The sequence below is a fragment of the Durio zibethinus genome, chromosome 6 (assembly GCF_047325235.1).
Source record: "Durio zibethinus cultivar Kanyao isolate XHJ-2024 chromosome 6, ASM4732523v1, whole genome shotgun sequence".
In the NCBI taxonomy this organism is placed as follows: domain Eukaryota; kingdom Viridiplantae; phylum Streptophyta; class Magnoliopsida; order Malvales; family Malvaceae; genus Durio; species Durio zibethinus.
The window spans coordinates 29,030,638-29,100,012 of NC_143167.1; the positions used below are offsets into that span (position 1 = coordinate 29,030,638).

At 29.5% G+C, this 69,375-nt stretch overlaps 3 protein-coding genes and 1 long non-coding RNA gene across 5 annotated transcripts; 1 reads left to right on the forward strand and 3 right to left on the reverse strand.

Moving 5' to 3' along the window:
* Nucleotides 1-490: 490 nt before the first annotated feature.
* LOC111285739 (cytochrome P450 734A1-like) lies at nucleotides 491-4,028 on the reverse strand. The gene is made up of 5 exons (XM_022875327.2): nucleotides 3,606-4,028; nucleotides 2,267-2,490; nucleotides 1,933-2,177; nucleotides 1,412-1,781; nucleotides 491-1,090 (listed from the first exon to the last, which is right to left on the reverse strand). The coding sequence occupies exons 1-5, from the start codon at nucleotides 3,880-3,882 to the stop codon at nucleotides 641-643; spliced, it is 1,566 nt and encodes a 521-aa protein (XP_022731062.2). The 5' UTR covers nucleotides 3,883-4,028; the 3' UTR covers nucleotides 491-640.
* Nucleotides 4,029-20,366: 16,338 nt separating this feature from the next.
* LOC111285202 (uncharacterized) lies at nucleotides 20,367-22,567 on the reverse strand. 2 transcript variants are annotated; one of them, XR_016343008.1, is made up of 5 exons: nucleotides 22,266-22,463; nucleotides 22,081-22,150; nucleotides 21,746-21,863; nucleotides 20,954-21,330; nucleotides 20,367-20,723 (listed from the first exon to the last, which is right to left on the reverse strand). It is a non-coding gene; the product is annotated as an uncharacterized LOC111285202 (long non-coding RNA). The 2 variants fall into 2 exon arrangements; XR_016343007.1 differs by having other exon boundaries at nucleotides 21,746-22,150; nucleotides 22,266-22,567.
* Nucleotides 22,568-23,498: 931 nt separating this feature from the next.
* On the forward strand, nucleotides 23,499-27,278 carry LOC149518545 (uncharacterized). The gene is made up of 4 exons (XM_089762598.1): nucleotides 23,499-23,710; nucleotides 23,833-23,915; nucleotides 24,030-24,120; nucleotides 26,988-27,278. Exons 1-4 carry the CDS (start codon nucleotides 23,682-23,684, stop codon nucleotides 27,016-27,018), a joined length of 234 nt encoding a protein of 77 aa, XP_089618724.1. The 5' UTR covers nucleotides 23,499-23,681; the 3' UTR covers nucleotides 27,019-27,278.
* Nucleotides 27,279-28,749: 1,471 nt separating this feature from the next.
* Nucleotides 28,750-29,389, reverse strand: LOC111285007 (uncharacterized). The gene has a single exon (XM_022874214.2). The coding sequence runs from the start codon at nucleotides 29,311-29,313 to the stop codon at nucleotides 28,918-28,920; it is 396 nt and encodes a 131-aa protein (XP_022729949.2). The 5' UTR covers nucleotides 29,314-29,389; the 3' UTR covers nucleotides 28,750-28,917.
* Between the last annotated feature and the right edge of the window lie 39,986 nt (nucleotides 29,390-69,375).

Sequence of the window (69,375 nt, forward strand, 5' to 3'; positions counted from 1 at the left end):
AAATGGAATTTTGGTACTTTTGGAAAGTCGATTCATATCATATAAAAAAATTTTTTTTGTTAGTATGAGTCTTGAATTCTGTTCTTCCCAATGGCCGAAAAAGAAGGAAAAATATTTTAAGAAATGAAAGTGACATTTGGCTTGTCATGCATGCTGCAGCTGCTAATTCCATACACAACAACAATAGATTTTAATCACAACAATCAATTTCATGAATTGCATAATATTACAAAACTGTGTTGCAAATATACATTACATACATATTGTAGAGACAAAGGGATATGAAGAAACCTATCTACTCTGTTAGCCATTTGCCTAAATCCTGAAGAAACTGAAGCAGAGCTTCCAAAGCCAAAGGGCAAAAAACACTTTTTTGGTGAGAAAAAACTACGACCATGGGATTTTGGGGGAGGGGGGGTCAGTTCTAGCAAAAACCGAAGGCAATTGGCAAGATATGTAGAGACGACAACTTTTTCTTTCTTCTTCTTTTCCTTGCAAAATATCTCTAATTTTCAACGATCTCATGCTTTAAAGGCAACAATAGAGATGGGTATTTTTGGGGTCACTCGACTTACTAGCATTCGCGCAGGCACACACAAGAGATAGGTACTTATACGATATGGGATCAAATCAAAACCCTTCATCTCCGAGGAACAGTGGATTCAGACAGAGGTTGAAAGATGATTGGTGCTCCATATTGTGGATAAAGTAGCATCAGAACCGTCGGTGCATGTTGATAAGTTGGGGCCAACCTAAAGGAGAAGCGTTGAAGTATGATAGAAAGGGCTAACTTTGCTTGCAAAATGGCTAGGTTTTGCCCAATGCAAGTACGGACGCCAAGGCCAAATGGGATAAACCCAACAGGATGTTTCGCTGCACGTGCAACGCCCTCGGAGAACCGAGCCGGGTTGAACTCATTAGCATCGCTGCCCCATATGGCTTGATCGTGATGAACGGCCAAGATTGGTATCAAAAGCTCGGTCCCACGAGGGATCATGTAACCCCCTAGCTCTGCATCAGCTTTGGCCCGTCTAATTGTGGCTATTGTTGGTGGGTACAATCTCAGGGATTCATTTAAAACCATAGTCAGCTGCACACCAGAACATTGGAACCAAAATCAGAAATGTTTTCTCAATGTGGACTAATATACCCATTGTGAAATGATACGATTTAGACCATTTCCCAAGTTAAATAGGGAGAAGAAAATAACAAAACTGCCATTAGCAGGTTTTTTTTTTCCCATTAAAAAAAAAAAACAAAAAGGATTTTTTTTTTTTTTTGGTAAGAAACGATTGGACAGAGGACAAGAGTTTTATAGTTATCTGAGGAAAACAACAGGAGCTAAGAGACAAGACATGATTTTTGTCTTTAATTCAGAGGGAAGATGGGGGGTGGGGGGTTTGGCTTTTACCGTCTTAAGCTTTACAACATCATCTTTGGTGGGTATGTCACGTGATCCACACACCCTTAGCACCTCCTCACGTGCTTGCACCTGCCACTGTGGGTGCATTGCTAGAAGAACAGTCGTCCATGTCAGCAAATTGGATGTGGTCTGTTTGCCCGCAAAGAAAAAGCTCTTGCACTCTTCAATTATGTCATGGACAGTGATATTTGGACTTGAATTGGAGGCTTGCATCATTAATCCTAGCAACTCCTTCGGTCCATTCTCTTGCATTATGTTCCCCGAATTCTTTTTCCGGCGTTCTATTAGCTTCATCAACGACTTCTTAATCTCCCTGTCCAATTTCCAACAACTTATATTCCTCTTTGTCGGAAAAAATCTGAAATTAAAATACACCAAACACGATTAATCCCTTTTTGAAGAGTAGCACTGCGCGTGATAAGGATCCAAAACCTTTGATATGTGAAAAAAAAAAAAAAAGGACAAAGATGATGATTTACGTGATTTTAATTTATGGAAATTAAAATTACCTATAGCCAGGGATGAAAACTTTTTGAAATGCCTCGGCGGCAAGCACCATTTGTTGGGCTTGTAGACGAAAAATGGCCTTTCCATCTTCATAGCTGCTGCCGAAGGCGGTACGCGTAATGACATCTTCGGTGAGGGTCTGAAACCACTCGCTAACTTCAATTTCAATCTCACCGGAGCTGGTTGACATTGCTGACCATTTGTCTATCATATCAGTTACTCTTTGTGCCACCACTGGCACTAGCAACTACAATAAAAAAAAAATTGAATAATATTCACGGGGTTTTCTTTTAATTAAAAATTATGGAGAAAATAATTAATGTATTAAATGCTTACTTTGAGATTCTCCATATGGAAAGTGGGGGTTATGATTTTTCTATGATGAGCCCATTTTTTACCTTTGAGACTAAGCAGGCCATCACCTTCAAGCTGTTTAATAAGAGGGTGGGCTTCATTCTTTTCATAGAATTCACACTTGGAAGTGAAGATTTCCTTAATGAGATCAGGGTCAGAGACTGTGAGGCGAACCGTAGGACCAAACCAAACAAGAAATGTTGCACCTGGTTTAAGGAAAAACAAATTAAGATGATAATCAAATTAAACAAATAAAGTTATAAATGAAGAAAGCAGAACGAAATTCATGAAGAAACAAAAGCAAAAAGGAAAAAAAAAAAAAAGAAAGAGAAGGTTTTTACACCAAGGAGGGAGTGGCAGGGAACCTCAAGTAGTAAGTATCAAGTTTGCAAAAGAGGAAAATGAGCAGGAAAGAAATGACAACCATTAATTCAAAGGAAAGCATGGATAGTGTAGGACCCTACAAAGAGAAAGAGAGAAGAGAGAAGAAGAAAGCCAAAAGAAAGTGGGAAGAAGACAACTCAAAACTGTGGTACTAGCAAACATATACAACTTCATTATCAGAATTCAAGCTCCTATCAAACAAAAGGAAGATGACATACAAGAAAACAGAAAAAGGAAAGCAAATGATAACGCCACTACCAAAGAAGTGCAAAAACACAGCAGTTCTTTTTTTTACCATGGGGAATGGCAAATTTTCATTAGTGGTAATAGTAGTATTTTGAAAGGATGGAAATATGGGGGCAATATTACAAAAATATAAACATAGAGAGAAAAAATGTAATTATGAAAATCAAGGGTTTTATTTTATTCATTTTTTCTTAATATCCGTAAGGAGAAGGGTGCAAGAAAAGAAGGAAAAAGAAATAGAGAAAGAAAGAGAAGAAAACAGAAGTGAAACCGTCCAAAATTTCTGAACTTCAACATCAAGCATCCAAGCTCAGAAAAAGCTGTAAAGTTTAAAAAGAAGTACCCAAACTCAAAAAAAAAAACAAGCCTTTTGAAAGACACAAAATTTGAAGGATCGACCATAAACCAAGATAAAGGCCGAAGCATCACAAAAAGAAGCTCAATCCCGTTTACTTTAATAATGATGATCGAAAAACAAAAAACAACTCTCTGCTTTGCTTTAACAAAGGACTCAAGAAACCACATTAACACACTTAGACTCACACACCCCCACCTTGAAAATTATTAATGGTTCCCCAAAAGAAAAGAGGGTCTAAAATCAAACCCCTTGTGTAAATGTGACTCTGGGGAGAAGAAGAAATGAAAGAAGGAGAAGAATAATGAAGAATATGTATATATGAAGCAATAGTACCATAGATTTTCTTCCAATGATGGTAGAAAGAGAGAACTCTGGGGAGAATATTGTGAGAGAAAGGCATAGGCTGAGAAGAAGCCTTTAACATCATGCCCACAAGCTCCTTTACATTTCCAATGAAGAAATGGTAAGGAGGTCCCCTGATTCCTTGCCTTGAGAAATGGTCTTCAATCTTCCTAGGTCTCCACCAAAGCAACACTACCACTTTTAACACCAAAACTGATACCATGAATGATATGACAACCAGCTTCAACCACCGGAATACCTCCTCCATATTCCCTGAACAAGAAAGAAACAAAGAAGAAAAAAGAAAGAGAAGTAGCTTTGGCTTTGGCTTCTCTCTTTGCGCAAAGTTTTCCTCCTTAATGTGGAGCAGCCTTTTTGTTTTTGTTTCTTATCTTCTTTAGCTTATGTTGGTTTACTTGCTACCCTTTCTTGCCCTTTATTACTTCTATGAAAAAAGAGAGAGAAAAAAATTTTAAAAACAAAAGAAAGAGAGCGAGGGAGTGATTAAGCAAGCCAGGGCCAATGGCGTAGGGGCCGCCATTGGAATTCTAAGGGTCAACGTGAGGAGTTTGTTTAATTCTATAATATAAAATCAAAACTTATGAGACAATATTATCCTTGGCTTTTGCATTTTTTTTTTTTCATTTTTGTATCATTTTATTCTTTTGTGGGGGGCTCATTGGTCCATCTCTCAATAAATAGAATAGAATTTTTTTAACTTATTACAAGAAAAAATAACCCAAAAAATTAATACTATTTGATGTAAAATTTAGTTAATAACAAAAATAGTAGAATTTTTTTTGGAATAATAAGGCATATGGACATGGGAGTACATTCTTTTATAAGAATGTCCCCTTATTATTAATTACTACTAATACAATGAAAGCATTAAAATTGAGAAACACACCTAACCAAATTTTCAATTAAAAGGTGCTGGTCCCTATGGTTAATTTCATAGTCATTTTCCAAAGAAATCCTACAAAGACCATGTTAAATTTAAAATGAAATGATTTTTAATTGATTTTTAATTTATCACTAGCTCTTAGCTAGCTTGTTGCATTTTCTAATATTAAGGCATGATTGAAGGGAAACAAAGATGAAGTACACCAGTATTACATGTGTCTATTATATGTATTTACATGTGTATATATAAATGTGTGTTTATATGTGCGAATAGGTAGGATCTTCTAGATAACTGTGGAATTTAAAACATGAATGTTTTCTTTTTGGTGGTCAATTGTTAATGTAGAGTTTTCAATTTTGCTAACTTATTTACAATGGGAATGTCTCCAAATCCCTTGAATGACTATAATTCAAGTCTTTAATTTTTCATAACCTTCAAATTCATTGACATATCTAGTTGGGATTAATTGTTTATTTCCATTCAATTTTCTAAGTTATTTATATCATGATGAACCAAATATTGTTTCAAATTACAACAAATAGATGAAAAAAGTAGATATCTCATTCCCAAGATGGAGGAGTTTTTTAGCTTGAGGTTTTTCTCTTGGATTTATATATGGCCTTTTATCCTCCAAATCCTTAATTAAAATTTTTTGTTAAATAAAACGTGCACCACATCATGCTTGAATTTGAGCTAATTGTGCTAAATTAACTTTTAGTTGTAGTGATTATATTCAATTCTAGACAATCTTAATTTAAAAAAAAAAAAAAAACTAAAGCTATTTTTAAATCAATTTTTCATTTTTTATGGTAAAAGAATCCATTTTTGTTATAATAACTATTTTATCACTTCCTAGTTAAAATCATTTTTTTAAGAGTAATTACCTAAGGTTAGCCAACATTCTTTTTTCCTTTTTTTGACCAAATAGTTTTTTTCTTTTACATTTCAATTCTCAACAAACCCAAAAAGTCATAGAATTTTGAAAATTTGATATGTTATACATAACTTAAAGATATCGTAAAATCATGTTCCATCTTTTTTATTTTATACATATGTTGTCCAAGTTTAAGATAATTAATAGTCAGAAAGTCAAAATGGATCTACCTATATAAGACTTACAGTTCTTCCAGTGTTTTCTGATGAAATTTTCTTTTCTTTTTTTAAATTTTCTAATTTTTTTTAGAAAGATTAAGAAAGGTTTCGTCAATTAGGAAACAATAAAAGCATAAAAAAACAAAGCCGATATGGATATAGTAAAATATAAAGCAAATGCCCCAAGTCCCCAACAACAACAGCTAATATACAAAATTGGCCCTCCTTTATTTATTTTATTTGTTTATTTGTTTATATAAAAGCTTGCATCAATTTATTATTTGATTTTGGAAAAAGGAAATCAAAATAAATTGATATGCACGCATAAGGAATGCGTAGAATTGAAACAAAAATGTGCTGTATGTTGTTGATGTTTGAAAAGTAAACAGTCTTTAATTTCATTTTATGAAATATATAATTAAAGAAATAGAGTGAATACAAAATCATTTGTTTGAAGACGCCATAGCCCATATGCCAAAGTTTTCCGATGTAAAACTCAGACCAAGTCAAAATTCTGCATTCAAAAAAGCTTTTAAGACGGTTTCTTTTAATTTCTTTTTTCTTTTTTTTTCTTTTAATAATAAGGTAAATAATTTAAGAATTTTATTATATAACGAGTTATTTAATTAAGTTTTTGTTAATATTAAGAAAATGGGAGGTTTACTTTCATCCTTAATGGTAATATAAAGTCTAATTAGCACACCTTCATCTTTATAAAGTCCTTTTGTTGGATGAACAAAAAGGTATTACAAGAATGGGGTTTCTGAGTATATGAGGATTTAAAATTGTTTAAGAAGAAGAAATTTTTTAATCTTTTGAATCAGAACATATTAATTATTTTTACTCATATCTTTCTATAATAGAATAAAGCCCATCATTTCCTATATTTCAAGAGATTGGAATTGGTTTCAAACTTTGACTATTGATTCACAATGTAAGAGTTTTTTTTTTATGAAATTACAAATACAAGAGAAGTTATAATTATAATCAAATATTACGTCCATATATAATATTTGTGAGTTATTGTTTTTAATTGAAAATTTTCAACATAATAATACATTTTAAAATTGTACAATATTTCATATGATTTACATTTTTGTTACAATAACTCACAAGCACCCTTGATAAAGTTTCATTTTCTTCTTTGTTTGATAAAAAAAATCATATTTTAAACCCAAACATTTCTTCCTCATTTTCTCCATAGATTTTTAAAAGATTAAATTTTCATAAGTTCGCTAAATTTGACATACATAAACCTATTTAAACCGATCCAAAGAGAGGATATACCGGATAAAACTAAAAAATCTCTTCTTTCTAAATAAGAAAAAAAAAGGGGGAATCTTTAACTTAAATATTAATTTTTACAGTAACACTTAGGCCAAGATTTGTTTGTTAAAGAAAAAAAAAAAAAGGGTGTGACCTATGGTTAATTTGTCTATGAGGGGAAGAGTGACGGGGTTTCTCACTTTCAATCTTTCATCGCCTTTTGCTCTCATAAAAAATAAGCTCAAACACCTCTCAAATACCTCACGGGGTTGTAGATTTTAAATTTAACTCTTTATTGTTATTTTATATTTCTGTTATTCTGAAAGGTGCATCTTATCCATTAAACAGCACAATTCTAAAAAGAATATCAACATATACTTTGAATAATTCCAAAAAAAATATAAAACTATTCGTGCATCACGTGAAGCAGAAGCTAGTGACTATAAACACAAGACTTCGCTTATCCAAAATAAAATTAAAAAAAAAAAAGCCTATACATATGAGAGTAGTTCATAACGTACAAGCAAGACACAAAGTATTAAAGCATCACATGTAGTTGAAGCCAAAAAAAGAACTTCAACTTCTGTTTGATTTTTGATACTTATCGGCCTTTGTCATGATGATGGGTTTTGAAAGATTGAAAGTCATAACAAAGATGTAAGTGAGAAAAGGATTGGGGAGTTAGATTGTAGAAAAAAGGAGGAACAGAAATACAGGCATGAAACAAGCCATTAAAAAGAGGGTGCAAGTGTATAAGTACACCTACATTCCTGTCTCTCAATGGCAAAGTTCCAATATTTCTGCGTGGTCTGTTGGGAAATTGTCTTGCCTTCTTACTGTTTGTTATTTGTTATTGGTTGTTTATTTGTCAATCGTTGCGACAAGGACTCCAAGCTGTGTTGGTGGAATTTAAAGAAAAAATTTAGGGTTAGATCAGCCCCCACTTGTTCATTGTGGACTATTAACATAGGGAGGAGTTCATTTCACTTGTAATTCTTTTTATTATAATTTTATATTTATTCAATCACAATAAAAAATCATATTAAGGTCTACCACTTATAAATGTGGGTTTCATATAAAATTTTGATGGACCATATATAATTTTAAATTATGATTAATTAATTGTAATACAATGATTATAAGTGATATATTTTCTATGCAGATAATTAGAAAAAAATTATATATATATGAGTAAAAGATAAAAACATTGAACATATGATTACATAATTAACATTTTTTCTTTTTGATAAATCTCTTTTTTTTTACTTAATTTAAACATAAATTCTAAGTCTTGAGTATTAGTATTAGTTCTAATTTAGGGTGTTTATTTTGGTTTTTGATATTTGAAATTGTAATGGAATTGAACAGTATTCATTAAAATTAGAAGTTGAACATTTTATCAAGAGATCACACTATTATTGACATTAAAATATCTTTTTACAAAAATAAAAACTTTATGAGTAAAAAATTTATATGTATATGTGTTTGTGTCCCACTACATATAATCCAATTTTACAAGAAATTTTAGTATTTCTAATGTGTTATTCCTCTTGAGTTTGAATCTTGAAGGCTTTTAGAGATCTAGAGCTCCCTTGGAGAAAAAAAATTTAATATGCAAGATTCAATTAAGAGCCAAGGATGAAAGAATTTAAGTACTAAAAAACTTTAAAAGAATACCTGAAGGAAGATCCGAATCTTTGATAAATCACTTGATTCTACAACTTGATCAAAGGCATAAAGATATTAAAAGATTATAACTTTATCGCCTATTGGCCGGTTGGCACAATTCAAGTTAGAATTCAAGTGCAAGTTTGCCAAGGAAATATTAAGGCAATAAGAATTCAAAAGGAAACTTGTTGCCGATTATATGTTTACTCCATACGGAAGTTTAAATAGGTATTGTCATCAAGTCAAAATAAATTTTAAGACCTACATGCAAAATCATGTGTGAATAAGTTTTGAAGGGTCATTTGTAGAAGGAAAAAAATTTTATTCAATTATGAAAGGTCACGTGTAGTGAAATTTCTTTTAATATGTTAATTGAAGAATTTTTAAGTGACAAATAATTTGATATTAATGACATCATTTAAGTCAATCATATAATTAATTAATTTATAATTAATTTTGTCACTTAACAATTGAAGTTAAAATATACTTGGCTCGACTAATTAAAATTAAAAAATTCATAATGTGGCCAATCAAAATTCATGTATAAGTCATCCACTTTATCTCTTAATTAAATTAAAATAATTTAGAGATATAACTAAATTTTGACCAATCAAATTTTAAAGATTTATGGGTCATCCAATTAATTTTTACCAATAATTCATCGGCTTTTATCTCTAACTAAATTAAAATTATTTAGAGATTAAGGTTTTTTTAGAACTCTAATTCACCTAGCAGACAGGCATTATAAATAATCTATTCTTTCACGTCATTTGACACACTTCACAATTTCGAAGACAAAAAAAATTGCTCTTCAAAGTATCAAGAACCAAGCTTAACTTGAAGAATTGAAGATGTTTGAATCAAGTTCCAAAAGTTTTTGAAAAACTCTAAGAACAAATATTTTGGTTCAAGAATTTTTCATGAAGAAAAGAGTCAAAGGATTTTTTATTTTGAAAATTTTCAGAGATTGCGATTTCCACATAAATAAAAGTTTCAATTTTTTTTCAATATGTTTTTTATTGAAAATTTGTATGTACAATGTGACATATCAAAATAAGTGACTTTGATTTGAATCTAAGTAAAATAATTAAAATATCTAAATGAATAATATAGCCAACGCTATTGATAACCATATATAAAAGTTTTGTATGCAAAAGGGAAGGATAACAGAATACAGGGAAGGGAGTGAGAACAAATCCTAGTTCCCAAAAAGATTGAATTTTAGGAGAGTAAAGAAAAAGAGAGAAAGATGGAAGAGTGAGGAGGAATGGAAGGAGGCACAAAGGGGGTTGTTTTTTTGGAATGTTACTCTTAAATTGGTGCACATGGGAACAAGACTGTCTATTGTAGGGTTTCTCCCTGTGCTTGAGGTGGGGAAATATGGTTAAGTTGACCCAACATTGGGGTACCCACTCAAATGCTCCTCCCCTAATCCTGTCCTAATACACCCAAGACATGTTGGGGCCATGTGCCCCTTCATGGGGTCCCTACAAAATTAAAAACATAACTCATCTGTTACCCTGTTAAAAGGTTTTCCTTTTTCTGTGACAAACCGTGTCTTGACTTGAAAATACAAAGAAACAAAAAGTTAAGAGGTTTAATTTCATGTTTAGATTAGACAAACTAACCTTTCAAACCCTTTTTCTTTTTCTTTTTTTTTTCTCTTTTTTTTTTTTTAAACAGCTTGACCAAATGAGTTTGCATAGATTTGGCTACATATAGTGGATGTTATGTAGCAATATGTATTAAAACCGAATTATAATGTTTTATTTTCTTTAGAAACAGTGGCGGGATTTTTGCCTTTCTGGTAAAGACATCCTTTTGTCCAAAGTGCAAAGATGTTTCTGATAGGGCTGTAATGAAGTTGAAAATTCAAGTGAGAATGTCATATCATGAAAATGAAATATTCAGTGCACTTAGAATAGAAGATAGCGAAATTTCCTATCTCAATTTGCATAATTGCATCATTGAATTTTTTTGTGGTTAGCTGAAAGTTATGTGATCTGTTTGAATCATCCAATGATTTAAAATTTCTTCCATTAACCATTTTATTAGAACCTAAACAACTGGTTGGTTCAAAAAAAAAAAAAACCTGAACAACTCATTTGTCTGATTCTCTCTCTCTCCTTTTTTTTTTTTTTTTTTTTATAAGCAAAAGGAAACTCACTTACATAAACGCTCACTTATACCTAGCTAAGTGAGATTCATTAATTATAAAGTTGAGTTTATGTAATTTTTTTTTTCTTACAAAAAAAAAAAAAGGCTCTAGAAGAAAATAAGAAAAAATTTTATAAGTATTGAAAAACAAACTCGAATTTTATGAAAATTTCATTTAGGCTAATTCACATGTTCAAGTTTACGTAATTTTAAATGTATATGACATTAATTGATTTATATCCATGTAATGCAAAGAGAAGAATTCAACAATCAATAATTGCTCCATAAATAAACAAAAATCACAATTTAACTAGAAGAGGAATAATTTTCTTTCCTAAATGAACAGCAGTACTATTTTTCTTTTTTTTTTTTTAAATTCAAAAACGGGCTTATATATAAATCAAATTTGCTGCTATTTACTGCTTGTTCCATTGATTATTTAGAGTGTTAATGAGGTTTCATTTATGTGGTTGGAAGAAGAAAACCAAAATATATAATTTTTAAATTCGAGTCATAATTAGATGAGATGAAACTGATTCATATGATAGATTAGAAGAAAACCCCCCCAAAAAAATATTAATTTTTTAATTTCTGCATATCAAAGACAAGAGGACTTAAAGTTGCTGGAATATGCAATCACTAACAAGTCTCTGGAGTTTTCGAAAATGACCAATATGATTCCCAAAAAAAAAAAAAAAAAGGCCTGCAGATGATATGGTACTTTTGCTTGTAATTTTCACTATTTTTTTTAGGCCTTGTCTTTCTTACTTCCTTTTTTTTTTTCCTTTAATTTTTGCCACTTTTAAAGATTTGAATGATGCAAAATAAAGCTGCCAATTTGTAGCATTTCTGAAGTAAACCAAAATTGATATTGCTTACTTATATAAATTGTCAGTTCTTGAAATACGCATCTATCACTAGAGATTTTTTTTTTTTTTTTTTTTTACTTTGGAAGAATTTCAAATTACTTGTGTAATTTAGACAATGTTCGAAAAATTTTGATAATTTGGGGAGATAACTTTTTACATCCAATTGTCAACAATTTTAAGATCTGTGGATGGAATACTAAATTTTTAATTTTAATAAACAAGTGTTTTTTCTTTGTCAAAAAAAAAAAATTTTGCTGCATCCAACCCTAAACTAGTTGACCAAAATCACCAAGAAATTTATCTATCTTCAAATTTTTTACTAAGAACATTTTTAATTATTGTTTTATAAATATATGTCCCAAAGTGAACCAAATTAAATAGGATTTTTTTTTTCTTTATCGCTATCATAAATCTTGAATTTGAATCCCTCTCCCAAAATTTAGTAACTTAACAAAAAGGAAAAGCTCTCTTTTATTATATTAAGGAAAAAGCAAATATCTTTTCCATAGAGTTAATATGTTAATTAGTAGTAGCATTTAACTGTCTCCCAAAGGTTGGAAAAACATTTGTGCCATTGCCAACTGCCACGATTAGTTACTAATAAAAAATTGAAAGGAAAATTGTTGTGGACAGTACATCAAATTGATTTAAAATTTAATTAAAAAATCACAATAAATCAAACCCTGGGACTGATATAGTTATGAAAATCATGTACTGACATGAAGTTTGGAATGATTAGACAAAGTTTGTGGAAGCAAATAATTGAAGGTCAATCATAATTTTGGACTCATATGCCAAGAAAATAATTGACAATAATTGGAGTAGATTGATCATAACTTTGTTTTTCCTCATCTTTGAGAGCAATTTTTTTTTTTTTAATGGATGGATGACTAATATACAGGTGGTGAAGTCAAGAGGGAAAGAAGGGATATACACATGTTATTTGCTAGCAAATCCCTCTCCAACCACCATATCAAATCTTCTCATATCATTAACCCCTAATCCCTAAATTCATCCCCACAATCAAAAAAGAAAGTGCTTTTTACATATAGTCATTTTGGATTATGGCCACATGTAATTCCATTTTAAGGCATAATGTGTGAAAATGGGGAGGAGATAAAAAGAAAAAGAAAAAGAAAAATATATAATCCTTTGGCCTTATTTCATAATAATGAAAGCATTGAAGAATCCACAGCCACTCAATGGCAAATCCAATTTGAAAGAGAAATTGGGTCTTAAGTATTTCATTAATATTTCTTTTATTAAGGTTTGAAGAATGGGCACTAACAAGCAACAAAATCAAGAAATCATCTGTGGACTATGGCAAAATTTGCATGCGGATGCGCATGCTATAGCCAAAAATAAAAAATAAAAAGAAGTTTCAACTCTGTGAAGGATCTTAGGTTAAGGATTAGATGATCTTAGCTTTATTTTTAATTTAACTTTAAATCTTTTATCCTATTATTTACCTCTTGAAAAAGTTATTATATGCATAAACTTTTTTGAACCCATATTTAAAAGATAATCAACGATCTTAACTTTATTCTAATTGACCTACAAAAATCAATCTTTCATTATGAGTTGAAAAGAGGCAAACCATCAAATCACGAATTACTATCAACAAAGATTGGCCAATTCTTTAAAATGATATCTTCTCAATTGGGGAAATTGGGGAAATTTGTTTTCACACCAAAGTTGGCTAAACAAATTCATATGCTACGCTCAAAAAAAAGTTTCCCGTCAATACATCTTTTATTTTCTTTATTTATTTTTATTTTGTTTTAGTTGCAAAGAATATTCAAAGTGGTATTACCCAGTTTTCATAAGAGGATTATTTTCAATATTTTACCAATTTAATTAAATAAGAAGCGAAGCTAATCTTCTCAAATTAGGTATGTGAGAGCAAGAACTTTTTTTTTTCTGGAGATAGGAATTTTAGATTTTTACCCTTTCAATGAGGGGTAACCTTGGAAGCTACAGTGTCATATTCATAAAATATTTAAAAAATTAATTAAAAAAATGAGAATATAACCATCTTTTAAAATTTTGTAGAAGCTAAAAAAATTATATAGTTAAATCAAAGTACAGTATATCTTGTTATATAAAGATAACTGAAAACTTAAAAAAAAAAAAAAAGGAAAAAACATATGGTACAATATAATATAATTAATGTAAATTTTGTTAAAAAAAAAAAAACAAAAGGTATAACGAGTTTTCGTCCACTCAATCAACGGTGTGACGGGTCGTTTGCAGCAGCTGCCCTGTGATGTCCTTTTAGTCTTACAAATCAAAACCCGCAATATCAAATCAATATTCGCCACGTGTCAACCAATCATTTACCTGCCACCCATTTTTGTCCTCGTATAGAAACCATTTCGCCCTGTTCTATCACCTCAACCCTCCCTGCCATCTGCCTGCTTTCGCAGCGCTAGCTCGGTTTTCTTCGCCTAATTACCATTTTACCCCTATTTTTTTGGGCGAATTCATTTTTTTTCTTCTTGAATATTATCATATTCATCTGTTTATACGTTTTTATTATACTTTAAAATTTATTAGGTGTAAATACATATTTTTAGCAACACTAAATTATTTTGAGAGTAAGTTGATGTATATGTCTATTTGATAATTGTAAAGTTAGCATTAAAGTGCCAACAATCGTCTAATTTATTGCTAAAGTCTTTAATTTTTAATTTTAATAATTAAAATACAAAATAATTAACATCAAAATTGAAATTTAGTGCCTTCCTTGGTAAATAAGATTGTAAAATACTTCCTATCACTATCAAAATTTATGAAATCTTTAGTTCCATGAAAACTTAGAATGATGACAAATTCTGATTGGTGTTGGTAATGTGTCAATTCTTGTTCAAATTTGACAAAATTACATTACTTGCCTTTTCTTTGCTAAAATTTTGGCCTTGACCCACCTTGAAGGAGGGGACAAAACAAAGAAAGAAATATAAAAACATCATATAATTAATTAAATTCAAAGAACTGATTAGCTAAATAAAGTTACTAATCAGGACTATATGTAAGATTTTGGTCTTATAGTCATGTATAACTTGTCTTTGGGCATTTGAATTTGATCCAATGATAAAAACATTTGTAAAAGAATGAAGTTTGCAATACAGACATTTATTATCGAATAAAATATTTAAGTAAAAATAATCTTGTAAAGGACTATATTAAAAACGAAAGATAATCATGCAGTCATGCCTGAAGAGTTTTCTTTTCAAACTTCCAATGTGAAGAGGCCATTGGGTCATTTTAATCTTCATTGGTGGATTCACATTTTGTTAAAAAAAAAAAAAAAACAATTTATGAATGTCCTCAAAAATAAAAAGAAAGAAAAGTGCGAGTCAAGTTTCATTTTGGAGTACAGATATAACAACCTCTGGCAGTGATGGGAGAATCCACAGAGCAAATCCGTACTTTGGTTTGAGCCCTCGTGAATCGAGGGGCAGTGTTTTCACTTTTTCAGTTAAAATCCTTTTCTTTTTTAATTTACAGTCACTGCCATCTATCATGACTATTTCACCTTTTCAAACCTTCCCCCGCACATTTTCTATCTAAAATACTCTTTTCTTTTATTTATTTTATTCTATTTCTATTACTATTTGAGTGTTTTGTTGTTTTATTTGTAGTTGTAGATTTAAAAACAAAAAAAGAAAACTAAGCACAAGGTACTGCATTTCACGCCATGTGTTTTGTCCCTTTGAAACCATCCATGTATCTATTTATGTCTCTCTCCAACAGCCATGTCTTTTGTCAGGTTGTATTGTTCAAAAGTCTCTTTTCCCTTCTTCAACACCCACCACTTTCTTTCATTTTAATAATAGTGATTAATTTTTTTTGTTTTTAATCAAAGGGTTTTTATTAACACTCATTAAGATATTATTATTATAAATATATTTGCATTAACGTAATTTTTTTTTATTTTAAGAGAGGTCAACTCTATTTACAAAAAAAAAAAAAATTGATTCGAAACCAAATCTTGACGTCTTTTTAAATATTTTTGTGGTCAATAAATTATGAAGGGAAAGATTGTATCAACCTAATAGTTGATAGTTAATGTGATTTGTGATAGTTTTAATACAAAAAAATACTCTCCATTTTTTTTTCATCTTTCTTTTTGAATGCTAGAAAAGAATATCATTTTTTTTAACATCTAAAATTCGTAATTTTTATATTTTAAAATTATTTTACTTTTTAACATTAAAAACTATGAAATTTTAATTTTATAAAAAAAAAATTATATTTTAATATTAAATATATTAAAATCAAATTTGTTTAAACTCCGTAAAAAACAATAACATTTAAACAATTTGATATGAAAATAATATTTTTTAGTATGATAATCTTTAACTAAATCATTAATCAAATCAGTAATTTAAGTTGAACATGCTATGCGTTCACTATTAAATAATATTATATAGGATTGATACAAACACTAATTCCCAGAATATATTTTTAATAAATTTCAAAAGAGAATTAAGAGATATACTTACCAATAAAAAAATGGGATGGATTTACTTTTAGCCTCTTATTTAATATTTTACATGGAGTTCACATTCCTAGGAATATTTTCTAGTATCTGTTCAGGAAGAGCATACTATTGATAATTTTTGCATTATGATTAATTAATTATAATTTAAAATTTTATAAAGTTCGTTAAATTTTTTATAAAGTTCACACTTATAACTTGTAAATGATAAATTTTTATATAATTAAATAATTATAAGATTATAATAAAAAATTAAAAATAAAATATTTTTTTATTAATCATATAACATAAGTGTTTAGACCAAATTTATGAATGTAATGAGATTTAAGATCAATAATTGCTAAAATTTTGAACAATTATTTTTTTTTGTCAGAAAAGGGTGATTCATTAATAATATTAGTTTTGATGCTTATTATAAATAAATACACCATTACACGGTTAAATGCGAGCCAACAATCGCGTAATGTATTGATATAATAATTAATAATTAAGATTTAAATTTTAATAATCTTAAATCTAAAAAAAAAGCACATTAATAGATATGTAATATTACAATTTCCTTTTTTTATTTTAAAAAATCCAAACTGGAAAATAATTTGACCACTAATAAAAGTGAAAATTGTAGTGGGCAAGTAAGCAGAGATGGCCATGAGCGCATATAAAATTGTGGGCAATAGTTGATTTAGTTTGCATGGAACAGTTCCAAGTTCGTCTTGTTTTTAACTATCAAGTGATGTTGCATAATGTCTTTTCATATCAATTGCACAAACAGCACAAACTTAGTTGTTTACTGTGAATGTTGCCACCATTACAACAGTTCATCTTGTCTTCTTATTGGATCAAAATAATAAAAAAAACAAAAAACAGTGGGGAGAGGGATTTCAGATTTCCTGGTGATTCCCTATGCAAGCAACCGCTTCTAGTCTCACAATCATGAAAAGAATCTGAAGAATTAAAAAAAAAAAAAAAGAATTGCATCATTGTGGAATCAGATTTTTTTCATAATGCTGCCACTAGCTAGCATGGCAATGGAGTGTCAATCCATGGAATGACAGGCTATTCAACAGATCCTGCAGTCTTCTGGTTAGCAACACTTTTGGATAGAGCATTTATATGGAGATAAATTAACTTTAATAATCAAAATTTAATTATTAATATCTTCCAGTAAAAAAAGCAGGTAGATAGTGTCAAAAGCATATATAAAAATGGAGGATCCAGTGCTAGTAGCAAGCAATAAATTCAGGGTTTTTTTTTTTGCCGGGGGGGGGGGGGGGGGGGGGGGTTATTTTCTCTTTGGGTATATAGCATCAAACAATACAAAGCATTATGGGACAGAGAAAGGATAGATTCTAATTCTTAATCCTATCAGGATAAAATTTATATGAAATATTTTAAGTGAAATTTGTGAAATTTTAAAAAAAATAATTTAATAAAAATTTAAATCAATAAATTGATAAAATTTAATATAAAAATCAATAATATATAAAAAATTTAAAAATATTATTTATAATTCAAATTTAATCAATATTTATTTAATGATAAAAATTTTGTTAATATTTTTACTAAAAGTATTTATCTAAAAATATATATGAAAATTTATTAATAATTTTAAAAATTTTACACAATTAATTTATATAACAAAATTTATTAATTTATCGATTTTGATTTAATTATTTCTAATAAAAAATTTTACAAATTTCACTTAAAAACCATATAAATCTTTCACATCATATCTATCATCCCTGATATATTTATGGCTCTCTCCCGTTTATGTATAAGCCACATGCTCCCATTGCAGAACATGTCCTGTTCCAAGTTTACATGAATTCAGAGCATACTAAAGTTTTTTCCCTTTCCTTTCTTTCTTGTTCTTCTCTCATCATTCACCCTTACCCTACCATCACCACCTCCTCTATACATTCTTGTTCCCTCTTATGTATGTCAATTAAATTTCGTATCTTTCACCGCAATGGGCCATAAGATGAAGGGTCGCAATCGGTAATAAGTGCTCTCCCATCCCAAAAGAATAAAACTTTATATATAATAATAATATAATCAAAGTTACCCTCAAACCCGGACCTAATTCCTTTCACAATAATTTTAATGACTTTTTCACATTGATCTAATGTATTCAAAATTTTATTATTGGAATGCTTTATAAAAATTGAACACGAGCTAACAAGAAAAGAGAACTCTTCCCCTAACCAACTGAATCCCTTATGAATATATATTTTCAAATAATTCCAAAAACAAACCAACCTTTTGTTTGTGTGTAGATATTCTTATGGTTACGAATTATTAATCCCAAATTTGAAAACATGTCTGCATGCATGCATGCATGCATATACAGGCTTATCTATTCTACTCTATGTCAAGTCTATTCCTTAGTATCATGGGAAATTCAAATGCTCATGTTGCTCTTTCACTTCTACACTTGAAATCTAGTACTACTATTTAACAATTAAAAAACATTTAGTGAAGATAAAAATTTATATTTACTGCATTGCCTGTCTATATACATCATCAGTAAATTACAACTCAATATTCCATCAAATGATTTTGGGTTAAAGAAAAATTGAAGAATCAAGGTTTTTTTTTTTTTTTTGTCCATGAAATTGAGGTCTCTATTGCTTAAATTAATTTGATTAATTAAAAGACACAGAAAGAAAATACATATGGACATTAAAAAAAAACACAGACACAGTGAGAAGTTATGATGAAAGAAAAAGAAAGAATAGCCAATTCACCAAAAGGAAGCATGACAGCAGGGTTATAGCAAAGAGAGCCCATTTTCAGGATAATAGCAATGGAAGCTGACTTTTGAAAAGATCTGAAGAGCAGGGCCTGACGTTCACTCGGCTATAGTAGCCCAAGGCGAAAATCCGACCACCCACCGACAGTAATTGCCCACCTCCTGGTGCTCCTCTTAGCAAGAATAATATTAAACCAAAGCCTGAATGGGGCCCATGTAAGGGTAATGAGCCCCTGAAAATTAGGACAGTGTGCTTTTGAGCCCACCCCACCTTGTGTAAACATGCTGGCAAGGGCTAAGACCAGCTTTCATTTACCCCACTCTTGGTTGGAATGATGTGGATGCGTGGTGGGCATGAATAGTGCTTGTATAATCCACTGCGACAACAATTAAGCCCTATTAGCTGTTCTCCCAACCGACGCCGATAAGGACAACTCCATTGTCGCTTGGGGACTCAGCAGAGTTCGCATGAATAGTGCTTGCAGGTTATTACATTCCATGTGTAGTTCACATGAGATGATTAACCAAAACTTTGAGCTGTAATACATGAAATGCTGTTATGGTCTACTTCGCCAAAAATAAACATAGGGCCAGCCCTTTATACACCAAAAACATGAAAAACTTCTCTGCAAGACAATTTCACAGGTGCTATGATTGTAAAGTACTGAACTTTTTCCATGTTTAATCAGTTAAGGCTGAGAATATGGTGACTAGGCATGAAACAATTTTGAATCATAAGAAAATCTCTCAGAAACAAAGGTCAATGTCTACTGATTTGACGCATCGTCCAACTCAGATAATGGCGCATTGCGCCAGCCCGATTAGAGATATATATGATTATTATGGGCTAGTGGTGATTGTTTCCAACTGCTGAGTTGAACAGCCAACCAGCCCAAGGGACCCAATATGTTTGTACTCTTTGGGCCCTTGGCTACACTAAAAATGAAAAAGAAAAAAAAAGTGGAGAAAATATGCAGGATAATGACCAGATTATGTGGTGTCTTATTCGATTAATTTTTTTTATATCTTTTGTAATTCTTTTATTAAACACTATTAATAGAATTAAAAGGACTTCCTATTTTTAATATGCACATAAAGAGGAGTCAGGACTAATGGTCTAATGGCACTGCCAGAAATAAAAATGCTTCGGACTGAGAACGTCTGCAAATTTGAGGGTTCACGATGAGCTTCATATTCCACTTTGTAATTCGTTTCATATTTTCCAGTAGGCCAAGTCTGTCTAGTTCTATATGTTATTCGTAACTTTGAACATGTCAATCTGTTAAGATGCGAGATTTTGAAACCCAGTGCTTCAGAGGCAGTAAGGAAAAATCGGGTGGTTCGCTGCTTCAGCTTCTCAGACTACAAACCACGGTCAGCAGTGGTCATTTCAAGCCCATTAAGGATGGCAGCCGACCATCCTGGACCTAAACCGCATTTTTTAACTATCTTAACATTACATGGGGAATGGCATGGCTATACACACAAGCACCCAAAGAAAATTTTGGTCATAGGAGAATTGGAATATTCTTCTCACTAATTGATTCAAATTCAAAATATATAGGAATTAGGGCATTAATTTTACTGAAAGCAAAATTCAGAACAGCAACATGGCAACCAACAATAACAAAACACGACCAAAGACCCCAAAACAAATATATGCCAAAAATCTTAGCTACATTGGTCTGCGGTCCTCAATAAGCTAACGGACAACTCCACCATATAATCTGAAAATATTAAGAAGATGACAGCACATCCAAATGAAGGCAAGATTTAAAGTAGCAGAAAATGTTGAAGAAGCCCCTCAAGCAGTGAAAACCCTCTATTCAAATATATCATGATCGTCATCTGGATGGGGCTGGCTGGCTGGCTGCCTGCTGCAAGTTCAGCTTCATGTCTACAACAAACCCAAAGACGCCAAAATTAAGACAAGAAAAATGAATTAAGTACATTAAGATGATTAGAATCATATCATTAGAACATTGGTTTTCAAAAAGAAAAAGAAAGAATCAATCCGTTAGTTTGCTTAAAATCCCTCTTGCACAGAAATAAAAAACCAGTAATGCTCACATTTCTGATAACAGCATGTGAAAAAATGAATGCAAAGTTTGCTGAGGAAGATCTTACCGTTGTTGTGCAGCCAAGTCAATGTGCACTTCTGGAGGAACAAAAGCAGGAGACTCCACAAAGTGAAGATTAGGATCAGTCAAATCATCAAGGCATCATCAATATTAGGCATCAGTCAAAGCATTGGCATAAAACATCGATGCAAAAGAAAGGTAATGTTCTGTTACCCAGCAAGCTTCCTGGCAAGGTACAAGAAAGGTTTCTCAAAATTGTAGTTGCTCTTGGCAGAAATTTCATAATATTACAGATTCTTCTACCTGCGGACTGTGACCAGCTTCGACTTGACCAGCCTGTTCTTTTCATCAACCTTGTTACCGCAAAGAACAATAGGAACATTCCCACAGACCCCACATTTGCAACAACATAGTTACATAAAGCTGTTACAACAGGATCAAAACAAACCGTAAATGATGAGACTGTCAATTTTAACACAACTGCAAAGATCACGGTGCCATGTAGGTACATTCTTATATGTCAAGCAGGTAGGTATAAAAGCAATAGCAATAGTGATAAAATGATGAAGAAGAATGTGATAGGCTAACATTTTGGGCTAATCGACAAAAAGGCATGAAAAAACTATGCTATAAGCCAATAGGTGCTAATAAGTAGAATCTTTAAACCTCAGCTAAAATGAATTTCTTTGGCATGTTATCAACTATAATAGATGGTCATAAAGTGCACAATTATGACATAACTTAGTGATGCATAACCAGTAGAATATCAACAATTTCACACCCAATGGATATTGAACAAGTTATACAAACAGGTATGAACAATAAGAAAATGACTTACAAGTAACCATCTATGACAGGACCAAACTTCGCCTGTCTAGAAGTATCCGAGCAGTAAAAACGGATTTTTCCACAGTTAGTGAAGAAGTCCAATGGGTGAACCACCACATCAATGGTTGCTGTACAATCAAAATGATAAAACACTTAAGTGAACACCGATAACAAGCCAATCAATTGCCGAAACGGCTCATAAATCAAAAGAGAACTTTCCCCCAAACAATGCCTCTTAAAACGAACTGATACAGAATTAAGGGCAACATAAAAACGAAAAAACAATCAAATTTAATCGTATAAAAAAAAAACTTAGAAATCGAATCCTACAAAAAAAGAAATCACCAGTGCCTCAATAGCCGACAAGGACGAGCCTGAAGCTCGGATAATCAACAGTGTGTTGGTTAGGCAAAGCCTACACCACCAAAACAAGAAAAAAAAAAAAAAAGATATATCGCAAACTAAAACCCTAGATTATTATTCAGATTTGAAAACAACCGGAAAATAAGAGAAAAGAGCGAGGGATTTACCATTGGTTACGAAATCCGAATGAGGCAGTGAGACAAGAGAGAGAATCTACGAATCTCTGTTTGTTTGGCGAAAGCAAAGAGAATCGGGAGGAAGGGAGATGAAGTGATTTGATTTGATTACTCTGGTCTCCCACCTCTTCTCTTCCCTTCGATAACTTCTTCACCGTCTGCTTGCTACTTCTTCTTACAAAGGAGTGGATGGTAATTTTGTCGTATTATGTGAACAAAAAAAAAAAAAAAAAGATGTATTTCACATTCTTTTCTTTTGTGCAATAATCTTAGTAACAAAATTCTAATTCTAAGTCATATAATGAAATAAATTTAAAGCAATCTACTATATTTAGATTCTACCCAAATCAAAGTTTGACCAAGAAAGGAATTCGGTTGGGCAACCCCCGCCCTCACCATTTTTTTTAAATTTTCCTCGAGAACAAATATCACATTTTTTATTTTTTAATAGATAAACAAAAATATATATCATTAAAATTGATATTTAAAAAATTATATATAATTTTTTTATCTAAATAAGTAACAGGATAAAAAATTTTAAGAATAAATTAAGAACTTTAAAAAAAAAAGAAAAGGTAATAGCTCATGTCAAAGTGTCAATCTTTCATGAGCCAAATGACTATAACTGAAGACGAGAGATGAATACTAAATTGAAAGGTTAATATATATAAAGTTATGTCTTATACTTTTTTTATCAGTTCAATATTAAAAAAAATTAAAATTTTTATTTTATTAAATATTTTGATATATCATAATGTTATCGTTAATTAAATGATTGATATATATGAATATTTAATAAAATTATATTATTTGTTATAAACATTCAATTATCACCACGTTAATTATTATTTATCAACAAAAATTTTATTTTTTTTATCCTCATTCTTTTTTTTATTATTTTAAAATTTGAATTAAAAATATATTTTTTAAATTTTTTTGAATTTTTTATTTAAATATTGACATAAAAATAAATAATGTTGAAATGATTGAATATTTATGCATATTATATTTTATTAAATATTAATATCACATAAATAAAATTGATTAATATTATTAAATTAAAATATCACAATTTTTTATGAAAAGATTTAAATATCAAAATAAAAAATTTTATTTTTTTAAATATTAAACTGAAAAAATATTATATAATGCAGAAGCCAATTTTTTTATTTCACCCTAAATTGAAAGTACAAAAGTGTACTTATCTTTTTATATTATATTTGTACAGGAGATTTTATTAGATATAATAAAATAACCAAAAAACAGCCTCACAAACAGTGGGCGACTCGAAGAAGAAGAAAAAAAAGGCCAAACAAGACTGTAGATCTTTGCATCCAGATCATAGCTGAACGCCTGAACCCTCCATCTTCACTTCCCGCTAAAGCATTCCTTTTCTTCAAACCCCCTATGGGTACCCCTTCCGACACCTCTAATTCGTAAGTCTCTTGGAACATTCCCCATTTCCCATTTATGTTTTTCTCCTATTTGTTGACGATTTTTTCTTTTTGAATTCTCACAATCACCTTGTTAATATTTCTATTTTAATCTGTATTTATAGGGATGTTGTTTATAGGAGACAAAACAAGGGACCTCCCTTCAAGTTCCTTATCCCTTTAATCTATGCCCCCGTTCTTCCTTTAAGTAAGTATAAAAAATCTCTCTCGTTTTCCCCTTTTGGGTGATTTTGACATCTGGGTTTTGTTTTATAGATGGTGATCATATTTGGGTTCATTTTCTTAATTGTTTCCTTTTCAGTTCGACTTTCTTTGAGGAAGAACCCAGTTTTAAGGGACCGCTTGTTTACTATTGTGTTGGCTGGAGCTTTTGTTCATGGTTCTTATTTGGTGTATCCTTATTCTTTAATCTTACTTTGCTTTAATTACCTAGCCTGATTGTTGATTCTCTGTTTTTTTTTTTTTTTGAATATTTTCTCTTAATCATCCATTATTGAGTAGTGCTACCGCATATTCTTTTTATGTTCTCGTTCTCTTTAAGGAAATTGGAGATTATTGCTCGATTTTCTGTGATCTGAACTTTATATGCTCTACGATTACTCAATGTTCTATCCTCTTTTGACTGTTAACCAATTATTGATTTTTGTGATAGCACATATTTTTGCTCAATTGGTAATTGATACAAGTCATATAAAAAAAAATCGACTTTTTTTGTTTAAATTTGATCCCATACTTTCTATCTAAACTGGCATTTGGTTGAGCGTTCAAGGATTGCTAAATGTTGCACCTGGGTGTTTGGCCCAATGATAGGTGTAGGTATCCTCTAGCTTTAAGAAGTTCGTTTAGACTTCCCCCTTTCCCAAAATTTCCTCATGATATGTTGCTATGATTTCTATATGAAAATGCAACTTCTTTTCAATTGGTCATTTGTTTTTAATGATACATGTGTTTGCACAATGCATGGTGCAGATGTTGCCCCTGAAAGATTGATTGTATAGAATTGGTAGATGCATTTAAGCAATATTGTGTTTTAAGTTGGATTCTTTATGCCTATTCGTTTGGTGAGGAAGAAGCAGGGAAAGCATTAAATTTAAAATACATTGGTTTCTCAAATGTTTTAAACTGAAAACCTTGTTGCAAAATCCAGTTCTTTGCTCTGATTGCTTTAATTTTATTCCATCCATCTTTTTCTATTGTTAATTTGCCATTTGGTTTCTCAAATGTTTAAAACTGAAAACCTTTCTGCAAAATTCAGATCTTTGCTCGGATTGCTATAAGTTTATTTGATCCATCATTTTCTATTGTTAATGTGCCATTACTCTTTGGGTTATATTGGTCGTCATCCTCTATAGGGATTAAGATGTGTGGTTCTTAGTGCAAGAAGTATTTACAATATTATATTTGCTTAAAGGGTAAAAAATGCCCTTGAATTATAATTCAATAATCATTTAAGCCTTTAACATTTTATTGCAATCAATCAAGCCCTTAATCTTCTATTTCAACTCAATTAAACCATTAAATGGATGAAATCTAGTCACATGACAAAATTTAACCAATTAATTCCTGAACCACTATCAATTGAATCCTTAGAGGGATTTGAGAGAGAGAGAGAGAGAGAGAGAAAATAGACAAGAAAAAAGAAAAAGAAAAAGAAAAGAAAAGAAAAGTTTATTTTATTTAATTTTCACATATATTAATTATGTCACACGACAAACTTTCATCAATTTTATTGATGTCACATAGAATTTTATCTAGTTGGCAAAAAAATTAACGGTGTTAACTTTTTCATCCAAATAAAGGATTAATAGGATGCAAATAAATGGTGGAGGCATTGATTGATTGCAATAAAAAAAAAAAAAAGGGCTTGGATGATATTTTAACTATAGTTTAGGGGTTTTTTATACCCTTTAGCCATTATATTTTCTCATAGTTGTCACCAGTACAAACAAAAAAAACACCAAGTAATCTTATTGTTAAGATTCATACCTTATCTTTATGCTGTCAGCAAAATCATGCTTTATAATCTAATAGATGACGATTGATTTCTATGCTTTATAATCAAATAGATGATGATTGATTTCTATCTCATGAGATCTAACATCCATGGGTTAATGTTCCTTCCTTGGAAGGCAATAGTCAATAACTTTATGCATTTTGTAGCTGTTTTTAAAAGTTAAGTTACACCCTATATTGCATCATTTTATGGTGCAAACTTATAATAATCTTATTTACAAAAACATTGCCTACACATTCCCAATTGTTCATATCTGGCATTTTTTGCCACACCTTTATCTTTCAAGGTAAAGAAAATGTTTGGTTGTAATGAGTTTTCTTAATTTTTCTTTTCCGTTTCAGTTGAACAACAAACAAGCAGAGTAAAATGCATGTCAAGATAAAAGTGTGAGAGTTGTGTATCAAAGGGACATGCATTGAGAATTATAATAGTATTGGTTAGTTTATTCAAGAAAGATATTTGACGCTCTTAGTTGTCCAATTTATTTGACTTTTTGCTGGAGCTATGTGTATTATCTATGATATTCCTTTAGAATAGCAACAGTCCTATAATATTTCATGATTTTACAACATGGTTCCTGGAAATTTTTTTTCTTTTTTTTGAGAAACAAAAAGGTGGGGTATCTTGTTAGAATGTACAAGGGCTGTTTATCAGAGGGGATGTTCAAGTGGAAGCCTGGAGTGTGCCTATAATTGATTTTAGCTTCATTAAATACATCTGAATCTCTTAGTTCACATATGGAAACTTTTTTCTTTTTTTGAGAAACAAAAAGGTGGAGTATCTTGTTAGAATGTACAAAGGCTGTTTATCAGAGCAGATGTTCAAGTGGAAGCCTGGAGTGTGCCTATAATTGATTTTAGCTCCATTAAATACATCTGAATCTCTTAGTTCACCTATTTCTTTTCATTTCCATTGAAAGTAACATGCCTTATGTGTACTGGTAATTGGGCACACACATATGATGCGAACGATAAGTAAATGTTGAATACAAATTTGCGACTCATTGGGCACACATATGATGTGAACGATAAGTAAATGTTGAATACAAATTTGCGACTCATTGTTTGCATCCTTTCTACTTAATAGTCTGGAATTAAGATATTATGTTGTTATTATGCCAGTGAAAATCTTCTATGGATTTTTTTTGTCCTAGTCACTAGAAACTCCTCTTATAGATATTAGCTTGTAACTATACACCAAGTTCTGTTTTTCTTCTTCTATTTCTTTTCCTTGATAAATATTCAGAGCGGATCTATATGATGCTGAGAGCAAGTGAACATGCAGTGTTTGGCTTGAGAAAGTGATTATATCTCTTCATCAATTATTCTTGTTTTTGGGATTTTATGCAGCTTGATCTTCTGAAAGTAGAATGAGTTATAACAAATTGAAGATTTTATTCTTCTCATTCCTTTTATTGGAATGATAATTGTATCTCACATTTATAATTCTTTTGGGCCCAAGATTTAAGGGCTTCACATTGTGGAATTAGTTTCAATTTCCAAGAGAAATAAGATAGAATAAACTGCTTTTGTTAAATTATAACTGCTTTACTGTGGGAAATGTCATGTGATTCATATTCTGTCTATGTACATGAGTTTGAAGTGGGATGCCCGAGATTTCAAGTTGAACAAATTGGTAAGTCTAAAGTCTATTATCTTCAAAAAAAAAAAAAATTGCCATCCATGCATTATGCATTGCTGATCTGCATCATTCTTGTGTAATACTCTTGAAGACATTGTCTTGTAACGAAATTTAGATATAGTGGCAACACATTGCACTTCAAAAGAATTATTTTTACGAGCTAAACCCACTAGTGTATGCATGGTTGATTGGATATATTTGTAATTTTATTTCATATAGATGAATTGCATGATTTTGAACTTGTCGGGGTTTGGTTTTAAACCGAATAGATGAAACAAAAAACAGGTGGCTGGAGCCTGGATGTCTGTTTGCTGGACCACAGTGTTAAAGCGCTCTTGGCATGGTTCATGCTTTCTTTTGTCATTTCTAGGCTCTAGCTTTCTTTATCAGCACTTGTTCACTCAATATTCATGTGTCAACTTAAAATCTGTGGGCATAAGAGTTTCTTTCTTTCCCAAACCATAGATAAGTTGTGCCAGAGTTGTGTTTGTAACTTTTCAAAGTCATCTGCTTCGTGTGCTGAATATTTTCTCAGCTGCGGGTTGCCCGTGTCTGAGAGCATAAATTTAGTGTAGAAATAAAATACCAGCAATCGGCAAAGTCGGAACTGTCGGAAACTGTCCTTAAGCAAGTCATGGGTCAGGCCTTTGGCTTTGCTCTAGTTTCCCATTTTGTTTGGATTGTGACGGTCCAGATCAATTTGGGAGATATTACCTATTTCAATTTATTGAATCTTATGATTTTATTTCACAATAACTATTTTACAAATTAAAGGTGATGTTAACATTTGTTTAACATCAACTCTAATATATAATTAATATAGGATTCGTGATTTCTTTTTAGGATTATGATATTTTTTTTATTATCTTTAATGGCACATCACTAGTTTTTTTATAGTTGGCTTTGATATCAAGTATGATGGTTTATATTAATTTATAAAATATTGTACTATTTTGTCTCATAAATTAAAGGTGATACGAATCTTAAATCAATTCCAACACACAATATGACATTCATGGATTCTCCCTAGTACCATTAAACTAGGCTTATTATAAATGTCATGCTAAAAAATTTCTCGCTGACTTTCCCCTTCCAGTGTCTGATAGATGATAAATATGATTTAAATCTTTTCTCTTCCCTTCGGGTCTTTGAATCCTAGTTAAAGATCTTTAACATCCCAATTCCATAAGCACTCTATACTTTATAAAATACAAAACAAAACATGAAACATCAGATCATTCATTAAACCTTAATCCAATGGATTCTTAACTGCTTTGTTCTAATCACCTTTAACTGTTTAATCAGAAACTGTAAATGAGGAAATCGATGAAAGCAAATACCAGTAGTTCAGAAATAATAATAAGGATTTGAAAAAGATTCTATTCTTTTTATTTACATCAAATATTAAATAATTACATTTTGCCTTAATCGTCTCTTCCACGATACTAAATTCAAACCATAAAATATCGTTTTACAATTTTTTCAGCCCCTTCAGAATACTGGATATAAAAATACTTTATTTCCCTGACTCGTCCTATACTCGTAGATCGGAGCGATCCTTGAAATCGGAGGCGAGTCGAGAAGAAATCGCCGAATGGTACATAACGTCGTGAAACGACGACGTGCTAGTAGTCATCATCCGCAGCTGCCTCGCCTTCTCTTCGGTGAAGCAACCCGGAGAAAACTTCGATCTTGATGATTTTTGTCCCAAATCCGTTTCCGATTCGCCTTCTCTGTTATCCCTGGTCTCTGTTTTGTTATCGGAGTCAATATAATCGGCCTCGGAGGACCATCCAAATATCGGCCCCCACCAGTTGCTGGAGGCAGACGGAGACCTACTCTTCCGGCGATTGGCATCGGGTTTCGGGTGACCGGGAATAGCACATGCCTGGATTACGCTGGGGCGTAAAGTGAGAAGATAAGCAGCCATTGAAACGCCTGTTTCTAAAGGGTAATTTTAGAGAGAAATGTTGTGTTTCTGTAATTGGAGGAAATTTTGGGGAGAAAGTGAAAAAGGATATGGAAGACTTTATAGAGGGGTGTTGGGGAAGGGGGATTCAAGGGAAAAGAAGGTGGAAAGATGGTGGATGGGACACGTGGAGTTGACTCGTTAGGTTCTTTTTGCTCTTTTTATGACTTTTTTACCGAATGCTCCGGTCAATGTGGGTCCGAGGATGGATTATGGCGATGACTAGGATGGGTTGTGGATTATGACACATCATTTGACTATTTTACCCTCGTTGTTTTTAACTTATTTATTGATTTATTTATTTATTATCATAATAGTTTGTGCTATAAAAAGTAGGGATAATAATGAGTCGAGATGAATTTTCGCTCGACTTTAATCCCCCCTTTAATATTTATTTATATTTGAATTTGATTTCATTTAATACTAAAATATTATTTTTTAATATTAGATCTCGTTTGTATATTTATAACTTTAATAAATATAATTTGAAATTAATTTATAATTTTAATTTAATATAATATTTATAAAATATTATTTTTTTGATATAAATCATATTTTAATTATATATAAAAATAATATTTTTAAATTAAAATATTAAATAATAATTTGATTAATATAATATATAAATATAAATTTAATAGTAAATAATAAATATATTTTTTATATATATCTAAGTCAAGATGATGTAATCTAAAATTTGATTTTAACCCAAATCCGACATAAAAAAAAAAAAAAAAATCCAGCCCGAACTAGAACTTTGATTTCAATAAAAAAAAATTTACCTTCTTAGATTGATTCAAATAAAAATCTGTCAAATATAAATTATTTTGTTATCCTTAATAAAAATGTATTTATTATAATATATCAAGATTCAAAAACTCTTTTAATATTTTTACAATTATTTTATTCGGTAATAATCAAATTATTTTATTTTTATTTGACTAATAAGAGCAATTAGTATCATACCAAATTAGCATTACGTAGGAAATTGGTCTTGAAGGAAAAAACCTTTGGAAAAAACACTTAGGATATGAAAAAAATAATTAAATAAAATATGAAATTTAATTGAATTGATTTATATAGTAAAAAAACATTAAATAAATTTAAATTTAAATTTTGCTCTGTGTAATTTTTTTATCTTCTTATTATAACGTTTTTAATAAAAATAATAGGTTATTTTCATAACAAGGACATCCAAACTAGTTTACATATTGTCAAATGCAATTATTTTTATATTTGTCTAAACTTCAATTTTTTTTTTATCTAGAATTATGGATTGACTGTACCAATTACCAAAATTTAAGTCAAGCAGTTCCACTTCATCCGCAACACAACTTACAAGTTATATGGCTAGCCTTGAAACAAAAAGAAGGCAAAAGGAAAGGCTCTATATTAATCCATAATATAGCTTAATAAATGCTAATTAAAAATTCAGCAAATAAATTAAAAATGTCATTACTCATTCTGTTCACTATAAGCTTCAAACTCAATTGGTTCAATTATTTTAAACTTGAATTCAATAAATGCAGATTCAAAATTTCACTTAATTAGTTTATACAATCATATTAATTAATTTATACAATCATGTTATATAAAGATAATGTATTTGATATTCAAACTTACAATCTCTTTTTGTTATTTTCAAGTTGCAATCTTTTTTATATAAAAAATTTTAATTGTTAGAATTATTTTGAACACAAGAAGTCATCCCAGCTTGATAATAAAAGAAACAATATAAATGATGAGATTATAACCCTAAATTTATTGGAAGTTACCTTTTAAAAATAAATGCATGAAACAACTAAATTAAGTTTTAGATTTATTAAGGTATTTTTCCAAGACCACAAATACTTAACTATAATATTTTTCCTTTTTGGTTCTTGAATTTTGTTTTTGTTTTTGTTTTTTTCATTAAAGGATGATTGTTCCTTCTTAGGCTTAATTTTGACCATTTCGGTTAATACAAAGATGGAAATTTGTCAAGGAAGACAAAGCTGTAACTAGAAGTTTAGAACACATATCATTCATGATTAATATCTTTCTTTGAAACAAAAATGCATACCTAGAGACCAATATTTGTACGCAAATTGTCTGCCTTTGCTTCGCATATTTGTCAATATATAATATACATCGAATAGGTGAAAATGGACATATATAATCGACTCATTGTAAACGTTGATATGCAACATTGTTTGAACGCTGGAAACGCTCCAAAAGCTTGGAGTGGAGGTTTTTAGAAGAAAAGGTGGTTTCCTACTTTCCTTCCTCAATTCAGCTGTCGAGCTTTACCGTTAGTGCACGCGACAAACATGTGGGGTACGTAGAAAGTAGAAACGCGGAGTCTCTAGAGAAATTTGTTAAGGGTATGTCTTCGTCTGTGTCCAGCTGCAGTGTCCTTATCCGGCTAGCCGACTCTGTCCTTTTGTTGGGGTCAAGTTGCCAAATTTTGAACAGTCGGCCAGGCAGTAGTAGACTGTACGTAGAGTAGAGCCACGCCCTTCCAAGTTACAAGTTGAGACTTTAAACTATGGCCGTCCGTCGTTTCTAGGTAATGGATGGGGTGCCAGCCAAATGTATTGAACATTATTTGACCCTAAGTTCATGACGAAAATATGACATCTTAAGCAAAACATGACTATAATTTTCCCTATATCAAACTGATAAAAAAAGATTATATTTTGCTAAGCTTTTGCCTTTGTAATCAGGCAAAGCAAAGTACTATTTTTGATTGAGAATAGGGTTGTAGATGAAAAGAGATGTGAGAAATAATGGAAGTCACAAAGGCAAAAGATTGCAAGGGGGAGCTGCACATAATCATTCAGCTATAAACGTTGAATGTCTATTCTCAGTAGGCAGATGAAACTTTCAAAGCGCATTCTCAATACATTCAAGCATTTGTTATCCGATTCAAGATGATAAGGACTATGATTTAGGGGGAAAAAAAAAGGGATTGTGATGAGCCTGAGAAGCTTGACCAGCCAAGACATCACAATCGGTGGATGCATGCACACCTGCAAAACTGGCCCATTAGCCACCTAATGGGAGAGGCTAACCCCTACTAAGCTAATCTTGCTGTAAATTAACTAATGCCAAGCCCTTCTATACATTGTTTTTTTTTTTTTTTTGGTTTCGCTAGCTAGCGCAAAGCTAGCAAAACACGAGCAAGAGACGCTTAACCGGCAGATTGCATCTGATGCAACCAAGGCATGGGCAGATGGTGTCTCCAGCGCTTGTGCGTGGGGTCAAGCTTGTCAACTTTTGCCGCATGCATGGCAAAATTTAATCCGCCTTGTATTTCTTAGTTAGTAAAAAAGATTAACACCGTTAATATTTTCATCCACATAAAAACTTAATTTAACGTAAATAATTATATAAGAATTCAATTTATTGCAATAAAAGAAAAAAAAGGAACTCAATAATAAATTTAATCAAGTTTAAAAGCTTTTCGTTTCATATAGCAGAAGATAACGTTTCCTTCTTTCCACATTCATAATCATATGTGAAGATGTTTGGATTCTATAAACATCCCAATCTATCCGAAGTTCTATTTAATCTGATTCTTGTTGATTAAATAAATAATTAAAAAAAAAATAAAACTTTGGTAAGTTGAATTTGTGTAAGATTGTATGTGAGAAATTTAAATTGAATTTAAAGATTGAAGTCGAAATTAAAAGAGAATGAAATTTTATTAAGTATAAGATTTTTTGGATCAAAACTCTATAAATAGATACTCCTAAATAGATAAAAAATACATAAAAAAAGAGAGAATCACGTAGAAACACAGATCTAAGGGAGAGATATAGAGAGGAAAAAGCACACGGCAGTGCTGAGAGATAGAGGGAGAAGAAGGTGTTGGAAATAATAAAAAATGAGGATATTTTGCTTAAAAGAGAAACCATGTAGAAGGGTAAGTGAAAAAATAAGGAAAGTAGAGTGATTTGATAAAGCTTGAATTGATTTGAAGACTTTCCAGGACTTCATTTTAGTCAAACTTTGGTAATTTTCCTAATTTTTCTTAGTTCATAATTCTTTATCTGATTATTTAGTTACTTTATTTTATGTATAATTCTTAAAAAGTATTTTTATATTTGATATTGATAAAATATATAATAATATTAATTTTGTATTTATTTTATTTTATTTATTTATTTGGTTATCTTATTTGATTATTTATTTTTAAAGTATTTTTGCATGAGTAAATTTTTAAAAAATAAAAAAAATGTAAAATTTTTTAGAATAAATAATAATTATCCAATGATGAAATAATTTGAAATTTTAAATGGTAAATTTCTATAAAATTCTTAGGTGAGAAATTTTATTTAAATTTGTCTCAAAAGGTAGAATAATTTAGATAAAGTTTCAATAACAATAATTAATATTTATTTTCAAACAAAAAAATAAAAATAATAAAAAAATGAAAATATTAATAAAAAATTTGGAATTAAATACAAATTACTCAAGGATGAGATTTTTTGAAATTTCAAATGGTAAATTTTTAAAAAATCTCTAGGTAATTTGTCTTAAATTGTGAAATAATTTAGATAAAATTTTAATAAAAGTAATTGTATTCTTTTCTAAATAATTTTTTTTTGTTGAAAATATTTGACAATTATCCAATAATGAAATTCTTATAAATTTCAAATTGTAAATTTCTTAAGAAATCTCTATGTGAGAAATTTCTTTAAATTTGTCCTAAATAGTAGAAGAATTTAAATGAAATTTCAATAAAAAATAGTTGTCATATTATCTTCTTTTCAAAAAATAAAAAAAAAATTTTAATAGGCCCAAATGGTGGAGAATTTAGAAATTCAAAAGAAAAGATATTTCTAATTTGGCTCAAATGGTGGAATAATTAGATATATTTTCGACAAAAAACCAAAGATAAAATTAATTAAATGTTTTTCTGATGACGGAGTCTCTTCAAGAAAATAAATGTGATTCTTGAATACTTTCGAGGTGAGAAAATATTTTTCAAAATTTTACGATATTGTTAAAGAAAATTTAAAAATTATTTTTGATATTTAAATATTAAAATTTAAGACCATTAGAATTGAGACCTTAAGATAAATTTAAAATAATATGGTACCATTCTTTAGATAGGTATATAGAGGTGCTATAACCTCTCCATATATAACCGAACTCCCAAATCTTATTCTGGTTTGTAAACCTGAACTTATTCTTTTAGGAACCCTTAATCAAGCTTAAGAGTATCTTAAAAAGATAGATTCATTAGGTGGCTAATAACACATAGTTAAAAAAGATTGGTGGTAACTTCTTTTGTTAAGTTTAGCTATAGATTTATGAATCTATATGTTATGACAGTTTGACAACTTCACTGGGGATTGCCATAGAGAGTTAAGCCATAAACTTTTAAATTTATCCTATCATTTGATCTAATGGTTTTAAATTGTAATGATTTGTGTCATCTGTTTACTAGCGTTTTTGTTTTTTTTGTCTTTTATTTTTGAGGCATGAAAGTTATATGTTCCTTCACACACACTATCACCTACATTTGTATTACATGAACTTTATACCCGGGCTCCATCCCTTTTCAAAGAGAAAGTAAAGTACCTATACTCTCGTGAGATGATAACATCCGTAATGACTAACGAAATACTCTCACTCAAATTGAATCATTTCTATTAGTAGCCTGTGATGGGTGAAGATTAGAATGCCTTACTAGTTTGTAACGGACAATGATGTAAGAAATAATTTAGAAACCTTTAGTGGTCAAAATCACTTAACTCTGCATATAATATATACTTAAGAGGCCAACCCTAAGATAGAGCCCTCCCTACCCAGTGATAGATGTAACCCGAAGTTAGGACACAAGAAGGAACAGTTTGTGATCTAACCAGTTTGTTTAACTTTATGCATTTGCATTATTTCAAATAGCATTTGCATTATCATATCATGCATCATTTTCATTGTCATATGTAACATTGTGCATTTGCATCATTTTCATATTAGATTTCATCCATGAAAATGTATATTCCATTTATGGATCAATGCAATAAACAAAAAGCATAGCATATCATTTTTTATCATAATTATGGTATTCAAGGTTCAAAGATAGCTTCACCAACCAAAAATCTCATATAATCAACTCACCGATATAATACAAGAGCTCAAGCTAGACAAATAAAACAAGAAAATTTTAATAATCTCGAAAGGATAGAGAAAGCTTAAGAGAAGCTAAAAAAAAAGTTGAATAAGATTTTGGAGGCCTTAAATAAGTTAAACAAAGGAAAAAGCATAGAAGGGAATACTAGCAAACAAGATTATCCATCACAAAAGTTGACTGACCTTGTATATCCTTCTGGTTTTGGGTCACATCAAGCCTAGTCCACTTTGGATCGCCATAACAGTTCACATACGTTGTAGGGTATGCATACTCTAAAATGCCATTAGCTTCAAATCTACTACAGTACCAGAGTTATGTAAATCATGTCTTTACTCAAAAGCAGTAGAACCAATACCAATCCCTAACTTAGATGATCCAAATGAGGAAAAAAAATTGAGGCTTAAGGAGAAAGACACATTAAAAGCTGAACAGAAAATAAACTTATTAGAAGAAAGGTTGTGAGCCATAGAAGGCATCGATTTTTATGGTTCGATGATGTTGCTAGGCTCTATTTAGTCTCATATGTGGTTATTCTTCCAAAATCAAGATTTCAAAGTTTGAAAATTATCATAACGTTTAGATTCGATGACCTATTACTAGACATTGACTTAAAAAGTTGCCATCAATAATTTTTACTTAGGTGCAATTGATCACCTAATTAAATCTATTTTGCTTTAAAAAAAAATCTTAAGTTTGACTTAAGCATCTTCAAAAGGTAAACTCAATGTCTACGAAGCCAGAACTAGGCCCGAGAGTACGATTACGTGTAAGAAAGGTTACAATACCCCATGACACATATCTAAAGGATGGTGCCAGCTCGATTTCATATTATCCATTAAGCTTTAAAAATCTTACTAAGTAATTAATTATTAAAAATTATTCTTAATTGACTCCAATGTTTTTAGTAAAAAATTAAGCAAATTCTCTCATCTTAAGAGTATACAAAAAAACTATTATTTCTCTTACAAGGGCTCCGTCGTTGAATTATTTAACATAAAAAAAATTTCAAGAAAGGAAAAAAGAAAAACAAAAAAAAAATAATGCATCAACATTGATAGGGATCTCTTTCATTATTTTGTTTTATTTTCTTAAAAAATTCCTGCCTTTATATAAAAAAAATTTGATACTTTCAACTTTTTCTTAAAGCATTTTGAAAATTTTATTTTCAAGAAAAAATTGATACTTTCAACTTTTTTTCAAAAATACCTTCTTTTAAAATTTTTATTTTCAAAGAAAATTGATACTTTTAATTTTTTCTCAAAAAAATACTTTGTTAAAATTTTTATTTTCAAGGAAAATTGATACTTTCAACTTTTTCTCAAAAATACCCTTTTCAAAATTTTCATTTTCAAAAAAAATTGATACTTTTAACTTTTCTTCCAAAATACTTTTTTTAAATTGTTATTTTTAAAAAAAAATTGATACTTTCAACTTGTCCTCAAAAATACCTTTTTTGAAATTTTTATTTAAAAAAAAAAATTGATACTTTCAACTTTTTCTCAAAAATTATTTTTAAAGTTTTTATTTTTAAAACAAATTGATACTTTCAACTTTTACTTAAAAAATATTTTTTGAAGTTTTTATTTTTAAGAAAAATTAATTCTTTCGCATTTCTTGAAAATTTGAAATTATTTTATTATTATTTTTTTATAATAAAGATTATTCAAGGAAAAAAATAAATAGCAAGGTGAATATATATATATATACCGAAGTTGGTGGCTTAGCTTAAGAAAGACAACTTGGCTCCACACTTAAGATCAACTCAAAAGTTGAGTGGCTCGACTGGCCGCTAGAATGGCTAGGAGTTGGACTAGGTCAGGTTGAACAACAGGATTGGGTCACCCGATGGTCGACTCGCGGATCCTTAAAACAGTTCAAATAGAACCCAATCTTTTATCTAAAATGACATCGTTTTACCAATACTATAAAATTCTCTTTTAGGCCTTTTTTTTCTTATTTTTAGTTTTACTCTTATTTCTCTAACACATAGTCTCTCTTCTTTTTCCATGTAATATGAACACTGTCAGTTAGAACCCAGAATTCGATGGAGGTCATTGTTGCCACTGTCGTATACTGCCTTCCATCGACACCAAAACCACTTTAAAATTTTACCACAAACTTATCTCGATCTCTTCTCTTTTACACTCTAGTTGACTTCTTCTAAAATTATCTAGGTCGTTGTAGATCTATGTTTGAAAATTACAACCTTTATCTTTACTCTGCTACTTCAATGGCTGCTACTTCAAGGTATGGTCTTACATTTGCTATTATCTATCTCTTCATTGAATTTGGAACGTCGAAACCTCTAGAAAGACTGTTAAACTAAAACTTCATAAAACTTCTTTCTTCTTTTCACTTTTTCATTTTTGACTTTTTTTTTTGTATCTGATTCTCTTTTGAGAGAAGATGGCTATTCGATGAGAGGCTGATGATGAAGACAATATCAGTTGTTAATGAGGATTAAAGCTTTCACCATCAGCGCATAGGTTGATGTTTGGTTTCATTGTTTTCTATTTATAAATATGGGTTTCAAACAGGATAGTGAAGATGAAAATGGGGTTCATAATGGGTTTCGATTCCTGTTATTAGGATTTTATGGCTAAGGTGGTTTTAGTGGCCCTGTAGAGTAGTGATTCAGTTTAGGTATTAGCTTTAAAAAATGGTGATGATGGTCAATAGAAGGAAAGGTTTAGATGATGATGGTGGAGGTAATATATTCGACTGAGATAAAGAGGGGCAGAGGTGGTGGTTTTTAAGTTCTATTATGGGTGATTTTTGGGTATAAGAGACTATGGAAAATGAAGGCTATTCTTGATGGAGACCGTTCTCTGATTGAGGCCTGAAGATAATCGAGAGAGCTATGTTTGGCTTCGCATTCCCTTCATTTCCTCTGTCAAGTATTTTTTTTTTTAGTGGTTTGCCAATTGATTAAATAATGGTGATGAGGATAGGATCTCAGTTTAAAACTAAACATCATATCCCATTCAATCTGGATTTTAATTTTAAAAAGCAATTGAATTTTAAACCAAATCTATCACCTGTTTTATCTTTTCTATTTTTTAAAAAATTATTTTATCATTTTATTTACTTTTAGAGTAAGGTGTCTACAGTTGTCCCTCTTTACATATTTTTTGTGAAACAGAGATTATACAAAGATGTAAACAACCATCACGGCCTTATTTAAGAAAAAAAACACTTTGGTGTAGATTGAATCGAATTTAAAAATGGAATGACCTGAAGATGGATCTGGCATAGGTCAAAATCCAAAACAATGACCTGGATGGAACCAAAGTCTAAGATAAATAACTTAGACTGAACCAAAGAAGGATCTGACATAGATTAAAATCTAAAATAAAATGACATAGATAGAACCAAAGTCTGAAATAATTAACTTGTATTGAACTAAAGAAAGATTTGGCATAAGCCAAATCTAAAACAAAATAACCTAGATAGAACTAAAGTCTAAAATAATTAACTTGAACTAAACCAAAAAAAGATCTAGCATAGGTCAAAATCCAAAACAAAATGACCTGGATAGAACTGGAGTCTGAAATAAGTAACTTAGATTTAATCAAAGAGGATATAACATAAGCCAAAATTAAAACAAAATGACCTGAATTGAATCGAAGTCTGACTTTACAACAATTACAAAATTTTAAAACTTTAAAAGTTCACGATTTGAAGCATTTGAAAATTTCATAATAAAAAATTCACAATACAAGTTAAAACTCAAAGATTCACAATTTGAGTTTAAAAAAATAATCGCAAATTTGAAATTCAAAGGTTTGCAATTCAAGTATTCATAGGATTCAAAATTTTGCAAGAATTTTCATATTCGCAAGAATTGGAGATTTACAAGAATTGAAGATTCGCAAGAATTAAAAATTCATGAAAATTAGAGATTCGTAAGATTTTCATATTTGCAAGAATTGGAAATTCACAAGACTTTCAGATTCGTAAGAATTGAATTTGAGATTCACAAGATTTAGAGATTTGTAAAAATTAAAAATTCGCAAGACTTTCAAATTCGCAAGAATTGGATTAGAGATTTGCAAGAATTTATAGTTCACAAAAATTTTATATTTGTAAGATTTTTCGGTTCACAAGAATTGAAGATTCATAGAATTCAAATATTTGCATTCAAAATACTTCTAGAGATTTACAACTAGATTTTCAAAGATTTTCATTCAAAAATTCTAGCATTTCATTTGAAATTTCAAGGATTCTAATTCAAAAACTTTAAGGATTTACATAAAAAAAAATTTAAGATTTTCACTAAAAACTCAAAGATCCTCATTTGAAACTCAAAGATTCTCATTTGAAAATTCTTAGAGATTATGCTTGGAGGTCTCACAAATCATCCTCAACATTGAAAATCTTTTTTCAAAAGGTTTCACAATTTCACAATTTTTAAACTTTTGAATGTTTTCCTCATAAACAATCTAATCATGAAAAGTTTTCCTTAGTTGAGGTTTCAAAATTTCAAACTTCTCCTACCAAAGTCAAAATTTTGTATGATAATGATGCAAATGCCTTCTCAATGATGCAAATGCAACAACCCAAATTCTCACAATAATGTAGATGCCATACTCTAAACCATGATTCAGTTCACTATATAATGCAGATGCATGACTAAACCATGATGCAAATGCAATGAAATGCAAATGTCATTAAAATCAATACCATGACATTCTAAATAATTATGGTAATAAGGTTCTCAAGATTCCACCATCTTATATTTTATTTTTAACTTCCAAGCAATACATATTTAGCATTAATTCACCTATTTCGTTAATTGATCTATGTTATTTCCAGCGTTTAGTCACAACACACTTATTATATTAGTTGATCCATCATCATATTCACCACTTGGGTATCACATTTGCCTTCTCAAATCAACTTCTCAGCCTTCTTTCATCTTTTTCATTTTTTTACCTTTGTCATCTTAGATTTCTTTTCAAAGGAATGCATGAATCTTTACGGATATTGTCATTCATTTATTATTATTTTAATTCATGACAAATAAAATGCAATCATATATTTTTTTGATTTATTCTGGGAAAGTCAAAATGCGTAAGGGTAAAGTGAATTGAGAGAAAAAAAAATCAATACAAGAATAAGTTTGATACAAAAATAAATAGATCAAGGAACAAATTCAAAACATGTCACTAGGGTAAGTTTGAATGGTATAACAATATCCAAATAATGAATATTTAGACCAATTTTAACATTAATCTAGGGTTCTTTTTCAAAAACTAATTTCATTGACTTTCAAAATCATTTTGAACTCTCATACTTTGCCTCAGTTTTAGAGGATTTTTAGATAACATTAACCTTCTGTATATTGGACCATCCTTCTAGTTTTCAGCACAGATCTTTTTTTTTTTTACCCAAATCACCCTTTTGGATTTTCAATTTGAGTTTTTTTTTCTCTTTTTTTTTTTCATTTTTTTCATTTTTTTTATTTTTTATTTTTTTCTTATTTCATTTTTTCACTTTATCCAGTATTAGTACCCCCCAAACATCAATCTCTAAAACATAAGAACCTAGCATAATTTCATTATTCTATCACAACCATGCCTTAATTCAATATATGATCATTCAATTCAAACATTCACATTCAATCAAAATAGACTTTTAAAGGTTATGATGTAGGCTATGATGAAGGGTCATGAAAGAAATGGATAAAATAAGCTCAAGACAATGTTTAAAGGGTTCAAACCAAAAGATCATTTCCCATCATGTGATGCAACTTGACATTTTGCTCCATTCCACATCATTTCACTACATTTTCTTTTTTATTCATCTTATTCCTTACAAAAAGATTCTCACTATTTTGCCGTAAATCATTTGTGACATTTTTTTAATAAGGGGTTTTTCTTTCTTTTCACTCCCTATCTTTGAGATATTTTGTGATCTTTTACTTTTTTTTTCAAGTAGGTTTTTTCCAAAATTTATCCTCTGGTGTGGAGAGTGATCCTTGATTAGGGTTTTTTAGAAAAAAATCATAATAGGCTCAAAAAATGTAGTTATGGATGATTTTATTTTTATGAATGGTAAAAGAAAGACGGTCGTTTTCATCTTGAATGTGAATGCCTTTTTTGAATACCATATTTTGAATAAAGATAAACTGATTAGATGCCTTCAATACATGTCTATTTTTCATGAATGATATCTACTCACAGATTACCTTTTTTTTTGCTCAAATAGTCTTCACAGATCAATATGAATGAGTTTTCAAAATTAAATCCCAGAATTATTGTTTACAATTATCCAAACATTCACCATTTGGAATTTGAGAATTTGAATAAAATGGATTGAAAGGTAACAAAAAATAATGACTTGGGTGAAAGAGAAAATGTAATGAAATGCATCAACTTGCCTTTTATTAAAATAATAAAAAATAAATTCTTATTACAGAAAAAAAATCTTAGCATTATTCTAAAAGAAATCCAAGTAACTTTCAACCAATATCAACATCCTTGTTTTTTTCCAAGACTATGCCCCTATGTGATCAAGTAAAGGGTTTTTACTACCATTTAATTTTTTTGATTTGTTGAAGCTTACTAAGCCTTTTCGGATCAAACTTTGCACTTTATGCTTGAAGGTAAGGCAAGTTTCTATAGAATGACCCACATTTCCATTATGGTAATCACATGTGGCATTAGTATCATACCATTGAGGATAAGATGGCTTTAATGATTCTAGAATAACTAGAGATACTAAGTTATTTTTAACCAGTTCTGGAAATAACTCAGTGTAAGTTATAGGGATAGGGTCAATGTGGGTCCTTTTTTGGTTATTTCAAGATCTCTTAGAACCATCGCTTGGTTATTAGACATTGAAGCTGATGTAGTAATAGAACCAGGCCCATATGCAAATGTTTGAAAAGTTGGTCGAAAAACTAGGTGTGGAGCATGATAGTAAGAGACTGGTGTAACATGATTAATGGCTACATAATAGGTAGGATATACTAACTATAGTATGGGGTATAACTTTTTAACTATTATCTTTCAAAATTCATAGCTTAAGCTTCACTTTTTTTTCTCTTAGACATCCCATTTTTTTTTGTACTAAAGGTTTCTTTTTGTTCAAGTTTGTCACTCTTAATGACATTCTCTATCAATTCTTTGAAGATTACTATACTGGTAAAATTCTTGGTGGCATTCCCAATCATTTTCTCATAATATGGAGGCTTCAAAGTACTCATAAATAAAATCATTTTTTTTTGTGAGAGGTGGTGAGCAGCTATATCTCTTCATCTTTGTGCATACTTTTTAAAGCTTTCAAAAAGTTTTTTTTCATACTTTGTAGAGATAGATGATCTGAAGCTAAGTCTATAATGTGTCAGTATTAGATGATGAATGCCTTTGCCAAATCATTCTAGGAATAGATATAAGTTTGGTCTAAGTGGACATACCACCTCGTAGTTGAGCTAATAAGACTATCTTGAAATACATGCATCAGTAATTTCTTATCATGAGCATAGGTGGCTATCTTGCAACAATACATAGTAACATGAGTTACTGGGCATTTGGTCTCATCATATTTTTTAAATTTTGTGACTTTAAATTTTGGTGAGATAACTACATTTGGAACTAAACATAGTTTAGCTACATCTATAGAGCCAAAATAATCCATTTCTTTGATTGTTCACTCTCTTTTTTTTAAAAAGTTCATTTATTGCATGCATGAGTCTTCCATTACCTTAGAAGTCTTCATCTTTAATCTCACTTTCTCTTTAAAATCATTAAAATCAAGAACCTCGATTGGATCATACATTTGTGCCCCAAAGGTAAGGTTAGTGTAGCTATAAAATGGCACTTCAGGATATGCATCAAAAAATGACATCTGTGGGGCCTGTGTATTTTGAGAAGATTGGCCTTGATTAGGGCCAAACCTAGAAAAGTGTAGAGGATCCACAATATCCTGTTTCTTATTTAAATTTGGGGTCTCTTTTACTATTTTGCCTTTATCTAATTTCTTTAGCATCTTCATCATTTTTGCTAATTCTCCTTTTATCTCCTATTGGGCTTTTTCAATCTTATCCATATGGCTATTTTGCTCTTGTTTCATTTGCTTTGCTCGCGATCGAATATTGTATGGACGATGGGTAAGTTGGATAGGAGTCTTCGATGGTTGAGCTATCTTTGAACCTTTGATTACCACAAAATAAAATGTTTGTATTACTACATGCTTATGTCATGAAAGAAGGACTATAATCTTAATATGCAACCACTAAGATTTTAAGTTAACACATGCGAAATGAATGCAAAAAACCTAATGTTATTTTGCTTTAACCGAAAGTAAAATAAATGAAAGGGAAAAAAAAGGTAACTAGCATGCACTTTTACACGATTTCATGCAACCTGACATGTACAAAAGTTAATTTCCACACAAGAAAAATCAATCATTACAAAAATGTAACTTAACTATTGGTTTTTTCTACAAAAGAAAAAGGTAAGGCTCTAACTACATGTTAGGTTCTTTATGGTCACTATATGTGATTTTTAAGGTTGATAGTCTAAAGGTTCTCAAATTGTTCCTTACGTCCTTGTCCATCACAGACTAGTAAGGTATTTCAATCTTTGCCCATTACAGGCTATAAGTAAAAATGGTTCAATTTGAGTGAAAGTATTTTACTAGCCACTACGAAAACATTAAAAGCTCATAAAAATATAGGTACCTTACCCTTCTAGAGGGACAGAGGTTGGGTATAGAGCTCAGTGATGTACATGCATATAAATGACATAATTAGCAAAATAAATAAATTGAATGAATGAATAAAAAATATTTATAAAAAAATTCAATTTTATTAAGCTTTTGGATAACATAAATTTATTTGCTAGCCTAACTCTTGATATCTCCCCAGTGGAGTAGCCAAACTATCATAACGTCTAGATCTAGGGACCTATCGCTAGACATTAACTTAAAGAGTTACCACTAATCTTTTTTATTTTTGTGCGATTGATCATATAACTGAATCTATTTTGTTTTAAAGAAAAATTTTAAATTTGACTTAGGCATCTTCAAAAGGTTGATTCAATATCTGCAAAGCCAAAACTAGGTCTGATAGTGTGATTACGTATGAGAAAAGTTATAACACCTCCACGACACCCATTTAAAAGATGGTACCAACTCAATTTCATGTTATCCATTAAGCCTTAAAAATCTTACCAAATAATTAATTATTAGAAATTATTCTTAATTGAAATCAAAACTTTTGGCAAAAAATTAAAAAAATTCTCTCACCTCAAGAGTATACAAGTAAACTATTATTTCTCTTGTAAGGGCTCCGTTGTCAGATTATTTAACATAAAAAATTTTCAAGAAAGAAAAATAGAAAAACAAAAAAAAGAATAATGCTTCAACCTTTGATAGGGATCTCTTTCATTATTGTGTTTTATTTTATTAAAAAAATTCATGCCTTTATACAAGAAAAATTGATACTTTCAACTTTTTCTCAAAGTATTTTAAAATTTTTATTTTTTTAAAAAAATTGATATTTTCAACTTTTCCTAAAAAATACTTTCTTTTAAAATTTTATTTTCAAGAAAAATTGATACTTTCGATTTTTTCTCAAAAAAATATTTTTTTGAAATTTTTATTTTCAAGAAAAATTGATACTTTCAACTTTTCTTCAAAAATAACTTTTTTAAAATTTTTATTTTTAAGGAAAATTGATACTCAACTTTTCCTCCAAAATACTTTTTCAAAATTATTATTTTAAAAGAAAATTGATACTTTCAACTTTTTCTCAAAAATACCTTTTTTGAAAATTTTATTTTTAAGAAAAATTGATACTTTCAACTTTTTTTCAAAAAATATTTTAAAGTTTTTACTTTTAGAAAAAATTGATACTTTCAACTTTTCCTTAAAAGTTATTTTTTGAAGTTTTTATTTTCAAGGAAAATTAATTCTTTAGCTTTTCTTGAAAATTTGAAATTATTTTTTTGTTATTATTTTTAGAATAAAGATTATTCAAGGAAAAAAATAAATAGCAAGGTGAAAATATATATATATTGAAGTTGGCGGCTTAGCTCAAGAAAGACAGCTTGGCTCTACATTCAAGATCAGCTCAAAAGCTAAGCGGCTTGGCTGGTCGCTAAAGTGGCTAGAAGTTAGACTGGGTCGGGTTGAATGACGAGATTGGGTCACCCGATGGTCAACACACGGATCCTTAAAACGAGTCAAATAGAGCCTAATTTTTTATCTAAAACGACACCATTTTATCAATACTATAAAATTTTATTTTTAACCTTTTTTCCTTATTTCCAGTTTTAATTTTCTTTTTCTAACGCATAGTCTCTCTTCTCTTTCCAGGTAATATGGACACTACCAACCATAATTCAAAATCCAATGGAGATCACCGTTGCCACCACCGTATACTGTTATCCACCCAACACCAAAATGACTTCAAAATTTTACCACAAACTCATCTTAATCTCTTCTCCTTTATACTCAAGTTAACTTTCTCTAAGGCTGTCTAGGTCACCATAGATCTATGTTCGAAAGTTGCAGCCTCTATATTTGTTTTGCTATTTCAATGGTCGTTGTTTTGAGGTATGGTCTTACACTTGCTCTTGTTTATCTCTTTGTTGAATTTGGAATGTCGGAGCCTCTAGGAAGACTGTTAAACTAAAACCCCAAAAAAACCTCTTTTTTTCTTTCATTTTTTTGTTTCTGACTTTTTTTTTGTTTCTGATTCTCTTTTTGATAGGAAATGGCTATTCGACGAAAGTCTGATGATGAAAACAGAATTGATTATTAAAGAGGATTGGTGCTTCCATAGTTAGTGTACAGGTTGATGCCTGGTTTTCTTATTCTTTATTTGTAGGTGTGGGTTTCGAGCAAGATAGTGAAGATGAAAATGGGGTTTATAAGGGGTTTTGGTTTCTGTTATCAAGATTTTATGGCTAAGGTGGTTTCAGTGGCCCTGTAGAGTAATGATTTAGTTTAGGTATTAGCTTTAAAAAATGGTGATGATGGTCAATAGAGGGAAAGGTTTAGATGATGGTGATGGAGGTAATATATTCAGCTGAGATAGAGAGGAATAAAGGTGGTGGTTTTTGAGTTCTGTTATAGGTGATTTTTGGGTGTAAGAGACTATGGAAAATGAAAGTTATTCTTGATGGAAACCGTTCTCCAATTGAGGCCTAAGGATGGTCGAGAGAGCTAGGATTGGCTCCTCTTCCTCTTTCATTCCTTTGTCAAGTGCCTTTTTTTTGTGGTTGGTCAATGGATTAAATAACGGTGATGAAGATAAGATCTCAGCTTAAAACTAAGCATCTTATCCCATTCAATTTGGATTTTAATTTCAAAAAGCAATTGAATTTTAAACCAAATCTTATCACTTATTTTATCTTTTTTGTTCTTTTTAAATTATTTTATCCTTTATTTACTTTTGAAGTAAGGTGTCTACAAAAAGTACGATGGTATAAAATACCTAAAAACTAACATTACCATTTATTATCGAAAAATGGTTGCCTATGCTAATAATGAGAAGTTATTGATGCATATATTCTAAGATAACCTTACAAGCTCTACTGCTGGGTGGTACGTTCAGTTAGACAAGACCCATAGTTATTCTTGAAGCGATATTGCCAATGACTTCATTAATCAATATCGACATATTATAGATTTAGTCCCTGATTACCTATCTTTGTAGAATATGAAAAAGAATGCAACTGAATCATTTAAGGAATATGCCCAGAGGTAGAGGGACATAGCTTCTCAAGTGTAGCTTTCTTTGACTGAGAAAAAAACCACAATATTATTTGTCAACACTTTGAAATTTCTTTATTATGAAAAGATGATAAGGAATGCAACAAAGAACTTCACTAACATGATAATCTTAGGTAAAATCATTGAGAATGCTATTAAAAATGGTAAGTTAAAAGAAGAAGAAACCAAGAAGACATCAAAGAAGAAAGAGACTGAAGCTCAAGCCATGAACTTTGACAGACAGTTCAGGGGTTATCAATCTTATCCACCACATGGTTACTCCCTATACTATTCTACTGTGAATAATACTTTATCTTACCCATATCAATATTCTCCACAGTCATCTTACTCATCAACATACCAACCCATTTTCAGCCTTCAAGCTCTCATATATAGCTTTAACATTCAATTGCCCACAAGACCTCAGATTTATCTTGTTAACCCAACAAATGATTCACAAGAGCTATAAACTATTCGAGAAAAGCTCATATTTGACCCGATCTCCATAACTTATACAAAGTTATACCGAGAGCTTTATAACAATCACTTGATTACCCTCAACTGTCTGAAATCGTTCAAGCCATGCTATCCTAAGTGGTATAATCCTACAGTCCATTATGACTACCATTATGGAATTGCTAGGCATTCCACAGAGAATTACACTATCCTAAAGCATAAAATGCAACGATTGATCAAGGATGAAATGATAAACTTTAATCAAAGAGAGGAAACAATACCTAATGTTAGCAGCAATCTATTGTCTAATCACAATGTCAATGCTTTAAGTGAAGATCAAGAACAAGTGTGAGAGCTATAACGAATCAAGGGGCTAGATGTCAATAAAAATTCTCCACTTGATCGTATAAGGGCATAATTTAAAAAAAAAAAGATGTTAAGGCTAGTTGAATACTGCTTGTCATTTTGGGTTTTCTTTCAAAGTAATGTCAGGATTTCTTTTATGCAATAGGATTTCATTTGTAATCATTTCAATAAAAAGCAAAGATTATGCATTTCATTACATTTTCTCTTTCATCCAATTACTATTCCATGTTTTTTTTTCATGTCATTTTGTTCTCATTCTTAAATTTCAAATAATGAATGTTTATATGATGATAGTAATAATTCTGGGATTTAATTTTAAGAACTCATTCACATTGATCTGAGGAGACTATTTGAGCAAAAAAAGCCAACTAATAGCAAATGTGAAATTATTATATCTTGAAAATGTGCATTCTTTTATAAAAATTCATGAGTTTATTTTTGTTCAATAGATGATTTCAAGGAAAGCATTCACATTTGAGATGAAAAATGATCATTTTTCTTTTATCATTTGAAAAATCATTCATTGCTACTCTTTTGAGCCTATTATGATTTTTTAAAAAAAAAAAACCCGACCAAAGATCACCTTTCACATTGGAGGGTAATTTTTGAAAAAAAAAAAAAAAGAGATAAAAGATTGTAAGAGGTTTCAAAGATAAAAAGCAAAGAAAAAAAAAGTAAAAAAAAAAAATGAATGCCATACATGATTTGAAGCAAAATAATGAGAGTTCTTTTATGAGGAATGAGATGGATGAAAAGGAAAAAATAGTGAAATGATGTGGAATGGAGCAAAATGCCAAGTTGTATCAAAGATGAGAAATGATCATTTAGTTTTGAACCCTTTAAACACATATTTTGAGCCTATTTTATCCATTTCTTTCATGACCCCTCATCATAGGCTACATTACAACTTTTAAAATCCATTTAGATCCAATGCGAATGCTTAAATTGAATGATCATATATTGGATTAAGGCATACTTGTGATGGAATAACAAAATCATGCTACATTACTCTACAAATTGATGTGTGAAAGATATCGCTAAAAGATGAAAAAAAGAGTGGAAAAAAGAAAAATAAAAAAAATAAAAAAAAAACTCAAATTGAAAATCTGAAAGTGCAATTTGTGTAGAAAAATTTTTGAATTGAAAATTGGATAAATGATTCATATGGATAGAAGGTCAAAGCACCTAAAAAACTCTCAAGGCTGGGGCAAAGTTTAATGAGCTCAAAATTGATCTCGAAGGACAATGAAATGAGTTTTTGAAAAAAAAATCTTGGATTAATGTTCAGAATTGTTTAAATATTTATTGTTTGGATATTGTTACTCCATTTGTTTAATACTATTCCTAAGGGCATGTTTTGAATTTGTTTCTTTGCCCATTTGTTTTTGTACCAAAATTTTTCTTCATTGATTACCTTTTCTTTTAATTCACTTTTGTGCTCTCTTATTTTTATATCCTCAGAATAAATTGAGAAAATGTATGATTGCATTACATTTATTATGATTTGAAATGATAATGAATGAATGACAATGTGCATAAAAGAGTTTTATATTCTTTTGAAAAAAAATCTAAAAGGATAAAGAAAAAATAAAAATAGTGTAAAAATCTAAAAAGATGATTTGAAAGGATACATGGTGTGACCAAATGATGAATATGGTGATGGATTGGCCAACAAAATGAAGAGAGAGTAAAATTTGAAAAGATGATATGACCAAGTGATAAATATGATGATGAATTGGTTAATATAACCTATGAGTTGTGATTGAATGATGAAAATAATATGGATTAGTGGGCAAAATTTATTTTGAAATGGTCAGTGCTAAGAAACCTATGATTGGTGGCCAAGTGATGGAGGATGAAATTTGTTCTAAAATAGTTAATGTTGAAAAACCTATGAGTGGTGACTAAGTGATGGAAGACAAAATTTGTTCTGAAATGGCTAGTGCTGAGAAGCCTATAAATAGTGACCAAGTGATAAAAGATGTAATTCATTATGAAATGGCTAGTGCTAAAAAGCTTAAAATAGTGGAGTCTTGAGATCCATTTTACCACATTTAATTAGAATTTTATGACATTGACATCCCTATTACATGCATTATATTTGTATTATATTTGAAACTTTGGTTTGGCTATACTTTTGCATTATACAGTAAACATTTGAATCATGGTTGAGAACATGACATTCTAGTATTGTGAGAATTTAGATTGTTGCATTCGCACCATTAAGAAAGCATTTACATCATTGATCATGACATTTATTACATATAAAATTTTAACTTCGATAAAAGTTTGAAAGTCATCTGAAAAAGAAATTTTAAATCTTTGGATGAAGTCTTTTAAGATAAAATTATGAATCCTCAAATGAAAATCTTTGAGTTTTTAAATGAGAATCTTAAAGAAATCTTCAAATGAGAATCTTTGAGTTTTCAGATGAAAATTTTTGAGTTTTAAATGAGAATCTTTTAGATGTGAAACTATAAGATTTATCGGATATGAATCTTTGAATTCGAATGAGAAACTTTAAAATTTTGGATGTGAATCTTCAAAATTTGAATGAAAAAAGCTTAAACTTTTTGGATGTGAACCCCAAATTTGTTAAATGTGAACCTTTGAACTCGAATGAGAAGCTTTAAACTTTTTGATGTAAATCTCTAAAATTCAAAAGAGAATCTTTAAATGTTGGATACGAGTCTTACAATTTGAAAATGTAAATCTTGAGATCTTGTAAATTTAAATTCTTGTGAAACTAAAATTTTAATAATCAAATTTCAATGAATTCTTGCAAAGCTAAAAGGTTTTTACGAATTTGAACATTTGAATTTCAAACCTCAAATTGTGAATATTTGAGTTTTCATTTCAAATTTCATCAGATCTGATCTATAATTCCTTTAGACATGATTGTCGAGGAGCTTTTCATTTTTCAAAGTCGTTGTATCTTTGTTTAGAGAAGCTTTTTATTGTTCAAAGTTGTGATATCTCTATTTAAATGAGCATTTATTTTTTTCAAAGTTATGGTGCCTCTATTTAGAGGAGCATTTATTTTTTCAAAGTTATAATGCCTCTATTTAGAGGAGCATTTATTTTTCAAAGTTACGATACCTCTGTTTAGAGGAGCATTTATTTTTCAAAGTTATGGTGCTTCTGTTTAGGAGAGCATTTTATTTTTTTAAAGTTGTTGTACCTCTGATTAGAGGAGCCTTTTATTTTATGAGGTTGTTGAGCCTCTATTTAGATAAAGTCTGAGTATGTTAAAAATAAAAAATAAAAAAATGTGTCAAGTTGATTGGGTTGTTTACGTCTTTGCACAATTTTTGTTTCACAAAAAATATGCAAAAAGGGGCAACTATAGACATCCCGATCTATCCGAGGTTCTACTTAATTTGGTTTCTATTGATTAAATAAATAATAAATGAAAAAAATGGAAAAAAAACTCTAACAGGTTGAGTTTGTGTAAAACTATGTGTGTGGAGTTTAAATTAGGTTTAAAGACTAAAATTGAAATCAAAAGAGAATGAAATTCTATTCGAGTATAGGGTTTTTTAGATCAGAACCTTATAAATAGATGCTCCTATAGAGATTAAAAACACACAAAAACACAGATCTAAGGGAAAGTTATAGAGAGGAAAAACGCTTACGACAGTGTTGAGAGATAGAGAGAGAAGAAGAAAAAAGTGTTGGAAATAATAAAAAAAGGGTTTCTTGCTTAAAAGAGAAACTATGCAAGAAGGGTAAGTGAAAAAACAAGGAAAGTAGAATGAGTTGATAAAGTTTGAATTGATTTCAAAACTTTTCAAGGAGACCTACGTGCTTGTCTTCATTTTAGTCAAACTTTGGTACTTTTTCTAACTTTTCTTAGTTCATAATTCTTTATTTAATTATTTAGTTACTTACTTTATGTATAATTCTTTAAAAAATATTTGTATATTTGATATTGATAAAATATATAATAATATTAATTTTTGTATTTATTTATTTATTTGGTTATCTTATTTGATTATTTATTTTTAAAGTATTTTTGCATGAATAAATTTTAAAAAAATAAAAAATATATAAAATTTTTTAAAATAAATAATAATTATCCAATGATGAAATTTATAGAAATTTCAAACGATAAATTTCTATAGAATTCTTAGGTGAGAAATTGTATCTAAATTTGTCTCAAATGGTAAAATAATTTAAATAAAGTTTCAATAACAATAATTAATATTTATTTTCAAACTAAAAAAATAATAAAAAATATTAATAAAAATTTTGGAATTAAATACAAATTACCCAAAGATGAAAGTTTTAGAAATTTTAAATGATAAATTTTTAAGAAATCTCTAGGTAAGAAATTTCTCTAAAATTGTCCCAAATTATGAAATAATTTAGATGAAATTTCAATAAAAATAATTATATTATTTTCTAAATAAAATTTTTTTGTTGAAAATATTTGACAATTATCTAATGATGATATTCTTATAAATTTCAAATAATAAATTTTTTAAAAAATCTCTAGGTGAGAAATTTCTTTAAATTTGTCTCAAATGGTAGAATAATTTAAACGAAATTTCAACAAAAAATAGTTGTCATATTATTTTCTTTTCAAAAAATAAAAAAAATTTTAAATTGACCCAAATTGTGAAAAATTTAGAAATAAAATTTTTTTTTCTAAACAGACCAAAATGGTAGAGAATTTAAAAATTCAAAAGAGAAGATATTTCTAATTTAACCCAAATGATAAAATAATTAGATATATTTTCAACAAAAAATAAAAATAAAATTAATTAAATATTTTTTTGATGACGGAGCTTCTTTAAGAAAATAAATGAGATTATTGAATACTGTCGAGATAAAAAAATATTTTTAAGAATTTTATCAAATTGATAGAGAAATTTTAAGAATTATTTTTAATATTTAAACATTAAAATTTAATACCATTATAATAGAGATATGATAAATTTAAAATAATATAGTACCATCCTTTAGATGGACCTGTAGGGGTGCTATAATATTTTTCATATGTAATCGAACTCTATTATGATTTGTAGCCCTGAACTATTTTTTTAAAAACTCTTAATCAAATTTAGGAGTTTCTTAAAATAATAAATTCATTAAATAATTAATCATATCTAATTAAAAATGATTTGTGGTTACTCTTTTTATTAAGTTTAACTATAAATTTACGAATCTATATATTATAACAGATCCAAAATCAAATGCTATTAATGGTGATGATGCACCAACATGTATTTTGCAAAAGGTATATAAATACTGTTCAAAAACCTATGGGCCAGACAAGGCTCAAAAAAAAAAAAAAAACCATGTATCACCCAAATTTCTACCGTAGACTAGGCATTAACCTTTAAGGGGCACCCAAGAAGGGCTTTCCTTTCTATGGCCAATAATCTTGGGCCCAAGTCTCAAAAATGTGGCTTCAATTTTGTGATAAACAATTTAACATGAAACATGGGCTTTGGATCGCCAATAATATTATTTGACATTACCCAAAATAAAATTCTAATAATTATTCATTAAAAAATCAATACTCACTATATTTAATTGGCACTTTTACTCTTTATTTTTTATTATTTAATAGAAAATGGAAAATAAAAAATGAAATAACAAATAACAATTAAAAACATCAACCAAACAAAAATTAAATAGAAGTAGAAAAAATAATTTAAAGCAGCAAATCTAATCATTCGAAAATTAGACAAAAACAGAGTAAAAAATAACAAACTCTAAACTAAAAACAGGTGAAAGTTTAGACAAAATAAACCTAGCGATTGATAAAAGAGACTTCGTTGATGTCAAGGATCAAGATCATGCACACATGAAACAATCAATATATGGAAGAGATAGAATTTGCACATAAAATCGACATAAAGAAATCAATTAAAATATAAACGTAACTATTTTCTTGGTGAAAGAGGTTGGGCTAGTGAAAAGGTTGGGCTTCTTTGCAAAGGCTTTTCCTGTTAAGTCCTTGGAATTGAAAACTACGTTTAATTCTCTATAAATGCAAATTAAGTGGCCATAAAAAAAAAAGAGAGAAAAATCTCTGCAAGGACCTCAAATCCCCCGACACTTGAAAAGGATGGAATCAATGCAGTGGTCAATGTAAGATAAATATTTTAGGTTGATTACGGGAAGGGATGAGAATTGACAAGACTTGCTTTGAGAGGGTCCAATGGTTAGGAATGTGAGCCCATCCCGAATTCAAGTAGCAGCCACCTATAATAATAATAATAATAATAATATAATTGATTTAAACCGAAGTGAGTTGTAACTTGAAGATTCGACTAGAAGAGTCAATTTCCTTCTATTCCACATGGCAACTTGAAGTGATTTGCAAGAACCATGGGTGATTGCCATTGGGTGTACTAAATTTTTTAAAGATGTAGGTTGGGTTAGGTCCACTGCAAAACCACATACAAGACAAACACATTGGAACCCTGAAAACAAGACCAACTTGTCCAGGGCTGTCAATTTCTCAGGCCCCATGCAACCGAAACCAGAAAATGAAATCTTTGTTTATAGTATTTTAGATTCTTAATAATAATTGTAGTTAAAGGGAAGAATCAATCAACAAAATCTACTTAAGTTAGGTTCTGCAATGTATTTCAAGGAAAGTCATAAGGTCCCCATCTGGTGTTAAATGCCCTTGTGCAAATAGCTGTGTCGCTACTTGCTGCTGCTGGTAACTGGTAATTCAGTCATTCTCCAAACTGAGTGTGGGCCTAGTTATTGTGGTACCTCCCAATCAAGACAGCAGGCTCAAGCTCCAATCCAACATGCGATATCGTTGGTAGTTGGCAATAATACAGGAAACTGTGCTTGAAAGTCAATTTCGCAATGCTAATAATATCCTCTTACTTTTTCGGTGCATCCATCGCTCAATAATAGCGTTGAATGTTGATAGTGTTGGTGATACCCATTAGCCCAGTTGCTAAGAAGATTTTTTTTCTTTTGTTGTTGACTAGGGGTCAATCCTAAGTTTGATCAATAGAGCTGACTCTTGTAGCATGTTTTGCAAGAAAAAGTGTTTTTTCTCTTATAGCTGACTCTTCATGTGAATGTGCATTGACTAATAATAATAATAATAATAATAATTGCATGTCTAGTCCTTTATTCAGATTTAAGAATCCGATTAGAATATCCCTTCTTCCAACAACAATATATATGTCGAGCGTACCTAGAAATCTAGAATACTTATTTGTCAATATAGTTGTGATCAGGCAACAAGAGTGAGATGAATAGGAATTTTACATATATGTATAAGAAAAAAAAAACCATCAATTTAGAATTGTTAAGTTTTTATAAACATCAATCAATCAGGTTATGCCAAAGCTCTAATTAAATTCCTCTTAAAACATGTATAAATTAGAGGTATATATAAATCGGGTCAAGTTTAAGTATGGTATTGATATTATATATGCTCGTTCAAATTCGATTTTTGACAATTTAAACTTTAAATTATGTCCAAACTTGCTTAGATTTGTAGATGATATAGTAGACAGTCACCTAAATTTTTTTTTAATTTGAAAAAAAATAAAAACATGATATTTTATTTAATTTAAAAATATGAAAATTTTAACATATTTTCTAATATTTATTCTTTATGTGATATAAATAAATAATATATATATAAATGTAAAAATAATATATACCATATAATTGAAAACATTAATCGAGTCAAATCAAGTTTGAAGTTTAAATATTAGAACTAAAGACCAACTTGATTTTTAAACAAACTTCGTTTTTTGTCCAAACTCTTTTTTGGGCTTTATATTTTTTCAAGTCATCACAAATATCAGACAATTCTTCGAATTTAATTGGATAACTCAATTCTTGAGCAAATGTAACTTAGAGACAGTGAGAGGAAAGGAAAGAGTGGGGAACAAGAAAATAAAACTAATTGTAAGTAGCAAGATAAAGATTCTCATTTCTCATTATTGGAATTGCTTAAATTAAAAGAAAGAGAGGAATACATTGCCAATCTTTTCTGTTGAGTAAGGAGTATAAAAGAGAAGGAAATATCAACAATTACTTGCATTAATAATTATGTATAATTATATACTTAGGCTATGTTTGGCACATAAAATTAATTAAAAGATAGAATATTAATCATCCTATCACATGTTTGTTATGTATTTAAATAAAATAATTGGATTATTGAAAGGATTAAATATTTTATGCCAATAAGATAAATCTATTTTTTGAAAAAATAAAAGATTATTTTTAATTTATGATATTAAACTTACATGTCCTATTTATTATTAAAAATTATATTAATAATTTAAATTATATAAATTTTGAGAAATGATAATTTTGACTAATAGATAAAATATTATATTTTAATCCTTATAAATATCAAATATAAGATAAGATGATATTATTTAATTTAATCTTATTTATAATATTATCTTATCTTATCTAATCATAATCTTGTTTGCCAAACATGACTTTAATTAATATGTTAAAAAAAGGTTAATTTTATATGTTACAATAATTTTTTTAGGAGAAATCTTTTGAATACCCACCAAATTCTTCATGAACTAAGAGTGTATGCAGTTAATTTCACATGGTACATAAATCCATAAATTTTTTTCTTTCCAAATATATATACCATTCATTCTCCTTCCATCCCTTCTCCTCGATTCAAACAAGACAAAGGATCCACCAATAAGATAGAAATGAGCTTTTACATATATATATATATATATATATATATATATAAGGAATCATAATGTATTAATCCAATTAATATATATGCCCTTCCATGCCTATGTTAACCCATGTGATAAGCTAATAATCCCTCGAAAGTCAGTGGTTAAGGCTTAATTAAGCTAGCTTTGCTCAATTGATTGTTGCTTGTTTCACTTACTTTGTGAGGCTGTTAGTGGCGCATGCCGGACCGACAGCTCTAGCATAGGGCGTAGCCTTGCTTAAAAGGTCAGCAGCAGGATACACAATTTCCAAATCTTTTATTCGTATTTTCATCATTTGTTGTTGAGATCTGGAAGAATTGCTTCCGTGATTCCATGCGATCCTATTCTCTTCATTTCAATTTCAATAATTCACTAAAGCGCGAATGAGCATCGAGCGGCACCATAGAATTCCAAATTAAGTTATATAGTAGTTTTAGACTTTGTAGCCTTTTAGCTTTTCAGGCGTGAATTGTGGGTTGGTAGGCTTTTGTGATTAATCGTCCTGGCGATTGGTTCAATGCATTTTCACAAGGCTGTCTACATTTCATGTTTCCTACACTTTCAATCAGCAAGTGTCTTTGTCACCTTTGGTTGCATTTCATTATTAGGGTAATGCCTTTGTTAATTACTATTACAACATATTTCTTTCCCACCTCGTCTGCCAACCACCACAAAGGTTAAACAAGAATAATAGTTGCTATAATCTTAAAACTTTTTTTTTGTTCAAATTCACAATTATTTTTCTTTTTTCAAAACTATATATATTATGATGATCAATCGACAAAAATTGACAAATTGAGGAACCAGAGCTTAGTTTGATTTATTTATATAATCATTTTTAAGAGTTATCATTTAAGTTCAAATTTTAATATCTAAAACCCATTCTCCTATTCTTAAGTTGTAACATCCTATGTAAAAAAATTGATACAAGTTGAGAGCTATATTTTTATATGAACTAAGGAGAAATTATTTCATAGTATAAAAATGTGTGTATATATGAGTCTATGTACGTTTCTTCTTTGGGCTAATGTCAAACTACCAATTAAAGGTTTTATTGCTCTTTATTTTAAGTGTTTTGTTAATCAAATTCATGGCTAAACTATTGAATGTAATTATGTGAAAATACTGAATTATTCAGTGCACCAAAAAAAAAAGAACTGTCCAGATTCCATGACTGTTGAAACTTGAGACAATTTTCAGCATGTTCTTGTTGCTTTTGATTTGTCATTTAGTTGCCACCGAAGGAGGAAAATTGTAGAAAGTATGTTGTCTTAAAGCACATTTTTCTCCCTATTCAGACCATGTAAGTCTAAATTATGCGTATAGTTTGTTCAAAAAGCATGATTTGTCTTATTTTTCTTGTATTGGTAGACTACTATAGTCATTATATATTGAATTATTTAAATTAATGAGTAATTGTAATAATATTATATTGTAATATATATCAATTAATTGCATAAATTTAATTGTGTGTGATTTTGGTTTAATTCAATACTTAGACTCACAATATGATAGATCAATTTTAAGCAACGTGTTAAAAAGATCTTTGTCCTCACCTCTTTATATATGATGCCGAACCATTAAATTTCATAATTTTAATTTAAGAGATAAAAAACAATTTCCTCTTTTTTAATTGTGCAAAATTTGTTCGAACGTTAAAAGAAAGTATCGAAAAGTATAAAACCACAACAATATTGTTGTGGACCTCAATTAAGTGGGATTTAACTCTCGTTCACAATCAAATCAATTTTAATTTCATTCAATTTTGTATTAATAATTCGATGAGATTTCGATCAATCCTCCATTAGAAATTGAACCCAAAGGTTCTTTTGCAAGGGAAAAGAGTTCTGCAGATTAGAGGAAAATGGAATCTCGACGCATTTAATTGTCATACACTTGTTTGGTTAAAGCCTCGTCAAAGTTAAACTCTTTTTTGCATGAAACTTACACGTATATCAAATAGTAATTTTTAACACATAAAATCAACGAAACAAATGTTTAATTAAAATAAACTTATATTTGATCAATAATCGTATTGCTTTGATAGAGTATTAAAATTTTAATTTTAAATTTAAATTATACTAAATTCAAATAAAAAAATTAACTTACACTTAATGAGATTTAATTACACCTTAAACTTAAAAATTGTAAAACCTCTCTTTATTGCATAATTGAAAGAAACTTAATGCATCTCCACGTTTTATTCTTTAATCACATTAAATAGAAAATTCATGTACTTGTGGGCCATTTTCGCAGGATTTACTGTCTCAATATTGGTACAAATAAATGCTTTGTGGCACCACTACAACCCCACTAGCACTTTTGATATCTCAAGGGAAGACATGTTTTTCAAATGCATTCAAGATGTTGGGTCCATGAATTCAGTTTGGACCCGACTGATTGCTCCACCCCCATAAACAACTTTCTCGGATTTTACTTGGATGCCCTACATTATTGACGCTTGAAAGGGAAATTCTGGCACGTTAAGCTATAATGCCATTGTCTAGAAGGCACTCTATTCATCTCATCGAGAAAAAACAGAGAACAGTTAGTAAAAGAGACGGGAGGTGATGCGAATAGGCAAGTCCGTTTTGGATATCTGTTATATATAATTTTAAGTTTAATTCGAATTTATTTTTTACTTCTTTACCCCTATTGAGAGAGAGAGTTCTTAGATTGGGTCGACTTCATTTGTTGTCAGGGATAAGGGTGTAAACGAGCTGAGTTGAGTTAATATAATGAAAAGCTCGAGCTCGGCTCTCAATTCGAGGCTCGATATTTTACTCGAACTCGATCGAGTTTCATTTTTTTAGATCACGAATCGAGTTACTTAAACTCGTTCGATTAAGCTCGATTAATATGTTAAAATAAACTTGATTCTTATACTCGATAAGAGCTTGATCATTTGTGCTCGAGCTTAAATTCAAATTCGAGATATTTTATTAATTAAAATAATAATAAAAATTTAAATATAAAAGTTCGATTAGATTCGCGAGCTATTCGAGTCAGGTATAAAAATATTCGAATTCGATTCGATCGATAAGTTGAGCTATTAGAACTCAACTCGATAATAATCAAATTAAATTCAAATTTTATTTGAATCGAATTCGAGTAACTTACAAATATTAATGTATCATTTACAGTCTTATTTAAAAATAATGCATGATCTATTTTGGGGAAACTTTCATACGTACGTATACCATTTCCCAAGGCATCCACTTGTAAGTAATTAACGTCACGTTCATGAACTTGATGCATAAAAAGTCTTTATGCTATTCTAGGGTTTATCCACTATCTCTTGTCCCATAATAAAGTTACTTAAAAAGATAATTTTTAGCATAATTATCAAAATTGAATAGGATCAATTGTCTAATCAGGTGAATTAATATTAAAATCAGTTTGATTATATAATTAGATCAATTTTATAATTAAATTATTTTAAATTATTGTGAGTTGATAATTTACATAATAAATTAATAAATTGAATGATTTTTTTAATTAGATTAGTTTAATATCAATTAATAAATTTAGATAAAATATAAAAAAATTTTCAAGTATTTAAAATAATCTAATTAAATCATTTTAAATTGTTGCAAGCCGATAATTTACATAATAAATTAGTAAATTAGATGATTTTTTTAACTGAATTAGTTCAATACCAATTAATAAATTTAGGTAAAATATAAAAAAAAAACCCTTTAAGTATTTAAAATAATGTAATTAAACTCTTATACTATTATTTAATCTAAATAAGCCTTCCAATTCTTATTTTTAACTATCAAAGCCCTTACATTTTTATATTAATTATATGTTGGCATATTTTGACACGTAGATAATAATATTGTAAAAAAATTTATACATGTATAAAAATAAATAATTTAAAAAAAGATTATCTATAAAAAAATGTTATTAATTGATATCATAATTAAAAATAATTATAAAATTAATAATATATAAAATTAAATATATATATTAATAAAAATGATTAATTATTTGACTATGATTGAAAATAATTAATAAAAAATGTATGTATGTAAAATTAATAAAAAAATCTGCATTCATATAAAAAATATAAAAATAATTTTAATTTTCTTTTTACTAATTTTCATATAAATATAAATATTTCCTTTTTAGTAATTTTATATATAGATATTTCTTTTTTATTACATAAAGATTAATTATTATATAATAATAAATTATATTTATATTTTAATAAATATAAATAATAATTATTTATAATTATTTATTACTTATTATTTATTATATTTATTAAAATATAAATATTATTTATAACAATTAAAATATAAAATTAATTTTAATAAATTGTTCTATGAAATTTATATTTTAAAGTTTATGATATACCTTAAAATATATAATTTTATGGTTGAATTATTAAATTATAACTTTAGTTAAAAGTTTGAATTTTAAATTTTTTAAATATTTATATTTTTTATAATATTTTTTATTAAATCAACAATTGATCCATTGACCTGGTGGTTGAACCATTGATCCGGTAACTTGAAACCTTAAACGATTTAATGTTTGGTTCAATTTTGATAACTATAGTTCGTAATTTTTTTTTTTGTTTATCTATTTTATTATTTTATATATATATCTGCGGGAGATTTTAACTCAAATGACTTACACATTTTTGTAAGAGCTTAATTACTGTAAAATTGAGATTTAATTCTCAATACTTATAAATTTTTATTCCTCAATTTCCTTTGAGTTTGATTCTTTATATAAAAAAATCAACAATATAAACTATACTTTCTGATTTCACATGAATACCGGAGAAGATCCTAGATGTCTTGCTGTTAATACTTGTTTATTTTCTCCAAAGGATACAATTCAAAATTGAATTCCGCAGAATTTGAAGTTGAAAAGAGTTGAACCCTGACTTTTCGACACTCAAAAACAATGGGTAGGTAGGGATCATTTGATTGGAAAAAGCTAGGCATTGCTTTCAAAAATCTGAAGACAACAAGATGACAATCATGACTATCATTAACTTGGATTTCAATTTGAGAACAACCAGGAAAATCTTCCACAGGTTGCATACTGCGGTCTTCTGTTTGACAACTGATTGTTAATTCTTTAATATTTACCTTACACTTTTAATGGTTAATGAGTAATGTTGAGTCAGAGGATGAGGGACACAACATTTTCATAAGAAAGGTGGTGTTCTTTGATAATTTGTTTGGGGACCCCTTTGGCTGAATTAAATATGTTTTTAGGTAGGTTTTAACACGATATAGACCATAGGTAATAATCATCATTATCTTTTTAATTATTTCACATTTACTTGTAAAGTGATTCCTTCTTTCACATTTAGCGGTTGTTCCTTCAACTTTTATATCTGATTTTCCGCTCCTTCAATGCTAAGAAGGACCGAATCTAAAAGTGTTGCAGGCTGCGGTTGATTTTGGTTGAAAAGAGAAAATAGGGTATAGAAATGGTTACCTACATTTCTTATCATTAATTAAGTTCAAGCGTGACATAAATATTTAGGTATTTTTTTAATGATAGAGATTTTTTGATAAAATTTTAAAAAGGATTGATTAAGTTATACAAGTGTAAAATTTTTTTAGTTTTATATTTTTTATTTATTGATTTTAATGAATCTATAAGATGATATTTAAATTATTTTTTATTTTTTTCTCTTATTTCTTACATCTATGAAAATTAATTGTTAAAAAATGTAAAAATATATAAAAAAATTTTTGTATAACTTGATCTCTCCTTATTTTTTAAAATTGATTTAAATTAATTTATTTATCTAAAATTTAACAAATTTATAAAAATATTTATGTTTGTACCGAGTTACGATCTCAAGGTATTCCTGAAAAAATAGAAGAAAATGGTAATTAAAGGAAAAAACGGGAATATTCTCTGTGTTTGCACTCCGATGCGTAAATCAAAAAGGATAAGGTCAGAAAAAGAGTAATAGGGAGAAGATGGAGTGGCGTGTATTACCTTCATGGTGCCTAGACCTTTATATTTATAGATAAGTGATAGAAGACCATTAATGGACAATAAGGACACTACTGAGCTAATGTGGTACTGAGAATATCATATTGACCTGACATTTTAGGTCGGTGCAAATATCAAAACTACCACTAGTTGTCTGTTGAAGGCTTCTAACATGAAAAAAAACTACTACGCCCTTTTGACCACTAAATGTCCCTAACATTTTATCCCCTTATAAAGCAATCTAGGTATCAAACTACTCAACATATGATTAGTACATTTCATGTAGATCAGGTAGGTAGAGAAAGATGACATGAAACATCATTTTTCAAAGCCAACATTGTAGACATCTTATTTTGTCTAGGGATTTTTTTAAAATTCATTGGATTTCAAATTTTAATTTTGATTGTGCAATTGAGCCTTAATTGAAAAAATAAATTTTTGGCCCAAAGATTAAGCCCTAAATTTTATTTGTATTTAATTTTTTAGTTTAATTTTTATTTTTTTAGTCAAAAAAGTCAAAATCAATTGGTAAAAATAAAAAAAAATAAAAAAAGAGTAAAAATAAAAAGAAAAAAAATGGGTTTTTGCAAGAAAAAATTTGGATTCAATTCAACTCTTAGATTTTATTTTAACTTTAATGGTTGAATGATTTTAGAAAGACTTGGAGTTTAATCTATTGAAAACAGGAAGATTACACAGATAATAAAATTTTTAAAAAAATTGTAAATTTGGTTAAATTAATTTCTTTCAAATCGAAAAGGATTCATTCTCTATTAAAGGCTTTGAATCTAAGATAAAAAAAAAAAAAAAAAAAAGAGCCTCATAGCAATTGATTTTAAGATCAAACAAAGGTTATTGAAAAAAATAAAATTTAAGCAAAGTTTTGAATCAACAAGAAATAAGTGATCAAGAAAAAATTTTTGCAAAAAGATCAAGTTAGAGTTTTTGAAAAGAAGGTTAAGTTTATACTAAGAAACATCAGTTTTTAAAAGGTGAAAAATTATTTAGAGTTTTTGAAAAGAAGGTTAAGTTTATACTAAGAAACATCAGTTTTTAAAAGGTGAAAAATTATTGGAACCCATGATCTATTGAGGTAATATTTGCTTTCATTTTTTTTTGGTGATTTTTGCATAACTTTTATAATATTTAATTGCTTACTTTTATTTTTATATTTATTACATGGTATTTATTTTTGCATGAATTAGCATGACTAATATTATATTTGCATTATTAATATTATATTTGCATGATAATTTATTTGCCTAATATTTTATTTACATGATTAATATATTTGTGTGATTTATTAATATATTTGCATGACTATTAATATGTTTGCATGATTATTAATTTATTTGCATGATTATCAATTTATTTATTTGTGTGATTGCATGATTATTATTATATATTTAATAGCATGTTTATTTGCATGATTTATATTATTATTTGTATTATTATATATTTAATTGCATGATAACATATTTATTTGCATGTTTTATATTGTTAATTGCATGATAATATGTTTAATTGCATGTTTTATATTGTTAATTGCATGATAATATGTTTATTTGCATGATTTATGTTGTTAATTGCATGATTATATATTTATTTGCATGATTTATATTGTTAATTGCATGATTATATGTTTATTTGCATGATTTATATTTAATTGTATGACTATATATTTATTTGCATGATTTATATTGTTAATTATACAACTATATATTTAATTGCATGTTTTACATCTCAAGGGGCGCAACACCAAATGCCATTCACTGCAACTTATCCTTACGTGCAGACTGACATGTCGACAACTGCTAGTCATGCTCTCATTTCCCCTGTACATGACATTAAGATATCTAATCTTACATGAGTTCCAAATCTTGATGATTTTTTGGAACAAGAAAAGCTGAAGATAGGCTTTATTGAAACTAAAGAAAGCTCTAGTTCTCAAAAGATAAATCTCATAAAAGAGAAACTTAGAGCTATTAAGGGAACATATTTTTATGGGTCAATGGATGCTTAGTCCTTGATGTGATGATTTCACCAAAGTTTAAAATGCTTGAGTTCAAGAAGTATGATGGGACCAATTGCCCTATTATACATGTTAAGATGTGTTAGCCTTGAATTGATCTTTATTTTGAAATGACAAAACATTAAGCTAAATAAGCTTGATCAAGATTTTGAAAAAGATTTATTTAGTACATGTTCTTAAGTTTTATATTTTGGTACTAAATAAATAATATGATTTTCAAAATTTAAACAAACCTTTATTTATGTTTTCTTATTTCTCAAATCAAAAGTATTTTTAAACATTTTTTTGAGCTTAAATGAAAATCCAATTGTTGTTTTTAATGCAAACTTATTCATTTTGGACTTAATACAGTTTTAATAGTATTAGTTTTGAGAAATAGATTAACTTAAGAAAGTTGTTTTACAATAACAAAGTTTTTCAACATTAAACTTGTTTAATTTTTTTATATTAATTCACAAAGTTTTAATATTTGAATTTTATATGATTGGAAAGCTTGAGTCACTTTCTAATGGATCAAACAAAATCAAAATCCAAATTTTCTAAGAAAAGATTTTGAATTTTTACAAGACATTTTACAATTGTCTAAAAATTGCATAAGGTGTAGATTTGAAAATTCACTATAATTCATACACAATGAATTAGATGATGAATTTTACATGGATAGAAAGCATTTTAAGTTTAGTTTCTAAATCTTCAAACAATTTGTGATTTGAATTTGTATAACTCAAGATATGATTAAATAAGTGAGTAGAGTGCAAAATAAGAGACATTCACCTAAATGGATAGGATCGATTCTTTCAGGGAAGAGATCGATTGTTTTTCTACCCAGAATAGAATTTTAGCTCCAGGATTGTAAAGGGAATCGATCACCTTATGGAGGGGATCGATCACTCCCTTGAACCAATCGATCCCCCTCAATGAAGCGATTAATTGGGTAGGCTTTTTTAAAGGCATAAATGGCGCCTAAACATAAACCAATCGATCCCCTCATGGAAGGGATCAATTAGGTCTCATTTTTCAAGAGTAAAATGGGCAGCAAAAGTGAATCAATCGATCCCCTCATGGAAGGGATTGATCATGTATGCCTTGGATAACTCCAACAGCTAGTTTCTTATACTTTAACAATTATTTTCTTTTCCCAAGCATCCCCAACAACTAGCTCTTCAATTTCTCTATATATTGGCCATTCCAACACACCAAGAAGGTTGATGGATCAAGAAAGCAAGATCAAACAAGTATTATATTCATTCTCTCAAAGAAATCAATAGTTTTAAAGCTTTAAACTCTATATCTTTGTATTTGTTGTCTCCAAATCATTGTTGTTGTTCATTCATCAAATTTCTTTATACTTTATTAGGCAAATACCTAGCCCTTGAGATGTGTTTTTAGTTTGCATTTTTATTAAGTGATTTGGTAATCAAGATGTGAGGTATCCTTTTAAATTTATGGAATTAAAAGGTTACTACTTAGCCTGAAAAATAGAGTGTGTAAGGTTTCTATCTTAAGCCTTATAGAGAAAAAGATAGAGTTGTAATTTCAATTCAAGATTAGTGGATTTAAACTTTAGTGTGGACAACTAAAAACAGAGGACAGAGGTGCCTTGTGGAGAAGGATTGAACCTCTATAAATCTTTATGTTTGATTTTTCTATCCCTATTTATTTATCGTGCATTTGGTTTAAGATTATCAATTTATTGTTATTTGCATCGTATTTTGATACTGTTTTTAATTTTTCATTCAATTACTTTGAAATCATTGTTTGAAAAGAATTTAAAAAAAATTCAATTCACCTATATTGGATCACTATCTCACCTATAAAGCTAACAAGATGTACTGTCGTAAAACAGCTGTATATGCTCATAATTAAAAATTGTTCATCCGTATTTTTCAAGATAGTCTTATTGGTTTAGCGAAAAGGTGATATATGCAACTAGATAGATCTCACAATCGTGGATGGATAAAACTTATAAAGTCTTTCGTTGCACAAAATAAGTATATTATAGACATGACACCAGTTCATATATCTCTTCAAAGCATGGAGAAAAAGGCAAGTTAGAGTTTCAAAAAATATGCTCAAAGGTAGAGGGATATGGTTGCTCAAGTTCAACCCTCTTTGACTTAAAAATAAATCACGATTCTATTCATCAATACTCTCAAGACTCTCTATTATAAGAGAATGATTAGTAATGCCATCAAAAATTTTACTGATATAGTAATTTCTAGGAAAATTATTGAAAATGCTATTAAAAATGAAAAGCTAAAATAGGGTGAAATGTCTAGTACAAAGAAAGAAGTTGCACCCAAAAAGAAGAAAGCTAATACTCGGGTTGTATTTTGTAAAGGGCCACAATTCAAAAGGTATTCTCAATATCCTCTATACCCCACATACCAAAATCCTTACCATTCCACCCATAACATTTCACCAAACACCCATCTTTACCACCCCACACCACTTACTTATCAACCTAGTGTCTAACCCATAACCTCCATACGTGGCTCTTCCCTTTTCCTATCGCCAACCAAATACACAAGCCAGTTATTCAAGGGCACCTTGAGCTACCCAAGAAAAGATTCGGATTGATCTTATTCTTATGGCCTATACTAAATTATTCCTTTAGTTAGTAAAATGTTGCTTTATAATACCTCACCATGTGACACCATTAAAGCCCCTTACCCTAAATGGTATGATGCTACTGTCAAATGTGACTATCATGCGAGAAACATAAGTCAGTCAATTGAAAACTACTCTATCTTGAAATACAAGGTGCAACATCTCATTGACTAGGGTGTGTTAAAATTCGATTACCTTAATGGACCAAACATCAGTGGGAATCTCTTACCAACTCATGTTGGAACCACTAATGCTATAAATGGTGGTAAAACTTGCCACTTTAAGAGAAGTGTTGATGATGTCAAAACTCTATTGGAACAAGTTTTTAAAGCTCTGGTTAAGGCAGACATGACTTGTCCAATAGCTCTAAGTCATAAAAACTATTGTGACAAGATGGATTTGAACCAGTCTTGCAAATATCATAAAAGGGCTTTGGGACATTCTATCTAACATTGTGATGCTTTTTGTCAAAAGCTACAAAAGATGATGGATGCATCTCAAATTAAGTTTTATGAGAAAGTTAAATAAGACATGGTGAATGTAACAAGAAAAAAAAACCCTTTGTTGCATCGAATCTTTTCTTTATAGTTTCTAATATTGTCTTATTCGTAGCTTTAGCTTATCCATTGGACTGAGGGTGGGTAACTGACATAAACCTGAGGTCGATATAAATGTTTGAACACCATTCCTTAAACTTTGAGTTTTTTAATTATTTACCATTGTTCATTATTATGGATCAAGGTAAGCTAAATCTGTAGACCATATTCTTTCACACAAATTTTTTAACTTGGACCTCTATAATAGTGGTCAAGACTTCGGCTTCAAGCCATTTTATGAAGTAATCTACTATTATTAAGGTAAATCTTCTTTGAGCCATAGTTAAGGTAAACAATTCAAAACATCTATTCGTCATTGCATGAAGAGCCATGAGCTATTGGTAAGAGTGAGCTCGATCGAGAAAAGATGTTGCACATGAGTAAACTTCTGACACTTATCACATCTCTTTACTAGTTCAGTTGCATCCTTTCAATAGTGGATCAATAATAGCCTTGTCTGAGCACTTTGTAGGCTAATAGCCCAGGATTTAGATAGCTTTCACATATTTTTTCATGGATTTTTGTCATGACATAATCTATCTTTTCATCGTCAACATATCTTAAATAAAACAGACTAAAGGATCTTTTATATAATTTTTCTTTAATCATCGTGTACTGATGGGTTTTTCTTATCAATGTTTTAGCTTGGATTTTATTCTTCAGTAGTGCTAATGTGGTTAGGTACACTTTGGTTGACATCATCCAGATTTTTTTTGTGATATATCCTATTAGCTTGTCTTCGGTGCTTTTATGTGCCAACTTTTCTACTAAGACTTAGTTTGAACTTTTTGTTGTTATTCCTGAAGCCAACTTAGATAAAAAGCCCATCAATGTATTTTTTAACCTTGATATTTTCTTTACCTTGGCCATTTTAAAGCAAGTCACTAAGGTTAAAGCTTTACCCAGATATTTTTTAATTTTATCTTTTCGAGCTTCAAAATTTTCGTTCATTTGGCCGACCACTAGCTGAGAATTGCTATATGTAGTTACATATTGAATGTTGAGCTTAGTTACCAACCTCAAGCCAATTATCAATGCCCATATTTTACCTTATTGTTAGATACCTTAAACTTAAATATCAAAGCATATGGGTATTACAATCTTTTTGGGCTGATTAGAATAAAGTCAACCCTTTCGTCATAGTTTATGGCCAAACCATTAACATAAAGCTTCCAATTTTTGAATTTTGAGGTTTTTTCTTTTTTCTCGGGTTATCTTTCAACTTGTACCAAGGTGAGCTATACGACAAAATCTGCTAGCACATGAGATTTTAAGGTCAACCTTGATAGAATATGCAGGTCAAATTTATTAAGCTCTACTGCTTATTTGATTAACCTAACTGACATTTCTAACTTTTGTAAGACATGTCTCAATAGTTGGTGAATCAATATGTGGATTACATGGGCTTGAAAATATGACCTAAGTTTTTTGGCCAAAGTGACAGCTACG

What these genes read in the sequence shown, in the direction of transcription:
- LOC111285007 (XM_022874214.2), bottom strand. Translation starts at nt 29,313, where the DNA reads ATGGCTGCTTATCTTCTCACTTTACGCCCCAGCGTAATCCAGGCATGT.
- LOC111285739 (XM_022875327.2), bottom strand. Translation starts at nt 3,882, where the DNA reads ATGGAGGAGGTATTCCGGTGGTTGAAGCTGGTTGTCATATCATTCATG. An exon ending in TCATTGGAAGAAAATCTATG is followed by an intron (nt 2,491 to 3,605) that starts GTACTATTGCTT and finishes TCCTTAAACCAG; the next exon opens with GTGCAACATTTCTTGTTTGG. An exon ending in TCCATATGGAGAATCTCAAA is followed by an intron (nt 2,178 to 2,266) that starts GTAAGCATTTAA and finishes TTTTTATTGTAG; the next exon opens with TTGCTAGTGCCAGTGGTGGC.
- LOC149518545 (XM_089762598.1), top strand. Translation starts at nt 23,682, where the DNA reads ATGGGTACCCCTTCCGACACCTCTAATTC. An exon ending in CCTTCCGACACCTCTAATTC is followed by an intron (nt 23,711 to 23,832) that starts GTAAGTCTCTTG and finishes CTGTATTTATAG; the next exon opens with GGATGTTGTTTATAGGAGAC. An exon ending in GTTCATGGTTCTTATTTGGT is followed by an intron (nt 24,121 to 26,987) that starts GTATCCTTATTC and finishes ATAAATATTCAG; the next exon opens with AGCGGATCTATATGATGCTG.